The sequence below is a fragment of the Silurus aristotelis genome (assembly GCF_946808225.1).
Source record: "Silurus aristotelis genome assembly, chromosome: 11".
Taxonomy (NCBI): domain Eukaryota; kingdom Metazoa; phylum Chordata; class Actinopteri; order Siluriformes; family Siluridae; genus Silurus; species Silurus aristotelis.
Window position 1 is genome coordinate 24,766,204 of NC_139584.1, and position 70,948 is coordinate 24,837,151.

Here is a 70,948-nt window from a genome sequence, read left to right on the forward strand (position 1 = left end):
ACAGCCGGTGCTGATGAGTGGCCCGATTTTGGCTTTGACATGCCTGACTGCAAGACTCGGAAACACTCCATTAAGGAAGAGTTTGCTGAGAGCGACATGCGCTGAGATAAGATGTTACACTAAATCACGCGCAGAAACATTGCAATTTTTGCTGCTTTATGATTTTTTTTTTCTTTATCAAACCGTTTAAATCCTGAAATGGACAGGTTTATCTTTTTTGATTTTAGTGTCTTTTTTTTTTTTTTTTTTAGCATTTCTCAGTTTTTGGTTTCAGAAACTTTTTTTTTGAATGACTGGCAATTTTTTTATATAAATTCTATATACCACAACACAATGTTGTGTATACATGTACATAATAACCCCTTTATAAGACACAGAACACATTTTAGGTCCATGTTCTACCAACAGACTTCACATATGCACGTTTGAGTGAATGTAGACAACCTATACACAAATCGCAACAATCATCAAACCACGATAATCGTTTTTTTTTTTTTACTGCAGCACCATGTTATGTCTAGATATCGAACGTTCTTTAATGTGCAGTGAAAATAACACTCATAGCAATTTAGTCATATTTTTAGAGTAGAAATTTAAAGGGCTCCTAGTAAGATATATCTGACTATGAGGATAATTATGTAAGTGTCACACTGGAAATATAAATTCGTGAGTATTTCAAAAAGCAAATCTGTCCGGGTTAATGAGATGATCAGAAATGTGCAGCTCGGTTTAGATTTATGTCAAGATTATAAATGAAAATTGGTCTGGCGTTCTGCTTGTGTGAAACCTAGTATTAATGAGTGTTATGTTGTTTACTTGGCATTACATGCATATTGCGAGACACTGGAACGTTACATTCTCTTAATCTTTGGTTTTGAGAAAAAAAATAAATAAAATGTCCTTATAGCAGGTGGTATTAGCCTTGCAGGACAAGGTGTTATTTATCATGCCAAACCGTTTCTGTCGTTTTTAAGTGCAAAGGACTTGAACTGGCAGTACTATTGGAACAACATAGAAAATATTTGCCTCATTAGACATTTCTTCTCTGAGGTAATTTAAAAATTGCCATGTTTTGTGCTTCAGTTTTTTTTTTACTCCGCAACAGACTGGATTATTATAATGTTTGTTATAACGTTTATTAGATCAATACAATGGAGCAAAATCGATCCTTCTCAAGTTAAAGTTTTGCTAGCTGAATAATAAAATACTTGCACTGCCACTGCAGTTACATCGTTCAACACCGCCTTGTTTGTAAATGTATAGTATTACTGTATGTAGATCTGAAAGTGATATTGGATGGTACTTTTTTCTTACTGTTTTCCCCTTTTGTATATAACTTTTGATTACAAAAGGCAGTTTGTAAGTCATTTTCAAATTATCATTTAGCCACTGGAATGTAATGGACAAAATGGGCAAATGCGTTCGTGAACAGTAAAGACTGAAAGATAATCTTCCTGAATCTGTTTTCCTCAGTTAGCCTCAGACAAAATCCACATAATAAAGCACTTTATTGCTTTTTGTATATTGTAAACACTGTAATATTTTTTGATTGATTGTGATCAGTATTATGTCAGGATATTCATAAGAGATTTTATGAATGTTTTTAAAGTCAAGATGTCTTTTCTTTCAAAAACGAAAAAAAAAAAAAAAAAACATAATGTATATTTTTGTTCATATCCACGTTCATGAAATATGATGTCTGTTTGAATTGTGTACGGTGTTTTTTTTTATTATTATTATTAATATTAAAGTGTGTATTATAGTACTTATACCTGTTGTCATCAATATCCCACTCCCAGCCCGAATTGTATTTTTTCCAAAAGAATTGATCTTGTGGCTTTTGGTTGCTTTAGGTGCTTTGGAAGAGCTATTTTTACTTCACCATTCTACCTTTACATTAAAAGGGGGAAAAAAGGCTTACAAAAAGCTTCACTAAAAGAACAAACTAGAAAGACAAAAGACTATAAGACTCAAAAGAATGGCCTAGCAGCATTATACACTATGCATGAAAACTAAGAAACATAAATATACACATGGGAATTAAACACAGGTGGCAGCAATGATACAACAGGATGTGAGGGATTTAGAAATACAAAATAAGTGGCAGAAATATAAAGTCCAATCTATTAAAAATTAAATGCACTTGAAGGGCTTTCTGTTCTGGACAACAAAATATGTAATCTTCATTTATTATGTAAGGAAATAAAGCACATTTTACTGTCATTTACTGGCATAACAGTAAAGTAGGTTGAAAAATATATATATAAATTCAAGGACCAACCATGGCAGTTCTGGGATTAGAACAAACCTGCTCCTGATATGATCTGATTCAATGCAATCTTTCAAAAGTAAATATAGTGGCTGGGGTGGGTAAATAAACAAGAGCCAGTTGTATTAATCTTGCTGTCTTTTTGTTTATGGCTTTGAGTTACAAATGTGAAATGATTTAAATCCTTGTGTGTGAATCCCTGAAGTTTCAAATTGCCATACTGTAGCTATGTTCCTGAGCAAGATCTTTAAGCTTCTAATTTAATCAGTAAATGTAACATATTCGTATACTGTAATATATTACATTCAAATTGAGATTTGATTTTAAATCTAGCTATTAATCTATGAAAAGAAGTATTGAATTTTGAATTAAATAAAAGTTATATTCATAGTGCATGAACCCACATCATTGTTTAATAATATGATATTATAGAGATGGTGCGAGTTCATTTCGGTAACTCGTGAACACGTTGTGAGGATTGCTGGAGCCTCGTAACAAATGAGGGCAGTGAAAGTCACTTTTACCTGAGAATGTTTACTTTTATTACCCTAAATAACTCAAGCTTCGAATGTGCCCCTTAGTGGCAGCACTCCTGATTTGAGTCACTGAATCAGTCCACCATAATGTATAAAATGTTTTGGTATTTCCAGAAATGTAGTCCAGATGTATTTTGTTTCTTTTATTATATTTGAATATGACAAAAAACATTGTACCAGGAACAACAATAAAGCTGCATTGGGACAGTGTCCATCATTAAACTGAACTGAACTGAACTCTTTTTGGTAGGTTTCCACATATTTACTTTTAGGTTAGTTTAATTATGTTGTCTACAACCAAACAGTAGCATCTAATATCTGCAGTGGCAGGCTATACATTTTACACCTTGGCCTTCAGTGGTGTCCTGCCTAAATCAATTTACCTCTTAATACCATCATTATGACGCCATGGCTATAGAAACTTTCAATATTAAAGAGAAACGCTGTATAACAAAAAGCTAGAAAATTAAGAGAATAGACTATTGGGTACAATTTGGACAAAAATATATGAAACGTACAGTCAGTGATTCAGATAGATTTTAGGCCAGCAGACAAGGTCGTACTGGTCCTAATGGCCTGCCACTATTAAATATGACAAAAGAACATTATACCAGGCATGACAATGATGCTTAGGCCCTCACTGATCAGTTCTATACTCTCTGTGAAGCTGCTTTGGGACAGTGTCTATCATTAAACGTACTATACAAATTATAAAACTGATCACTTTTTGGAATGTTCCAAAGGTTTCCTTTCAGTTTGGTTGAACTATTTAGTCTACAACCAACCAAGAACATTTAGTATCTGGCATAGTGGGAAGAAAAATAAAAACAACAAAAGAAAACATTTGAGACTATTTATTGACAGCATTGATGTCTCTCAGATCTGTGATCCCTGGCTCAATCCTTTGCTCTGGTTATTGTATCTGTTCAGTTGCAGTATACACAGATAAGGCATAACATTATGACTGGTGAGTGAATAAATGATTATTTCTTCATCATGGCACCTGTTAGTGAGTGGGATATATTAGGCAGCAAGTGAACATTTTGTTCTCAAAGTTGACGTGTTAAAAGCGGGAAAAATAGGCAAGTGTAAGGATTTGAGTTCAACAAGGGCCAAATTGTGACGATTAGACGACTGGGTCAGAGCATCTCCAAAACTGCAGCTCTTGTGTGCTGTTCCTGGTCTGCAGTGGTCAGTATTTTTGAAAAGTGGACGAAGGAAGGAACAGTGGTGAACCGGCGACAGGGTCATGGGCGTCCGAGGCTCATTGATGAACGTGGGGAGCGAAGGCTGGTCCGTGTGGTCCGATCCAACAGATGAGCTTCTGTAGCTCAAATTGCTGAAGAAGTTAATGCTGTAAATGCTCAACACGTCAGGACTTTTTTTGGCAGCAAAAGGTGAACCAACACAATATTAGGCAGGTGGTCATAATGTTATGCCTGATTGGTGTATGTTGTTCTTGTAAACATCTGGATTTCCTCTGGGTTCTCTGGTTTCTTTCCACCTGATGGAAACCTACCAACAGACAGTACCATAGGACCAGTAACACGTGAGTTATCCACACTATCTGCTGCATAATGTAACACTTTAAATCGATTATTTAGATTGATATAACACGTTTTTGTGTGGAGGAGTTTGGTATTTTAGATTTTTGGTTGCGTTTGCCGAGAAAAAAAAAATATTTCAACAAGCCAAGTTGGTTTATTGTAGGCAGGATATCAAAGTAATCGGTGATCCATTAGTGTAGTCTGAAATGAGCTTTGCCTGGGCGGAAGTACTGACGTGTTCACAGCGGAGTAGCGCGAGCGGCGGACAGGCAGCCGAGAGTGACACAGCGGCAGCACCCGGTCAGAAAAGGTATTATATTTAATCTTATTTATCTTCATATTCATGCTCATAACGCAGTGTTTTTCATGCCCTATACCTCTTACTATAATTCGGATTATCCCTGATTTCAATGCAGATTATACTCTACCAGGTTCGCTTTTTTAAAACAGCTCTCCTTGTGATTTTTCCCCGGAAGTGAGTTGTCCCGTTTTTATTGGGTCGCTGGTCATTGTAGTCCTTATCTAATCACCCTGTGACGTTTACAATCAAACCCTGCAGTCTGATCGATAGAATTTAGAATTTAAACAGTATATATTTTGCGTTTGGTACTATATAACCTGAACAATTAGATCATTAAAAGTGTCTAGTTGTTTAAGAGAAGTAAGAAATTGCCCAAAAAACTACAAATCCCAGGTTGCGTTGTGAAAGCCGTAACATCGTTTAGCTATCGAACAAGCACGTAGAGGGGGGGGCATTCCATTCAGCAAATTGGTTTATTGCATGCTTTTATTTTTAAATCGACGTATAATTCTTACATTATATTATATTGTTATTTTGTTCAAATGAAAAGGACATAGGGGAATGAGATTTCTGCCATTTGACTGTTTTTGACAGTGATGTTGCCAACCGGGTAATGCTAACACTGAGGAGCCTGTACGCAGCCAGGGTTTTGCTTGCTTAGCTTAAAAAAAAAAATTGAATAAATTTTATATAATATAATATAATATAATATATTATAATTTTTAGAATTTTATATAATATAAAAGCATCTTATTCGACTGGACTTAGACTGGTCCCAGCTCCCTGAATTAGCAGGTTGGACAGTACACTGTATACAGAGCTAGCATGTCCGTCTGTGTAGCAGCGCCGGCACAACGCCTTATTGATTTCTGAAGGTCGTGATCGAAACCAGCAGATTCTCTATAATTGTACTGGCGACCAGTTGTTCTGTTTCTAAATCTGAAACTATAATGTTCAAAAGATTTCCCATATACAAGGTGATCGGTCGTTCTTTTTTTGTGGCTTTCAATTTCTAGCCTTGGCCACAGTTTTGTAGAACAGGAAGCTGTGATGGTCCTGTGTAAGGGGAAGGTCTGATTCAAGGCTGGATGGAATGGCAAAATACATCTTTTTACACCTTTCATTTGGTATAAACTGTGAAGCTTTTCTTAAAACACAAATACAATATGAAAGAAACGCATGCGAGTCCCCTGGTTAGTCAGTGTTCTCACACTAGTTTTTGACAGCTTTGATTCAAACCTGTTTCTGGCCATTTCTTTAGCTGATCAAGCGGGATACTCTTTACTCTCTCGTCCATCACAGCGAGCCCCCAAAACTAAAATCAGATCTCTCAATTCCCTTCAAGGGAAGTGGCAACTCAATGGTTAACACTCTGGGTTACTGATTTGAAGTTTGGGGGTTTAGACCCCGGTATCAACAAGCTGCCACTCCTCTGGCATTTGAGCAAGGCCCTTAACCTTCTGTGGTCCTGAGGTGCTGCATCATGTCTGATCCTGTGCTCTGACCCTAGATTCTTAACATCACTGGGATATGGAAGCATGTGACCAGATTAAAGCACGTTTACCGCTACCTTTTCAGGATGCCTCTCAAATCATCCTGTTTCTCTGGGGCCGTTCCATACACATTACATTGCGGCCTGGATTTTGAATTTTGCACAACTGCCTTGAAGCCATTGTATTAATTATCATGATTAATACAGTGTCAATTGCATGTTATCATACCGTGAAATGTTCAAACCTTTTCGATGTGATACGCTGCGTAACAATAGAGTAAACCTCGCTGACAAATTGTACAAGGGCTGATTTATACCAGTGCTATGTATCTACAAAGAAATATGTACTTTCTGAAGGTAAAATATTCAAAATGTTTTATATATTTATTTATATATATATATATATATATATATATATATATATATATATATTAATAAATATATATATATATATATATATATATATATAATTTATATATATATATATATATATATATATATATATATATATATATATATAAAATACACACACACAAATAGGTGCATCTCAATGAATTAGAATATAATTGAAAAGTTGATTTATTTTACTAATTTAATACAAAAAGTGAAACTTAAATTTTAATGATTATGGCTTACAGCTAATGAAAACCCAAAATTCAGTATCTCAGAAAATTGGAATATAGTGAAAAAGTTAAATATTGGAGACTCGTGGTGTCACACTTTAATCAGTGATTTAAATCCAAACACCTTCAAAGGTTTCCTGAGCCTTTAAATGTTGTCTCAGTCTGGTTCATGCTACACAATCATGGGGGAAGACTGCTGACTTGACAGTTGTCCAGAAGATCATTGATACCCTGCACATGGAGGGTAAGACACAAAAGGTCATCACTAAAGAAGCTGCTGTTCACAGTGCTGTATCCAAGCACATTCATGGTAAGTTGACTGGAAGGAAAAAAGGTGGTATAATAAAACGAAGCCCATTCAAGAATTTGGGGAGATTCACAAAGAGTGGACTGCAGTTGGAGTCAGTGTTTCAAGAGCCACCAGGCACAGACGTATTCATGGGGTACTGCTGATGCATTCCTCGTGTCAAGCCACCCCTGAACCAGAGACATCAAAGGACCAAAAGGACTGAACAGTTGCTCAGTGGGTCAAAGTCGTCTTTTTAGATGGAAGAAAATTTAGCATTTTGTTTGGAAATCAAGGTCCCAGAGTCTGGAAGAAAAGAGGAGATGCACAGAATCCAAATGGCTTGAGGTCCAGTGTAAAGTGTGCACAGTCAGTGGTGGTTTGGGGAGTCATGTCATCTGCTGGTTTTGGTCCACTGTGTTTTGTTTTGTTTTGTTTGTGTCTACTTGTTATTGTGTCTATTACCTGGTTTAAGGACAATGGTATCCATGTGCCAACAAACTCGCCCAACCTAAACCCCATGGAGAATCTAAGGGTTATTGAGAAGATGAAGATGCGAGACACCAGACCCAAAAACGTATAAGAGCGACCTGGGCTTCCATAACACTTCAGCAGCGCCACAGACTGATCGCCTCAATGCCATGCCGCATTGCTGAAGTAATTCATGCAAAGGGAGCCATAATGAGTATTGAGTTCTGTACATGTTCATACTTTTCAGTAGTCTAACATTTGTGTAAATTTTTTTTATTATTTTTGTATTGGTATTTAAGTAATATTACAATTTTCTGAGATACTGAATTTTGGGTTTTCATTAGCTGTAGGTATAATTTTTTTAATTTATTTATTGAGATCCACTTGTGCGTGTGTGTATGTGTATTATGAACGAATTCATTATTATAATGCCACCAAGCCCTTCACATTGTAAACGCCCCACATATCTTTCAGGTTTATCTGTGGCGTTTTGTAATTTGCATTCTGATTTGAGTTCAGACTGCGCTTCCAGGATGTTACCTTTCTTGCACTTAGTCTTAAAAAAGCTGTTGGATCTACTTTGTGTTTAGACAGTATGTCAGAAGGAGACAGTTCTGGTGAATCCATCCATGGGAAAGCATCCGCCATATCAAGCTTCTTCACACGTCTTGGACAGGTGAGTGCTGGACTTACATAAATAGTCTCCGTTACTCACTGTTCTGATGTGTTCAGTCATATTGATGTTTAAATCGTGTCCAAACTGCTGCCTGACTCATTGAGACGACTTTGTTTTATAAACCCATTTTATTGTATGAATTGTAATCTTTTACATATGTCTGATAGATGGCGCTGTGAGACTAGATCTGCTTTGTGCACTGTACCAAGACGTACGTGTGTGTGTGTGTGTGTGTGTGTGTGTGTGTGTGTGTGTGTGTGTGTGTGTGTGTGTAATTGAACGTTAACTCTGAAGAATTACAATAAACATCACTTTTGATCTCTACTTGATGAAACCTCTTTAATGGTTCACTGGCAGTTTTTTTTTTTACAAGTTACTTCCATGGAAATGCCTGTTCCTACTAAAAAGCCTATTTTTTAGGTTGTTTGTCACTTAATTACTCCTGCAGAATTTCTATTATTTCTGCGGTTTTTATTTACAATTTTCTTTCTGAATTAATGCTTAATTTCTCAGTAATACAACAGCTTTTTTTACTCTCAACTTCACCCCTCTGCTGTTTTTCAAGCAGTAAAATCCTATAGAATTATCATTTCGAATAATTATTTTCCTTCGCATTAATACTTTTACTCAAAGTAGTTGTTTATTTTTTTAACCACACACTGTTTTTCTTGTAGATCTACCAGTCATGGTTGGACAAGTCAACTCCGTTCTCAGCAGTACGATGGGCGGCCACGCTTCTCCTTACAGCAATATACATGATCAGAGTGTATATACTACAGGTAAGAATTTCTCGCAGCTCATTTGCCCAATTGGCAAACGTGTTAAAGGTGTGCTTTCTGTCTTTGTTAGTCAAGCATGGGTACACTTTAGAGCTACATAATATTGCATTTGAACTCTTTTATTGTTACCTTTCACTATTCAGTCGAATCGGCGGCCACTGTTAGTAAAGCAATCCATGATTAGGTGGAAAAATCAGTCCAATCTAATCAAACCCAAATTGTATAATGTGGCTAAATCGAATATTTGGTAGATTCTTCAAAAGAAAGCACAACTAGTGAACTCAGGAATAAACTCCATGAAAAAACAGTTGTAATGGATGACGGAAGAATTTTTTTTTTCTGGTAAAGGAAACGACCCCCTTTTTACAACAGTGTGCCAGAATAGAAACACACTTCAAGAGGAAGACAACATAAAGAGAAGCCTTAACACGAGTAAATACAGAGGGTTTAACACAAGATGCTTAGTTTTAGGAACAGGAAGATAATATAAGAGGTTCCTTTATTCGTCCCACAGTGGGGAAATTTCTCTGTTACAGCAGCAAAAAAAAAGGAATGTGCAAATATATATAAAAAAAAAAATAGAGACATAACAGTATATAGTATATACACAACACAATGTATAAATACAAAAGACGAAGAAGAAAAAAAGAGACCACGAGTAAGTAGTTACGCTATCACACATATTGCACGCAGGTAATATTGCACGGTTTTACATTATTGTTATTGCACATGTGTTGCGTTTAATAACTTTATTGTTATTATTGCACAGATAAACAGTAATATCAGTGTATATTTTTTGGTGACTGGTTCACTGGGAGCAGCTCTGATTGTAACTGGGAGCAGCTCTGACTGTAACTGGGAGCAGCTCTGATTGTAACTGGGAGCAGCTCTGATTGTAAGACCAGACTAGAGTAAAACATATTTAATTTGGTTCTGAAACAACATCCTGGGCAGAGCAGACAAACACCAATTTGTACCAGAATAATGGGAAGAGAAGGGAAGAAACTGCTCATGTTATGGCTGCCAATGAAACTGGTTCACTTGTGTTTATTGATCATTTGACTGTTAAGCAAAAAGTAGCAGGATATCTGCTAGTGCAGATTTGGACAATGAAGCGATGCATTCTTCGAAAGCATTCCAAAACTTATTTGAGACAACCAAATGATCCACGGTCCGGTACCGGTCTGGGGGCCAGTGGTTTCCCCTGGTATGAGCCATGTTATTTAGTGATACGTTGAATTATGTATTTAAAGTCACCAATTTTATTGTACAGTATTTCATTTATGAATAGAAAAGAGTTTCTGCAGATAGTTGTTTAATGACATGAGAATGAACACTGCAGTTTGTCCCTGTTTGTCTCTTGTGTTTCAGGGGTGGTACATAGTCACATATGCTCTGGGCATATACCATCTCAATTTGTTCATTGCTTTCCTCTCACCGAAAGTGGACCCCTCGTTGCTTGATGACCCAGGTTAGTTCTAACAAGGCTCCTGCTCAATGCTCTTATCAGACTAAAATATATTTTCATTAATCTCAGGAAAAATGGGTGAAATGTTCTCTTTCAGGCTCATGAGTGTCACATACTACACTGTTTCTGAGAAGTAAGGCAGTAAATGCACACAGCAGGATACTTAATGCTCTGATAAGACTACATCAAACACACTGATGGTAGCGCTGGATCTAGATGACGGGTTTATATTGATGAGTGCATTCAAATCCATTGTAAATTTTATAGTAGCAACAAATTTGTAACAACTAAAGTGCATATATTCTCCGCCTAATAATAAACAGATAATAAATGGGTTTTTTTTTTTTTTTTTTTTTTTACAAAGAAATAGTTTCTGTAATAAAAATTCTCTTAAAGAAAAGCACTTTATATTATGCATATTATTGTCACTTAAAAAGAGGGAGTTAGGGAACAGTTGTCTATACAGTAGCTGTTGTAGAGTAACTGATAGCAGGAACCTGCTCGTCTCATGGGCATTCCACAACCAGTTAAATAAATGGATAAAAGCTGAAGAATGCTGTCATTCTTCAACCAATCAATGCAAAAAGAAAACTGCAAGTGTTGCAGCTTGCTGTTGTAAAAGAGGAATCGGACACTTTGGTACAAGCTGTTATAGGAAAGCCCTTGCCCAGCACATGACCATGACAAATGAGGTCCAGAAAGTTTCTATTATGTAAAAGTGCTGGTGGGAAAAACAGTGGGGGGGCTTTAAAGCTTGTTTGTTTAGGTGAGTGACAAACAGGAGTGTGACAGCTGTTCAGCGAGATGTGGTAAATGTCCTAAATGGCACTGGGTCGGGGGAAACATTGCAACATGTGCCTTGTGTTCCAGTAGTTAATTTGGAGGATTTTACTCTGTTTATTGATTTTCACATTTATTTGTTTTTTTCAAATGAAACTTTTCTTCCTGTTATATTATCTTCTTAGGGACACCGATATTGTTTGTGCTTTATTATGGATCATAAATAGCCAGAATTACTTAAATGTTGCTGCATTCAATTACCCTTTTTCTTTTGGTTCAGAAAACCATACACTATTAATACAATATTTAGTTAACTTGAACCAGCTTATACTGTCTGATTACTGCCGACCTTTAATAAATACTGTGATTTTATTACTAGGAGTGAAGATGCAAAACAAAACACTCTTTCTCTTTAATCAGTCAATAATAGCTATTTTATTTAGGCCATGATAAAAAGAGAATAATCAATACCAGGGTGTCTCTTATTCCTCCTATACCACAACTAGTTTGTTATTTATTATATTCTTGAATTGAATTTATTTAAGAGATAATATATTAACTATATTAACTATAGTTAGTGCTACTGGGAATGTGTCTTGAAAACATTTAGAATTTCAGAAAATGGCATTTTTCAGCTTTACCTTTTACTCTTCTTGCACTGTTTCTAAAAATGTTGAAATAAAAATCTCTTTTCAGGATCCAGTTAGGTTATTGTCATATTACAAAAAAAATCATAAAATAAATTTTAATATTATTTATAAATTGTCGTCTATATGCATATACTTTGTAATATGTTGTGTTTGTTACCGTCTAGGTGACTGCTGGTATTTGTCAAACTTGCCTCACTTAAAAAAAAAATAAAAAAGAAACAAAATTCAAATCCCCAATTTGTCTCACATTGTTTTTAACATTTTTTTTAAATTATTATTATTATTAAAGATGATGGTCCAGCACTTCCCACAAAGCAGAATGAGGAGTTCCGGCCATTTATCAGACGACTGCCTGAATTCAAATTCTGGTGAGTTTTTCCATTCAGCTGGTTTCAGTATGTTTTATTAGCACTTAATAAAAAAAAAACCCGAAAAAAATGTTCCTCAGAATTGTCTTGGGTCCAGGAAGCTATTAAAACAATTGTTACAACGAGCATAGAGATTACTTTTGCTCCACTCGTCCCCTTAAGTTTGATTAACACTTTTTCTGTCCCGATGGTCACGATGTCTGTCTTGTGGTCCTTTTGATATGTTGCTTCTTCACATCTTTCGAAATTAATACAACGCGTCTATGTGGTGCAACACAGGCATGTGTGGTTACTTGTTTACTATTCTAGTAACGCTTTATACACCAGTGGTTTTCATATTACTTCCATTGTTTGATTGATTTTTAAATCAACCGAAATGTCTAATTTATGTAGCAGTTTTCTGGAATTTTTTTTTTGTTTGTAAATATTTTTCAATGTACTTCATGCTGAGTCTTAAATTCGCTAATGCCCCCAACAGTTGGACTTTAAATCCTTGCGGAAAGACTTCAGTGAAAAGCAGATGTTGTTATAGTTGTTATAGTGCTTTTGTGCCGTAGATACATACGTTTATTTGTTTTTAGTCATTTATTATTATTTCATCCCGCGAATGATTGTATTTCATTGCCCGGACTCGTGTTCACCCCATCAAATCTTGTCTCGCACCGCACTCGGGTTTGCGTCGGGTCCCGCGGGAGTGCGGGTCTCCACTTCAGAGTTTAGCGGGTGGTGCATCAGTGATAATGGTCCGTGGAAAACACAGTGCTCCGTGTTTAGTTAAATTGACCAAACAAAATTTTTGTAATCAAATGACTAATTTGACCAATACAAACAGCGCAGTAAAGGTCCAGTGGATTTTACACAATGATGCTCTATTACTAATTCATGACAAGAGGAGTGAGGAAATAAGTGGCCTGAAAGTGTGATAAATCACATTTGCAGTAAGACCTGTTGTTAAATCACAATACAGAGGTTTTTAGTTCTTGCTCAAGGGACCAGCAGTACTTTTTTTTTTTTCAAATCTTTCTGGTGTCATCAGGGGCATTGCACCGTGGATCACAACAAAAACATGTGGCAAGACCTTGCATATGTCACAGATTACAGAAGCCATAACAGTGGGGTTGCATTCTTCTTCTGTAGCATAAGAGTGCAGTCAACATCACTGGCTGTGCTCTCTAATATTGCAGCTACATTCAGCCAATCCATGCATTGACATCGAGTGTCCACAGATGCCCACTTATTGTTCATACTTCTGAAGTGAATGGTATTGGAGCATTACAGCCAAGAACATCCAGCCTCCATGATGACCCCTATAACCCCGTTCTCTAAATGTCTACTCACTGGTCGAGGCTACGGTTAAACTAATCTGAAAAAGATTTGAAATCCGCATCTCCGTCTAAAAACTCTCCACGTAACACTAACGTTTTCAGTCGTTTCACAAAAGTTGCTCACCCACACTGAAACATCTGAAACTGTTTATGTCCCTGTACTGCACACAAGCAAAACATAAGACGCTTCAACCTGCATCTGGCGCACATTCATTTTCCGGCTCCTTTTAAAACATTGTGGCAATGCCAAGGAAAGGCACCGAGATTTTTAAAAGGACTTGCAGTGAGGCGGAGTTGCTGCAGTGGCGTAACACAGGAGTATGAAGTAGCAAAGTGAGCAAGAATATAGATCACGAGACGTGCCAAAACAAATACCCCGAAATATTGGACCGCTTCAAAGAACAGTATTGTGTCTTCTATTTCTGCCGCCGAACGACAACTGCAAGTAAACATTGTTTCTTTTGAGGAAAAACTATCTGGAGTATGTACTAACTGACAATCCTTAACAAGGCTGTCAAAATACCGGATTGCAGCCAAAACAGCTGCTGCACAGCTTCATCCACCGTCTTTGCTGAATTGGTCACATGACTGCGCCGCTTGACTGAAAATGCGCTGGTTTCAGATTGATCCACTTTGAAGAGCCTTTTTTTGGAGTTTAGTTTTTATTCACAGAGGTTTTGTCGGTAAAGATTGCATATGTTACTAAAATGGATAAACCAACATGAAGACCAGATCACTGTTCATTGGAGGAAAGGCAGCTTCTTCTTTTATTTTTTTCTTTGAAGCCACCATTAAAAAAAAAAGAAAGAAGCCACTGGTGTGGGGACAACCATACAGTGAACAGGTCATCCAAGGAAAACTACAGCAGTTGATGGCATTTTCAGACCTATGAAAAAAATTTAATAATCCAGACTCAACAGTCAGTGTTGTCACCAACACTTTTCAAAAGGCTTGGTTGAAACACCATGCATGATGCCCTAAGGGTAAGATTTATTGTAAGATGCACTAATCGCAGTCTATTAATAGCCTTTAAAGCTATTGGCCTTCACTAGTGTGTAAAATCGTCTGACTGACCAACGCAGACAGGAATGCATCTGCAGTCTTCACTTTGCCTGCAGAAACTCCTAGTCTTATAAATAGATTTTGTGTGGGAGAACAAAATTTAGGAAGAGTTATTGTGCTGGTTTATAAATTTCTCAAGAACGTCTGTATCCATGAGCGTCGTCATTATGTAGGTGCAAGAAGGATAGTGTATAGGGATGCACCGAATATTCGGCCGAAAATGGCCCAAACGTGCATTTTCGGTTTTCGGCCGAAAGACTTTGATCACCGAAAAAACACGGCCGAAACAGTTTGTTGTGATGACGCAAACAGAAACCGCTGGCTGCACGTGCTAAAACAACATGTCTGCGGTGTGGACGTATTTCAGTATAATCTGAGAAGACCCAGGCATAGCGATTTGCAAAACATGTAATGCCGAAATTTCGTCTGCAAAGTCTTTCTCCACGTCGGGTTTAATTTATCACCTGAAATCCAAACATCCCGATCGCTATGTTGAATATGAGAGAAACGCGCCACAGAAAAGCAAAACCCCTCCGAGCACGCGCACTCCGTCTGTGGCGAACGTTTTTGAAAAGACAGGAAGTTTCCCAGTGATATTGTTGTATTGTATCTTTTAAACAGTTGCACTTGTTTTGAATGCACTTTGTTTTTATGAAAGAACATATTTAATTTTACAACCTTTCAGCAGGACAGAGGGCCTGTACATTATTATTTATTGTACACATGAGTGCATTTAAGTTAAACATTTAAGTTTGAATTTTATTTTATTTTATCCTGTGCATTGTTACAATGTGCTATAAATAAATATTTTCATAATTTGTAATTGATTTATTCTTTGAAATTTTGATATTAATTTATGCAATTGAAATGCCTTGATTTTAGTAAGGTTAGTACACAGTCATAGACATAAATGCAATGGTAATAATAATTGCCATAATTTCTTTCGGTGTTTCGGTTTTCGGCCTTGCTTTCCTCTTTTTCGGTTTTCGGTTTCGGCCCAGAATTTTCATTTCGGTGCATCCCTAATAGTGTACTTTGAATGTTTATAGTGAATATCATTTAACAATTGTCCACATATTAAAACGATATGTTTCACTTTATTAAGGTTTAAAATCGCGAACACGGCCATTCGTTCTTCTCGGGTTATTGGCTGTTGTTCCGTGGGGGGGACTAGTTGTTACAGTGGCGGCCAAACTGAGATGAAACGAGGGAAAAAAATATCCCAAAATAATAAGCGCCCTCTTGTTTGTCAATTCAGGCATTCTGCGACGAAAGGCATCGTCATCGCTATGATTTGCACATTCTTCGAAGCCTTCAACGTGCCAGTGTTCTGGCCGATCCTTGTGATGTACTTCATCATGCTCTTCTGCATCACCATGAAGCGTCAGATCAAGGTTCGTCGCGTTACAAAACACGCGCGATCTCCATTCACATTCTATAGGTCAGATTTGCTGCAGTAACTGGAGTCTATTTTTTGTTCACTGATCCTTTTTTCTTTCTGTCCACAGCACATGATTAAGTACAGGTACCTGCCCTTCACGCATGGGAAGAGGACATACAGAGGCAAGGAAGACACAGGGAAAACCTTTGCTAGTTAAAAAATAAAAAAAACCCTACCCCCCCCATTGAAATTAAAGTTATTGATGAAGAATGCATACAGGGATTGAAGTTTTGTAAGGGTTTTTTTTTTTCTTCTTCTTTCTTTTGATGTTTTTGTGGGTATGCAAACAACATATGTAGGCTTACCGGAAAAGAGTTTTGATCCATGATGACAGTGTTGGGTGTTTTGTGTAATGATTACGGTTGCCTTTGATGAGTAAAAAGTGCATGGGGTTCGAGTCGTGACGAGATTACCGCGAAGGAGGAAAACTGGATCTATTCACACCGTGCTCATTACCCGGTTTTTAGGAAAGCATTGGGTCTGATTTAGGTGTTCATTGTGTCACAGTCATTAGATAAGAGCCAGAGATTCATCAGCATCCAGACATTTCTCTAAGCATCCGATTATTCGTACTCGTTCGCACTGAAGTACTTATTTCTCAGCACCATTCACTGATCTAAAGAAAAGATTCAGTATTTAGATGCAAAACAGATGTTTTGACACTATTGCCCAACACTGATTCATGTGATTTGCCTTCATTCTTGAATGTGCATTCTCTACTTTTCTTTGTGTGTGTATATAAATATACTTTGTGCCTAGTAACATCCTTTCTAGCAGCTTGTAATTTATTTTGAAGTAGTTAAATCTCCCTTATCATTAAGTTGAATTGTATTTGGTTGCTCAGTAGAACTAGTTGTACATTTGTAATAGTTACTTCATTCCAAACAAAACTTTTTTCTCTCTCTCTCTTTTTCTTCTTTTTCAGAGGAAACATAAAGAGTCTTAACAAATTAAAGAAATGGATGGAGAGGGTTGACTTTTTTTTGTTTTTTTTTTGGTTTTTCTCTTCTTCATTAACATTGTTCTGGACCCTAACTGCTAATATAGAGAGGTTTTTTTCAGCACTGTAGGTGAGGATCAAAACATTTTTTCCTATTAATGTGCATAATGTTTTATGGGGGTTTATATATAAATATATATGTATATTTTAAAGGGTAAATCAAGATTATTTTGGATGTCCATTTTTTTTTCTTTTTTTTCTCTTTTTTTTTTTTTTTAGACATGTGATTCCAATTGTTAATTTTGACATTAAATTAAAATACAAACGTTGGATACTAGATCTATACATTTGTCATTAATGGCATTGCATGTCACTGGTTTACTTGTGTTACTGTTGAAAAGAAAATGATTTTAATAACTACAATGTAAAATTTTTCACTCCAACTGCTATTAAAAAGACCGTACCCCTTCACAGATTGAGTTTTATCTTTGTTAGCATGCAAGTTTACAATGCTAAGTTCAGGCTACTAGAAATTCTCATTTTTATTTGTAGTTATTCATAGAGGTGTGGATCCATATAACCAGGAAATGACATCTTTCAGTTTAGTCGTAGTGTTTATGATTTCCTTTTTTGACCACTTTCTATGGTGATTTGAGAGACACCAGATAACATCCATGAGTAGTGTTTCAATACCAAAACACAGAACCTTCTTTTGCATGCACACATCCTTGGATCTTTTGACACTTTATCATATGATGACAATGATTTAAAAAAAAAAAAAACCCATTTGGATCTTTCTCACTGTTAATCCCTGATTGTATTCACAATAGAACATAAAAAACATATTTCATATAGGGATTTGTGTTGAGAGTAGTAAACAGGTTGAGAAGATAATGGAGAGGTGGAGATACATGCTGGAGAGAAGAGGAATAAAAGTCAGTAGGAGTAAGACAGAGTACATGTGTGCGAATGAGAGGGAGGGCAGTGAAGGGGTGCGGTTGCAGGGAGAAGAGGTGGAGAAGGTGGAGAAGTTCAGGTACCTGGGGTCAACAGTGCAAAGTAATGGAAAGTGTGTAAGAGAAGTAAATAAAAGTGTGCAGGCAGGGTGGAGTGGGTGGAGAAGAGTGACAGGAGTGATTTGTGATAGAACAGTATCTGCAAGAGTGAAAGGGAAAGTTTATAGGACTGTGGTGACACCTGAGATGTTGTATGGTTTAGAGACATTGAGTAATTGATATTGAAATTGCCATTGAGTAAAAGACAGGAGGTGGAGCTGGAGGTAGCAGAGCTGAAGATGTTAAGGTTTTCGTTGGGAGTGACGATGAAGGACAGGATTAGAAATGAGTTTTTTAGAGGGACAGTGCATGTAGGATGTTTTTGAGACGAGGTGAGGATGGGCGATTGAGATGGTTTGGACATGTGCAGAGGAGGGACATGGGGTATATCAGTAGAAGAATGCTGAGGATGGAGCCACTAGGAAGGAGGAAAAGAGGAAGACCAAGGAGGAGATTTATGGATGTGCTGAGGGAAGACATGCAGGTAGTTGGTTTGAAAGAGGCAGATGTAGAGGACAGAGGTATGGAGACGGATGATCCGCTGTGGCGACCTCTAGTGGGAGCAGCTGAAAGAAGAAGAAGAAAACAGAAAACATCAAATCTTTAAACTTAGGAAATGTACAATAAAAAAAATAATAAAATAGTATTTTGATAGCTGCAACGTCTCAAAAGATTTGGGACAGGCCAACAAAAGTCTGGAAAACGTAAGTGTTATTAAAATGAAACAGTTGGAGAAACATTTTTCAACTAATTAGGTTAATTGAAAACAGGTCATTAAAATAATTGGATATAAATATCCAATTATTTTATATGCAGCTTAGAGAGTCTCTCAGAAGTAAAAACGGGCAGAGCTTCACCAAACTGTGAAAGACTGTGTCTACAAAATGTGGAATAATTTTAGAATCATGTTTCTCAACATAAAATTGAAAAATAGTTTTAAAGAATCTGAAGAAAGAAATGTCTGTGCACAAGAGACAAGGACGGAAATCACTAATGGATGGCTGTGATCTTTAGGCCCTCAGGCTGCACTGCATTTAAAACAGTTATGATTCTGTAATAGAAATCACTGCATGGGCTCATTAACACCTCCAGAATTCATTGTCTGTGAACACAGTTTGTCATCGTCAAATGCAGGTTAAATCTCTATAATGCAAGGAACAAGGCATGCGTGAACATGATCGTGAACAGAAACGCTGCCATCCTCTCTGGACCAAAGTTATTAAAGTATGAGCATTTGCTTTAAACTCTGATGCAGAAAAGAATGTTGCCCCTTGTGTCTTCAACTAACAAAGATTTACAGTGTATCCCTAAAGAAATTTTGTAGAAATTTGAAACAAAAAACTTTACAAATCAAGTTCAATCGAACAAATTAGGAGGCTCATTGAAAGCAATGAATGTGAGGCAATATCTCAATTCAGTCTTGATGGTTTCTATCAAATGTACATTGCCCTGAGAACAATGGTCGAAATGGTCTTGGCTTTTTCTTTCCCCACATCAATCAATTTGGCATTTGAATGTTTTATTTATCTAGTTACAGCATTTACTGTATGTCCATTTGACCGTGCACTTTGAGTTGCAGATGGCTATCTGTCTGTACTCTGTGTCAGGCCAAACAAGGTCAATAAATAGTGCATCTGGTGCAGAATGACTGGACTCGAATCAAGGACCAATTTTTAAGCTGCAGCTGAAGCGGAAAGTCAAAGAAGCTGTGGATCCAAAGACAAGAGATCTATAATACATCAAATCGAACCACTTAACTTCGGTGAGTTCAAATGATTGAAAGGTTTCTTTTCCAGCTGAAGAACTTGATTACAAATGCGCAGTCAGTGCATTAATAGAACTTCTCAGGCTACAGGAGACTGATTATTGATAACTTCTAAAGGTGTTAACAGCTACTTCCACACTGAATGATTACAATAATAAACCTTGACTTTTCAAAGCTGTTTTTTTGAAGGCTTAATTGTGAACAGGAACATAATCTAAATAATCAAATGTATGATAATATTTACCATCATTTACATTTACACTGATTGATTGCCTGCCTTAATGCTCAAAGGTCCCAATTTAATTACTAGATTATTCTGGGTATAAATGACTGTATGGATATGTACAGTATACACTTTAGTCACCTCTGGACTGATCTGGATCCACTGTGATCCTGTCCATGATAGTGCTTACCTATATGTATATATGCAGGAATGTACATTCGGAGATATTTTTTATCCAACGCCATAGAACAACTGGACAGTCACATGTCAGTTACACAGTCACAGTCATACGTAGTAAACTCATGATAAAAGATATGATAACAGGTAGGATATGTGTTCCTTTAATTCCGTTATGTCTACATCTGTTTTGTTGACTCTGGGACTCTCATTGGTTCTGGTCTCATCGAATTCTGGTCTGTGACATAATTACAGCAGGTCTGTGGGATTGTTTCTAAAAACATACAAAACGTGTGGTATTTTTGTTACATAAATAAATGGAAAGGCTCCTTAAATGTAATAAAAACTTACTGTGTGTTTTTTTTCCCCTTCCAATTAATCTATAATTCTAACTAATTCTGCCACTGATGTAGTTTAACATACTCATCATGAATGCACTTGATCCAGATTCACCATGCAGTTATTAGTGCATAGTTATTATTGTCAAATACTGATGGCCTGAATGAGCGTTAGCAAAGCTACAAAACCCTTTGTCTCTTGTTTAACAGAACATTAAATTTCAATTGTTAGGTAGAATGGAATGGAATATAATGTCAACATATAAAAAAATATATATATTTGACTGTACATGGAAATTGGTAGCTCAATGGTTCAGATGTTGAACTTCTGATAAGTAGAATTACAGAATTCCTATATTCTTTAAATCTGACACTTTTTGGTTTGTGAAAATTTAATGTTATTTGTAATAATGTGAATAACATGCAGATGGAGGTTTTGGGAAACCCGATGACAAAACTTGGTCAACAAACCTAAATCAGGTACAAAATCCAAGGTACAAAGAGGCAAAGGTTCAATGATCAGCAAGCACAACAGTAAAGCAAACAGAGTTTTTTTCAACAGAGGCAAAATGCAACTATATGTCGTTATATATTGTGTGAACAAGTCAAAGCCCTTGTGTTTGTTACAGTGATTCAGCTTTAGCTATAACAATTACAATGCTGTTCCTGAAGCTCATTCTACTTACCTGTGAGTTTCTCACATGCTTCTCCACATTATTAGGTAATACCCAGTTTATGCTATATGTATAAAAATATATTTTTTTATTGTATTGTTTGCTACCTTGCAAACCTCATAATAGTTACAATAGTAAAAAAAAAAACATAATTTCCTTTAAGCCCCTTTATTACTAAGCCATCTGTGTTCTGTTTTACAGATGTTGCAACTCAAGACATGTTGGTTTATGGAGGTATTATTTACATTTATAACCATAAAAATAACCTACAGTTTGCTAACTTTGTAAGTATGTGCAAATGATCTATTTATTCAGGAAATATGATTACCTGTAAGGGTGATATACATCGCCTTGCTTGCGGTAAGCTTCTTCATTCACCAACAGGACATAATAAGTCTAAGATGGTTGTATGAAATTTTTAATTAGTGTTATAAGAAAACACATAAAGCAAGACAGTGACAAATGTATAAATATGTTTTCAGACACTGGGCTGATAAAAGTTCAGTCTTCTGTATATGGTCGTACTGACAACACTACCTGTAGTATTGACTGGTCCTACAATAATGCGGTCAATACCAGCTGTTCCTTGGGAATTTCCACTATTGCTGATAGGTACTGAGAATTTCCAGAATTCTTTAAACACTCTCTCTCTCTCTCTCTCTCTCTCTCTCTCTCTCTCTCTCTCTCTCTCTCTCTCTCTCTCTCTTCTTTCTTTCTTTATATTTCTAACAAAGTAGACAGGCACTGATATTCTACTTTGTTTTTTAAGAATGAACTTAGATGAAATTGTTTGAACTACAGATGTCTGCTATTTATTCATTTATGAACAAAGATTCTCAACACTATAACTGTGGAAGCATTTGGTCTGTTTACTCCAAACAGATGCAATGGCCAGCGTGTGTGTGAGTTAAAGACAGATGCATTTGACACCCCTGACCTGTGTCCTGAAACTTACAAGTACTATAACACCACTTACGAGTGCATTAATGGACGTAAGTGTTCAGCAGATTGAGGGTGTGTTGGAATGTGTGAAGACAATGTAATTATTGCTGTAAAATGACCTAATACACTGATACTGAGTCGATGCTGAAATCCAGTGAATCTACCCCCATGTGCAAAAACTCAAATTTTGAATATTGTCTCAGGAGACATATGATATGTTCATAACATTAAATTTGTCAGGTACAAAATCCACAAACAGTCATGGGTTGAATGATCAGCATGCATATTAAACTAGAGCAAAACTGCAAGGCAAGCACAAATCAAAAGGTTCGGTATCAGCAGAGATGAGGTACAGTGCAGAGTGTACATCACAGTTGCGTGAATGAATCAAAGTTCTTGCATGCTGTGTGTGTTACAGTGTTATGGTGTGAATTAGTCGATTCGATTGGAAAGTAGGTATCAGATGTAGTACTGATACTCTATATCAAACTCTGTGTTAAAAACAAACAAACAAAAAAAGCAACAAAAACTAGCATTATACTTTGCACTACTTTGCATCGGAAGGACAGGAGTTCAAATCCCAGCTTCACCAAGCTCTCACTCCTTGGCTGCTGAACAAGTCCTTTACCACTCAAAATGGCTTTTAGATAGATGTTTGTTTGTCTTTATATTTAGGTAATAATTCCATAATAATTTGTATATTTTATTTCAATAGCATTTTATCACATGTGCTCTCATTTCTCTAGGAGTCACTGTAATCTGTGAACGTGGCTACAGCACACTGGATTGTGGTGAGAATTTCACACTGTCTTTCTTTTTGTATTTTTTTAGTATTACTATTCATCTAATAGTTTTTTTCTGTGTCTCTGTGCAGGAGATACTTTAATTCAGATCATAAATGCGAACTATGGACGTTTTGATTTAGTAACCTGTTCCAGTGGACTATATAACAGTCTGGTCCTGAACACCAACTGTTACAGTCCCAGACTGTTATATAGTCCACTGTTCCAGTGGACTATATAACAGTCTGGTCCTGAACACCAACTGTTACAGTCCAAACACACGCTCAGCTGTGGTGAAACTGTAACTTTGTTTAGTCTGTTTGCTGTGATAAATATTTTACTTATTAGAATCACTTTCACTTAGTAGCATTTAGTCTTCATTTGTCAAAAGAGACTATATTATCTTACTTTTATTAAAAGGTGTCATGGACAAAGGAGATGCACTGTAGAAGCTTCAGACAGCATCTTTACTGATGTTTGTACCGGAACTGTTAAATACCTCACTGTGTCCTACACCTGCACTGGTAATCCTGCTTTCTCTGGAAATACTTTAGCTCTTTTAATGGATTTGAGTAATTGGGAATGAATAACTAGTCTTAGTACAACCCCAATTCCAAAAATAAAGTTGGGAAACAGTGCAAAACCTAAATAAAAAACAATGCGGTGATTGGCAAATCTTGTGATCCATTTTTAAAATTTACAATACATTTACTATTTAATACAATATACATATCAAATTCTTTAACTGAGGAAATGTACCATTTTAAGGACACAATAAGGTCATTGGAATTTGATGACATGTCTCAAGAATGTTGTGGCAGGGCAACAGAAGTCTAACCTTTCACTATTGAAAACATTTGGTACATTATGAAATGAAAAATACAACAAAGGACACCCAGAACTGTCGAGCAGATAGAATCCTGTATCACACACATGTGGGACAACATTCCTTTTAAAAAACTACAGCAACTCTCATTTCCCAGATGTATATGGACAGAAGTTGTGTTGCTACACAGTGGTAAACATGACCCCGTCGAAACTGGATTGAGAGGTGTTACAGCCATCAAAATTTAAATGTCCTTATTCTTTCCTTAACATGAAATATTCTACATTTAAACAGTTAATAATATATTTTTTATTGTGAACAGAATATATATCTAAAGAGATATGCAAATAATTGCATTCTATTTTTATTTATATTTTGCACATTGTCCCCACTTTTTTGCAATTGGGGTTGAAATAATATTACTAATGTTTCTGTGGTCTTTTATTTATTTATTTAGATTTAAATATTTTTACAGAATTAAAAAAATCTATTACCTGTGAACACAACACTGCCATCCTGCAATGTGGTTTGTACTTATTTTCTCATTATTTCTTATGTACTTATTTTATTGAATGTTATAATATAATAATATAATAAAGACTAATATGTACACATTGTTAAATAAAGATTTAACATACTATGCTATTTTCCCTTAGTGGTTAAGTAGTTCCTCCTTTTTTTTCTTTTTTAAACAATATATATATATATATATATATATATATATATATATATATATATATATATATATATATATATATATATATATATATATATATATATATATATATATATATATATATATATATATATATATATATATATATATATATATATATATATATATATATATATATATATATAAAATTATTATTTTTATTTCTTTTTTACTCTAATTGTAGGTGCTAAGCTCATAAAGCTCATCAGTGCTAACTACGGCCGAACCGATTCCACCACATGTTCAGCAGGAAAACCCTACAATCAAATCTTCAAGACAAACTGCTACATGCCTAACACACTCAAATTAGTTGAGGCCAGGTAATGGAATTATTAATTAGTGTAGTAAAAAGTGTTATCTTTACCATTATTACATATGACCAATATCATTAACATTACTGATATCTGTGGAGACAATTCATATGAAAGGCTCCCTGTACCCTTTGTTTTGCAGATGTGAAGGAAAGAGCAGCTGTGAGGTGCCTGCCACAAATACTGTCTTCTCTGACCCCTGCAATGGCACCTTTAAGTTCCTCAATATTGTGTACACTTGTATCGAATTGTAGGTTTTTCTGTATATACACTATATAGATTAAAGTTTGTGAAGACCTGATCATAAGATTTGTATGTGCTTTTTGAACATCCCATTCCACGTTTTTAAAGCTCCATTCTTTTGGGAAGATATTCCCCAGGATTTTGAAATGTGCTTGTAGAGATTTGTGCTCATTCACCAGAAAGGGTGTTAATAAAGTCATGTACTGATGTAGGGTGAGGAGGCCTGGGGTGCCGTCAGCTTTCTAATTCATCGCAAAGCTGTTTAATAGAGTTGAGGTCAGAGCTTTATAGCAGGCCACTCAAAATTTGTATTCCATGTAAATTATATCTTCATGGAGCTGGATTCGTGCACAGGTAATTTTTCAAGCTGGAACAGGTTTGGGGCTAATAGTTAAAGTGTAGGGAAAATGTAATTATACAGCATCCAAATGCGATAGTCCTATAGCCAAGTGTCCCAATAGTTTTGCCCATATAGTGTATCGAATGCTTAAAATATCAACTAGAACCAAACCACTCATTGAGCTTCACATTCCACATTTAGTTCCACTAGATTTTGGAGTGCTTGTTGACATTTGTGTTCTTCAGCAACAAGAGTGTTGTAGTAAAGTAACGTACTGATGTAGGTGAGGTGAGGAGGCCTGGGGTGTGGGCAGTGTTCCAATTCATCCCAAACGTGTTCAGTAGGGTTGAGATCAGAGCTTTACAGCAGACCATGATCTTCCTCTCCAAACCATGTAAACCATATTTTCATGGGGCTGACTTTGTGCACATGGGGCATTGCCATGCTGGGACAGGTTTGGGTTTCAAAATTGTATTTTACTGCATTCAAAGACGTCATATACAATTATGTGCCTCCAGCTTTGTGGTAATGGTTTGAAGAACCACATATAGCAGGAAAGGTCAGGTTTCCCAATTTTTTTCTTTATAGTGTATAAGAACAATTTTGCAATTCAATTAGGGATTATATTAAAACTTTCATTTTTCATACATGATCATTGCTATGGAAACAGCACATAAAAAAAGGACTTTTATGGTGAAAACACCAAAATAATAAACATTAAAAAAAATAAAAAAATTTCTTTTTTGTTGTTTTTTTTGGACCAATTCTTAAACATACAAGGTAAAAGACTGCAGAAGTTTGTGGTTGTCCACCTTTTTTATTTTTTCCATGTCATACCAATTGCTATAATAGTTTTACACAACACTGTGTGCAATAATAACTACATGTGCAATAACCAGAATAGTGCAATTTCACAGGAATGAAAAAAGAATTTGGTGCAATAACCGAGGTGTGTTGTAATGGGAGGATAGAAATACTGATTTTTTCCCCATACTGCCTGTGTATATAAATATGTGTAGCAAACTGTTTAGGGGAAACTGCAGTCTGTTAAGACCAGTAGAGGGCGCCTCATTCTACCAGTGTTTAAAGTGTATATGTGAGTACCTTCAGTTTGTTCATTATGTACAATCCATTATTTTTTTCATACTGTGCTATCTGTGTAGAATTTAAATCACATACATTTACAATGTATCTGTATGTGTTAAGTATTTTGGTAAATAATGGTTAACCAGAATTCGTTGTATAAAAATCTACAATTAGTTCACATGAGGGGTTGCCTTATATTGGTAATTTGTTGCCTTGTATTGGTGCCATGCTATGTCTAGCAGACGCCATTAAGCCCCAACAAAACAGAACATGAAATAGGTTCAGGGAACCAAAAAAAAATCCACTTAAACCCTGACAGCAGAGGTGGGAAGTAACAATGTACAAATACTTTGTTACTGCACTTAAGTAGATTTTTCTGGTATCAGTATTTTACTCCACTTTTTATTTTTCTGACAACTTTTTACTTTCACTCATCACATTTGTACACAAATATCTGTACTTTCCACTTCTTACATTTTCAAAACAGCCTCGTTTCTTTTAGTATTATTTATTGTCATTGAGCGCTGTTTCCAGCCTATCACCACATGTTGTTTTTTTAAATAAGGATGTTTTTAATGTTTTTAATTTCTGTAGTATGTAGCTGTCATTTGATATCTGAGGTTTAGTCAGATCGTTTCTATATGTTGTAGAACTGCTATACAGGTGAAGTATAAACGGTAAACTTCCTGTTTGAACTTCAATAAAGTGCACAGGAAACTCACCCTTTAATTTGTCATTTGTAAAACATCATAATAACTTTGAGTTGTTTTCAAGTACAGCTGAAATAACCCTACAAATATATATATATATATATATATATATATATATATATATATATATATATATATATATATATATATATATATATATATATATATATATATATATATATATATAGTGTGTGTGCACAAAAGTATTGGGACACCTGAGCTTTCCTGCTATATGTGGTTCTTTTCCAAACGGTTACCACAAACCTGGAGGCACTCAATTGTACAACATGTCTTTAAATGTGGTATAATACAATTTTGCATTCACTTGACCTTGGAAACCCAAACCTGTTCCAGCATGGCAATGCCCCTGTGCACTAAGTAAGCTCCTTGAAGATCTGGTTTACATGCTTTGGAGAGGAAGATCTTGAGTGGCCTGCTATAGAGCTCTGATCTCATCCCTACTGAACACCTTTGGAATGAATTGGAATGCTGACTGCACCCCAGGCCTCCTCACCTTCATCAGTACCCTGCTGTAATGACATTATTTTGTGCAATGTAAATACAACCAGTAAAAATATATAATGTCTCAGTAATGTTATAGGATGGTTCAGTGCAGACCCAACTAATCATTAAAAATGTCCTGCTTCCTGATAAATGAACAGGAAATTATGATTTATTAATAAATTATGTAATATTAAGGTTAAGGAAAGGGTTTGAGTATTTTTATTGTAAAATTCAGTGTAAATGCTAGAGATTTTGCATTGCTAAAAGTATTTATTTGACTTATTGACATACGGGAGATACTCCAGCTTACTGCCCAGTAGAAACTCTTTAGTCTAAAGGAATCAGACCACATTTTGCATATTCAAACATGCAGATATTTGCATCTTATATAATCGACTGCTTGCTGTAATGATTTTATTTCTAAAACTTACTTATTTCCTTTAACAAGTAATTACTCCTCCACCTCACTAATGTCTTCACTAAAGTCTGTGTGTCGCAGTTGCAAGATGTAATGCTCTGTCCAGCTGTGGCTATTTTGATTACACAAATTGCACATTAATCAAATTGCACAATTTTGATTAATATGTGATTAACTCAGCGCACATTTCTGTTTGACAATTTTTAATATAAATATTAATTAATTAACCATAAAAAAATTGTCACTAAACATTTGTTTCCACCATGATGCACACTTCCGTCAATGAACACTGAGCATTTTGTGTTTTTTGTCCCTCATAATGCCGAAACGAACTTTAATTACTTTGTCTTTTTTGATCGTATAGATAACAGCAACACATTATTCGAAAATGTAAAGGGTCCACTTTTATTAGTATACACTCATAAAAACAACAAAAATCTGTGCTTTTGTAAAATAAAGAAAACAGACAGGGGGCGCTCTCTGCCGTCTCTGTCATCTCTCTTCTCAGACACAAATAAAACAACCTGAATCTCAGTGAATAGTGAATCGATTGACAGCCCTAATATCTCTCTCTCTCTCTCTCTCTCTCTCTCTCTCTCTCTCTCTCTCTCTCTCTCTCTCTCTCTCTCTCTCTCTCTATATATATATATATATATATATATATATATATATATATATATATATATATATATATATATATATAGCAAAACTCAACAAAACCTTTGTTATATATTGCCTAAAAGTCATATAATTTATAGAACTATTGTATCAAACAAGCGTTTGCAATTGCAATCCTACTATTTGTACTGAATATGAAACATTCCTGTTAGATTTTTAGCAAATTGAGTAGAAATAAAGAAGCATTCAGCAACACTGGTGATTTAACAAATAGTCTTTAGTACTAAAAATAAATATTTAAATATTTTCATCAAAGTGATAATGTTTCTATACCTTTCAGGCTAGCAATTAAATTTGGACAAATATGTGCCTGCATGTCCTTCCAGTCTGTCAGCATTGATGAAGACACATTAGTGTCCAACTGAATGAAGAGGAACAAACTGACAGCAGTGTGGTGTCTTTGACTCTAATCACAGTCAAATGTTGTCTCCAGCTAATCAAATAGCTATGATTGTGAGACACTCTAATTATCTGGGGCTAATAAATATTTAGTGTGCCTAAACATAGAGGAAATATAAAAAAAAAATGAATATACTGTCCATATTACTGAATTACTGAATATTACTGCTTCAATGCGATTTTTTGTTTTTGTCTTTTGGATTTCATAAAATCTCACCTACTGTACCAGTCTGCTGGTCCAGATCCCCCATCAAGTGTTTAATTCCTAATACTGTTTGGATGATCAACATTATTATGTTTTGTGAAACTGTCAATTCTTAAGATATTCACTAAGAATTAATTTTCAGCATCTTATGCATATTTCACCCCTTCTATATAACTTTTGCTTAAAAACCAATAAATATTTGCAACATTTGGTTGCTGGAACTTCAAATAATGTGCAGGTCATGAAAAAGCTTACTTAAGAAAAATGGCCAGTTTGATTGCTTAGGACAAATAATGAACAACTCATGAACAAAGGACTCATGAACATCTATCACAAAGCATAACAGTCGTTGATCATCCAGGTCACAACACACTGTAAAAACAAACGTGTAGATAAACTTCCAAAACTTAAAAATAAACTTTTTGAAAATTCTGCGAGGTGTGTCAATTTATGCCTCAGTGGTGTAAAACAGCGATAGCTTCACACAAGAGAATTCTTCCCCAGATCAAGATGGGCCAGATGTCTGTAATCTGTAGGGGGTTCAAGGTCGGGAGAAGAGGGGGATTATTTGTCAGGTGTAAGTGAGCGAGGCGGAAGCCGAGGCACAGCAAACAGACTTTAATGCACACTAAACAAAAGCAAACGTAGAAAACATAGAACACACTCAGAGTCCAAACACAAACAATAACGGACAACGGAGTGGTGTGAGTGAGGCGTTTATATAGCTGTGCGGGTGATGAGGAACAGGTGTGTGGAATCAGTATGATGGCGAAGCGCTCCGGGCGGGCGGGGCGCGCACCGGAGAAGAAGCAGGGTGATCCCTGACACCACCCCCTCCCCCAGGGGCGGCACCAGACGCCCTGAACCGGCGGCGCGGCCTGCCCCTCGACCCTCAAGAGCCGCGTGGAACTCCGCCAGCAACGCCGGGTCCAGAATGTCCTGCCAGGCCACCCAAGACCGTTCCTCCGGGCCAAACCCCTCCCAGTCCACCAGATACTCGAGGCGACCCCGGCGCCGTCTGGACTCCAGGATCTCTCTGACCACGTAGACCCCGGGCTGGTCCACGATCTCCGGCTGGTCGGGCGCTACGGGGCCACCTGGAGGGCGAGAGACAGAAGAGGCACACGGTTTCAACAGGGACACGTGGAATGTGGGATGGATACGATACCTCGGCGGCAGTGCGAGCCGGTAGGACACTGCGCTGATCTGGTCGGTGATCCGGAAGGGCCCTATGAACCGGGGGCTCAGTTTGCGACAGGGCAGCTTGAGTTTCAGGTCCTTGGTGGACAGCCACACCAGGTCCCCAGGACGGTAACGGGGGGCGTCCAGCCACCGTGCAGGGGTGGCTGAAACCCCAGCACGCACTGGAACCGGGTGAGCCCCGTGGAGTCCTGACGTAGCGAGTTCTGGGCAAATTCGGCCCAGGGCAGGAACCTACTCCAGTCCTCTTGATCCTGGCCGCAATAGGTTCTCAGGTAGCGACTCAACTCCTGGATCTTTCGCTCCGCCAGGCCGTTGGATTGGGGGTGGTATCCTGAAGTGAGGTTTACCGAGACGCCCAGGAGTCGGAAGAAAGCCCTCCAGACCCGAGACGCAAACTGTGGGCCCCGGTCCGACACGACCTCCTCCGGGAGACCGAAGTTCCGAAAGACGTGATGGAACAAAGCCTCCGCCGTCTCGAGTGCAGTGGGGAGCCCCTTTATGGGGATGAATCGGCAGGCCTTAGAGAAGCGATCTACCACCACCAGAATGCAGGTGTGGCCCTCTGACCGGGGGAGATCCGTCACGAAGTCAATCCCCAGGTGCGACCAGGGACGCTGAGGGACGGGGAGCGGCATCAGCTTTCCCACCGGCAGGTGGCGTGGGACCTTGGACATTGCGCAGGTCGGACATTCCTCCACGAGGCGCCTTACTTCTCGGGTCAGGCCGGGCCACTAGTACTTAGTCTGGAGGATCTGGATGGTCCGCTTCTCCCCTGGATGGCCGGTGCCTGGTCCCTCGTGAACAGATCTAAAGAGACGGTGCCGGCACGAGGCAGGAACGAAGGTGCGTCCAGCGGAGACGCGGCGAGCAGCGGAGGCGATCTCTTGGTCGACCTCCCAGACGATTGGCCCCAGGATAAGTGCGGGGGGGAGGATGGGCTCAGGCTCGCCAGGCTCGTCCGGCCCGTATATCCGGGAAAGGGCGTCGGCCTTGCCGTTCAGGGTCCCGGCTCGATAGGTGATCTGGAAGCGGAACCGTGTGAAGAACAGCGCCCAGCGTGCCTGTCGGGGGTTAAGCCGCCGAGCCTCCCGTCGGTATTGGAGGTTTTTGTGGTCGGTAACCACCGTGAACGGGTGTTCGGCACCCTCAAGCCAGTGTCTCCATTCCTCTAGGGCCAGCTTGATGCCCAGGAGCTCGCGGTTCCCGATATCGTAGTTCTGCTCGGTGGTGGATAGCTTGTGCGAAAAGAACGCGCACGGGTGGAGCTGGGGGGGAGATCCGGATCTTTGTGACAGGGTGGCCCCTACCCCGGTCGAGGAGGCATCCACTTCGACCACGAAAGGCTTCCGGGGATCGGGGTGACGCAGGACCGGGCCGCAACAGAAACGGCGGCGAAGCTCGTCGAAGGCCTCCTGAGCCTCGTGGTTCCACCTCAAGGTGCGGGCCTTTCCCCTGAGGAGCGAGGTGAGTGGGGCAGTGATCCTGCTGTAGCCCTGGATGAACCGGCGATAGAAGTTGGCGAACCCTAGAAAGCGCTGGAGCTCCCTGATAGATTCCGGAACCGGCCACTCCTTCACCGCCCTTACCTTTCGACTCTCCATCTGGATACCCTCCGCACTGATGATGTAGCCCAAGAAGTGGATGGTAGGGTGGTGGAACTCGCACTTCGAGAGGTTCAGGTAGAGATGCTGGGAACGAAGTACTTTAAGCACCGCTCGCACGTGCCGCCGGTGTTCCTCCAGATCCCGGGAATAGATCAGTATATCGTCGATGTAGACCATGACGAATCTCTGGAGGAAAGGCCGGAATACTTCGTTCATGAACCCCTGGAAGACGGCGGGAGAGATGGAGAGGCCGTATAGCATGACCCGGTACTCATAGTGGCCCGAGGGGGTGATGAAGGCTGTTTTCCACTCATCCCCCTTCCTGATGCGCACCAGGTTGTAGGCGCTCCGGAGGTCAAGCTTGGAGAACACCCGCGCCTCCCTGGGAGGGGGTAAGGAAGAGGTGCGATCTGCGAGTTTAGCTGGCGGTAGTCAATGCAGGGCCGCAGACCTCCATCCTTCTTTCCAACGAAGAAAAAGCTTGACGCAGCAGGGGAGGAAGAGTGCGTGATGAACCCCTGACGAAGCGCCTGTTGCACGTACTCCTCCATGGCTTGGCGCTCAGGAACGGACAGGGGATACACACGACCCTTGGGTAGCTTTGCCCCGGGCAGCAGGTCGATACAGCAGTCCCAAGGTCGGTGAGGAGGGAGACGGGTGGCGGCCTGCGCGCTGAACACATCACCATACGACCTATACTCTCTCAGGATCTCCACAGGGGTTGCGGTTGTGGCTTCCTCCACACGAGTGGCTCCGATCACGGCTCCAGAGATGTGAGAGGCAGTGTGCCTTACAGCGGGGACTCCACTCCAGGATGTCACAGGGGTCCCAAGAGCATCTAGGCCGGTGTTTCTGCAGCCAGGGCCTCCCCAGGATCACACTGACTGTGGATCTTTCCAAGACCAGGAACCGGATCACCTCTCGATGGAATAGCCCCACTTGTAGAGTCACCTCCGGCGTGCAGTACTTCACCCACCCCTCACCCAGCGGCCTTCCCTGGATGGTTTGGATGGCTAGATCCTAGGAGCCCCGTTCTCGGCGGAGGCGTAGTCGGTCGAGGCAGGCCTGGGAGATGAAGTTCCCCGCTGAGCCGGAATCGACTAGGGCATGCACAGAGATGGAGGGAGTGGGGGTTATGAGAGACACTGCGAGTTTAGGGAGAGAGGAGATGTCAGTTGGTAACTCGACAGTACTCACCGCGGCACGAGCAGGGCGTGTGGGGCACTGCGAGATGGAATGCCCCGAGGTTCCGCAGTACAAGCATCCTCCGGCTGCGAGCCGGCGATTCCTCTCCCTTCTGGACAGCCTTTGTGATCCTAGCCCTCCGGGGCAGCAGATGTACCTTGTGGAGAGCTCGGTGGGTGTGGAGTGAGATCCTCCACCGCTAGGCGCTGAGAGAGCCCGATCGATTTCTGGATGAAGCTCTCCAACCCCACCGAATCCTCATGAATGGCCATTGCCTGCCATATCTCCGGTTTTAAACCCATCCGATACACTCCCAGTAGCGCTGACTCGTTCCAGCCACTAGATGCCGCCAGGGTGCGAAAACGGAGGCTGTAATCGGTGATGCTTTCGTTTCCCTGACGTAACCTGAGCAGCTGGTCGGCTGTGGTGAAAGTCTCGGAGGTGGCGCAGAAGACTTCCAGGAAGTGTTCGGTGAACCGGGCGTATGAGTGCGTCACCGGGCCGGCCGCTTCCCACAGCGATTGTGCCCATGCCAGCGCTCTCCCGGAGAGGAGGGAGATGAAAAATGCCACCTTCGACCGCTCCATAGGAAAACGCTGTGGTTGCATCTCGATGTAGAGATTCACCTGTAACAGGAAGCCGCGGCATTCTGATGCCTTTCCGGAAAACGCGGCCGGAAGCGCCATGGGGCTGCTGGTGAGCGCGGGGGGGTTTTGCTGAGCCGCCGCAGATGGGAAGGCGGCTTGGAGCGCGGCGATGAGATCTTGTATCGCCGAAGACTCGGCGACTGCCTGATCCTCCATCGCGAGGTAAGCGCGGGGCAAAGATCTCGGAGTTCTCCTTCCTTTTCTCTCTTTCTTTCTTAAGGTCTGTTATTCTGTCAGGCGTAAGTGAGCGAGGCGGAAGCCGAGGCACAGCAAACAGACTTTAATGCACACTAAACAAAAGCAAACGTAGAAAACATAGAACACACTCAGAGTCCAAACACAAACAATAACGGACAACGGAGTGGTGTGAGTGAGGCGTTTATATAGCTGTGCGGGTGATGAGGAACAGGTGTGTGGAATCAGTATGATGGCGAAGCGCTCCGGGCGGGCGGGGCGCGCACCGGAGAAGTAGCAGGGTGATCCCTGACATTATTGTAACACACAATAATATGCATATTATATTACTATTATACATATTATATGATTTAATTATTCACTCATTTACATATAACGAAAATGTAACTTACCATAATAATGCAGAATCAGTGGGACAGAAACATGTGCATGAAATTAGATTAATGAAAGTCAATCAAATGGAAAATAAAATAAAAATGTAAACGTTTTCATTCTTTTTGTGTGGTCCGTACCAAATAATCCACGGGCCGGTATTGTTCTGCGGCCTTGTGGTCGGGGACACTTGTTGTAAAAGATACCTGTGAGCTCAGTTTCATTTTTAAAACTGGAAAAAAATTCCTCAAGAAATAGTAAATTCTGTAAAATGAAACAAAAGACTTGTTTTCTTCTTTTTCATAATAAACCTTTTCTGAATTCGCAGAATGGCTTATGGCTGTCTTCCATATGACAGATGAAGGATGTGTACTGTAGTAATTTTACCATTGACAAAACCCATCAAATATGCCTTTGACAATCAGCTGTAAACCTTACAAAAAAAAGGTGGTGGAAAGAGTAATAAACTGCGATCAAATAAATTCTGTTAAACCATTTGTTTGATATTCAAAGGTATCTGAAAGACCCCAATAAACAGCCATCAGGAGTCTGTTTATTTAGCATACTGGAGCTGTAATCTTTAAAAGTAGATAAGTGCTAGTGTCTGTGGTTAAGATATCTTAACCACAGACATCTGATTGGAAGATTGTTTAACACCAAGTTGCCAAAGCTGGACCTCTGGGAAAGCAACCAACAAACACATTTTTACATCAACATAAAACACACATCCTCTTAAAAAAAATTTTGTACTTTAAAAAAAAAAAAAAAAAAACTTTTATTTGCACTGCAAATGAACAACCATACAAATATTGATTCTTTAACAAAGACGCCAAATGTATTAATTTAGGTCATGACTGATTTACTGGTTCTTGCTATAAGTAGGGCAGTTCTAGTGATACAGCATTAAAGGTTCATCTTCAATCTTAACATAAACAGCATCACAATGGTCCTCCTGAAGTTCACGCTGCTCACCTGTAAGTTTTTTCTATACTTTTCTATTGGAAAAATACTTCTAATATGAAGAGAAACAGCAGTAATTTTGGTTCTTATAATGAGAAGATGTAGTAACATACTTGTATATTGATTTACAGTGTTTATAACAGCACTGGACCTGCATGTTTCTGGAAGTAATATTTGAATACATTTAAACACCAACATATCAAATGGTTGCGTCTTCAATTATCTATGTAATTAATTATCTATGTAATTAATTATCTATGTAATTAATGTTTGCTTTCAGAGACTGCAATTACCTGTGATAGAAATGTCCTTGACCTGACTTGTGGTAAGCGTTGATATCCTACATTCTCTAAAGGAGCATGTAAACTGAGGACCTGAACTCTTTCTGGAGAAACCTGTACTTGAATTGTATTATGATCCATGTATAATTAAAAATTGTTTTATTTAAATGTTAATGTATTTATATGTCTTCAGCCACTGGAGTGCTACAGGTGAAGTCTTCCGTATATGGCCGCACAAGCCACAAAGCCTGTACTTTTAATTGTACTGCTTCTCATTTTGATAGAACTAACTGTGTCTTCAGGACTTTCGCAATCGCAGATAGGTATAGTGTTTCTTGGTTTATCATATACATGTTATAGTACATGTTAAGTCAATTCAGAAGAGCTATTGAGCAAGGAAGATGTGTGTGTGTGTGTGTGTGTGTGTGTGGGTGTGGGTGTGGGTGTGTGGGTGTGTGGGTGTGTGGGTGTGTGGGTGTGGGTGTGACAAAAAGAGAGAGAGAAAGAAGGTGTGTGTGTGTGTGTGTGTGTGTGTGTGTGTGTGTGTGTGTGTGTGTGTGTGTGTGTGTGTGTGACAAAAAGAGAGAGAGAAAGAAGGTGTGTGTGTGTGTGTGTGTGTGTGTGTGTGTGTGTGTGTGTGTGTGTGTGTGTGTGTGTGTGTGTGTGTGTGTGTGTCTTGGTTGGGTGTGTCTGTGTGTGTCTGTGTGTGTGTGTGTGTGTGTGTGTGTGTGTGTGTGTGTGTGTGTGTGTGTGTGTGTCTTGGTTGGGTGTGTCTGTGTGTGTGTGTGTGTGTGTGTGTGTGTGTGTGTGTGTGTGTGTGTGTGTGTGTGTGTGTGTGTATTAATGGAATTTAGTTTGTTTATCCCAAACAGATGCGATGGACTAAGACATTGTAATTTAAGGACTGATTTACTTACCATCCCTGATCCATGTCCTGGAACATATAAATACTACAACACCACATACAACTGTATCCCTGGCCGTGAGTAATGTTCACTACCAACTGATATTGATGCAATACTGTTACTGGTACTTTTACAAAAACCTTTGAACAACACTTCTTGGCGAGGTTTCTCATGCGATCTACGATGTGATGGTGTGAAGACGTGGTGTCTTTTCTGATCAGGGAAGAAACACACAGCACACAGAATAGCACATATGTTTTCAGTTTAATGCAGATAACAGACAAATCTATTTACACACTGGAAAAAAACCTGAGCTGTAACTGTTCCTGATTGTGTAAGAAGACATGGTAACCAGAGATGCGTAAACCCAGACAAAGACATTCCATGTACCCTGCAAACTTACATCGTAAGGATTATATAGACACTGAACAGACAACATTGGAATGTGTGTTTAGAGAACTAATAATATTAGTCATATAATATTATTAGGTCGGCTATTAGGTCGGCTGTTATTAGGCAAATAATATTCATAAACAGATTAATCTCTTCAAGTGAGAGGAAGTATGGAAAAAGAGAATGGATTGTGTTTTTTCATACATATATAATCATCTGCATGCATTTTTGTCTCTTTACTCTAGAGGTGGTTTTGATCTGTGAGCAGGAACATAGAACACTGAGTTGCGGTAAGAACAAGTCATCTTAATAGTTAGGCAGCTGATTGTTATTAAAGTAGGTTAAACTGTGTCTCTGTGCAGGTGATAATGCGATTCAGATCATAAATGCCATCTATGGACGTGCTGATTCTACAACCTGTTCAAATGGAGCCACCACTTGCTTGACCAAGAACACTAACTGTTACGCTCCAAGAACACGTGCAATTGTGGCCTCACTGTAAATCATTGTTTTCTGTTACTTTAAAGATTATACCCAAACGTCATGTTTATGATGTTCGAAGCCATGTTAACATCTTATTTTCATTTAAAGGTGTAATGGACAGAGAAGTTGCACACTAGAAGCTTCAAACCAAGTCTTTACAGATCCCTGTGTTGGGACTTCTAAATACCTCACTGTGTCTTACAGATGCTTTCTGTACAATGGCACTGTCTGCGAAAGCCAAAAAAAAACCTTAGGTGAGCAAAAGTACCAGATTGTATTTTGTGGTACTGGCAACTTTTTCATACTTCTTTCAATGTCTTCCTGAAGTGCCTTCACCTTTGCACTATGAAGGTTTTTACTGATGCCACTGACTGTTTTTGATTTTTTTATTCACAGCTCTCAGTTTGCCATAAACTGTTATTGTTTTCCAAGGGCTTTTCGAAAACTGGTTATTAGTACACCATTGATTTCTTTCTTTTTCAGGAAAAAATAAATGCTGATGCCATGGCTTGGATTGATTTTCGCTATTTTCTCAGCTGACTTGCTTTTCTCCCATAGACAGCTCTCTGCTTTCAAAATTATTTTTACAACAAATGCAGTCTCCTGAGGCAAAACCCAAGATATACATCTAGAGCTTCTATTTTAAATGTCATGTTTTGGATAACCAAAACAGGAGATCGTAAAAGAAAAAACTAAACATAGACTACTGTAGGTTCTTACTAAAAGTTTTTTCTTGGGAATTGTGTATTTGTTATTGAAAATAACTTTTTTCTATGGCTTTGAAATGTGCCTTCACAGTTTCGTATGCACCCCTAAAAAACGATAATTTTCACTTCTTTATTTAGTTTAGATGCAAAGTTATTAGTGAATAAGTATTACATTAGTAACAGTAAAAACAAACTTTGGTAAATTTGGAAAAAAAAAAGACAAAAGAAATAATAATCATATGGTGCATAAAGCACTAGAATATTAAGACTGGAATTTTATGGTAATTGATATCAAATTTGTTGTCTTTGTACCAAGTCTTTTATTTTCTTCATGCTGTTTGAACATAAAGTCATGTAAATTTGTTTATAGATTTATACATATAACTAACATTATATAATTTATACTAAATGTACTTAAACATTACTGTTGAATTAAATATATTGTAAAAGTACACAGTATAAATAATTAGGTACAAAATATGCACATTGCAGAGTTGAGGATTTTAGGAGTTTACAGTTGAATGTTGAAAATGTGAATATCAATATATGATGAATATGACATTGTAAGAATTTAGCTAGCTAACTGAAACAAATTCTTGCATATAGATGACCTTTAATATTTGACCTTCCTTAATAAAAATTGCAATGTAAAATGGTAAATTTAAACCATAACACAAAATAAGCAATTTTTTCACAATCTGCCTATTAAAAAGCAAAAATATTTTGTTGTTGGTTTATTTTGAAAGATTTTAATTGATCAGGCATTCATGAAATGTTATTAACATTAGATTAGATAATTAATTAGATTAGAGTAATTGAAATTTGACTCTGAAAATACAATACATTTTTAAATGTAGGATTTTAGTTTGTTTGTTTGTTTGTTGTTTTTATTATTATCCAGTGGTTAATTTTTTAGCAGTGAGAAGTTTAAGCTTACAAATGCTGATCACTAAAGCTGTTTTACTCTATGCAGAAAATATTAATCTAAACATTTCAGGTACACTTCAGGGAGACTTTGAATACAGAACAGTATGAAATTTATTTTAATGAAATTACTCATTATTTTTTCTTTTTTTGCTTCTGACAGAGCAACATAAGGGACTCCATATTCATACCTGAAAAGGAATCAGACAAAGTTTTACATATTTGATGTCCGAATGCATTGTTGAGGCGCTTCATATTTGCATGTTATGTAATCAACTGCTGTAATGTTTTTCTTTCTGAAATGTACTTGGCTTTCACATGTAATAACTTCCTCCTTAACAAATCCACTTTACTAATGACTGTGTAATAAACTATACTCTAAATGTAAGCATAACACGGTTGAGGGTTGTATTAGGTATTTAATGCACTATATTGTTGATGTTGTTGTTATTATTATTATTATTATTATTATTATTATTATTGTTATTATTATAAATGTGACAATCATTTAAATTTGTTGTTTTTTCTCCAATTTGAACAACAAAACAACAAAGGAAAATTATTACTTATTATAGAAAATAAGGAAAGGAATAATACCTAAACGTATGAAAGATTATTTCAGTGATGCTTTTGTGCCAATTACCAATGAATATCCGCTACAGACACAATGTCATTTACAATTACAGTCTAAAACCCAATTAAAAGCAGCATCTGTTCACAGTAACATTGTGACACAACCAAGTGTTTATTTGTGTTAAATCCAGTTACTACTGTTTCTTGTTAATGATATGTACACATTTGCTATGAGAAAAAGTTTATTCAAAGCAGTTTTAATTTAAAAAACATAATAGCTTTTGTTGTTTGCTAATAATGATTGCTCTTGTATTACTTTTTTTTTAGTAATATTTTGCAGATTCTACAAGGCATACATACACTTATGACCTCCGTCATACACATATACTGTACATGTCAGTCATGTAAAAATATAAAATACACCCTCTTTGAATTCTATGGTTTTATGTAACAAAATATAATAAAACTGTGGTCCTTATCAAGTCTTAGGATTATGTAAACCAAATAAGGGCAGATAAATAACAACACATGGCATCTCAAACTGTGCCAATAAAATAAAATAAAGTAAAATAAATTATATATATAACACTTTTACTGCTTCCATCCGATTTAAGAGGCTAAGAAGCAGCCAGGTGCTGCTAATTGATTGCCCTTGACTAATTGATCAGAAGCAATTGCAATAAAAGCGGAAGTTTTAGCAGTGCTGGTCTGGAGCATTCAGGTGCATGCAGAGGTGGCAAAAGTACACACATCCTTCACTTTAGTAGAAGTACAGATGGTCATGTTTAAAAAAAATACTCGGGTAAAAGTTACAATACTTACTACACTTTTTTACTCAAGTCAAAGTCAAAGTCAAGAAGCTTTTATTGTCATTTCAACCATATATAGCAGACGCAGTACACAGTGAAACGAAACAACATTGTTTCAGACCCCTGATGCTACATTAAACAACAGTCACAGAAACAGAAAACACAGGGCTAAGGACTAGTAGGTGTCCTCGCCACATACAGTGCATGTGTGCAACCTGGTGCAAACAGTGCAAAGACAAGACAAGATAGTTCAAGACAACACAAAACAGTTCAAGACAACACAAGACAGTTCAAGACAACACAAGACAGTGCAAGACAACACAAGACAGTTCAAGACAACACAAGACAGTGCAAGACAACACAAGACAGTGCAAGACAACACAAGACAGTGCAGGACAAAACACAAAACACAAAATAGCTCTGCTAGTAAACCTGTTGTCACTGACAGTGAACAGTAGCCAAAATGTAAACAAAAAAGAAAATGTAAACAAAACCATTTACTCAAGTAAAGTAAAGAAGTTTGGGCTCTGACATGTACCTAAGTAAAAAGTAGCCATTACTACTATCAAATTTAGTATCACGCTGGACGCCACAAATCACAGGCATTTTGGAAAAATATCCTTTTGAAAGATAAGACCAAAATCAAGATTTTTGGCCATAATGCATGGCACCACATTTGGCACCTTTTGTGAAGGACAGATCACAAATGTTGAGCTTTTTATACCAAAAACTGCAGAAAGAACATTTACTTATAATCTTAAACTCCAGTACTCATGTAAGTTCTCTCTCTCCAGTGTTCTGTATTGTTGAAAGATTTATGATCAAACTCTTGATGTCACCCATATGAGGATGGGTTCCCCTTTGAGTCTGGTTCCTCTCAAGGTTTCTTCCTCATATCATCTAAGGGAGTTTTTCCTTGCCACAGTCGCCACGGCTGCTCATCAGGGACAAACGCACACCATTCACCTTCACTGTTGTTTTCTGTAAAGCTGCTTTGAGACAATGTCTGTTGTGAAAAGCGCTATAGAAATAAACTTGACTTGACTTGACTTGACTTGACAGTGGTGGAGGGGTGATGATTTGGGCTTTATTTCGCAGCCACAGGACCTGGGCACCTTGCAGTTATTGAGTCAGCCATGAACTACTCTGTATACCAAGGTATTCTAGAATCAAATATGAGGGCATGACAGTGGACAATTATCCCAAGCACACCAGCAAATCTTCAGTAGAATGCTGGAAAAAGTATAACAGAATCAAGGTGTTGCCAACTGAATTACTGTGGCTGAGAGTTATGCACCAAATGCCCACATACCTTAATAAACTAAAGCCAAAAGGAAGAGTAGGCTAAAATTCCTGTGAAGGTGAGGGACTAATAAAGTTATACAAAACACTACTAATTCAAGTTATTGCTGCTGAAGATGATTTTCAAGGTAATGAATAATAAACGTATACTTGTTTTTTCATGCGTTTTTTTTTTTTCATTTTAACATTTTCAACATGGTTTCTCCATTTCGGCTTGAAAGACTGTCACTATATATTGTGAAATTAGGTCATGGCTTCAACTGGCTTTTTTCTTAATAAATTCTTTTGTATATTTTACCTCTATTACAACAATGTCTATATAGTTTTTGATTCTTATGTATCGTCTTTACTTCTTGAGAATTGGGGAATATTTGCACATTTTGAATACTGGAAAATCAAATAATGTGGAGTTCCTGGATAACTTTCTATGGAAAATGGGCCATTTAACTGCACAGGATAAAAAAAAAAGAAAAATAAACAACTATCAGAAAACATAGAAACACTTGTTGATTATCCAGGTAACAACACACTGTATTTAAAATCAAGTGTATATAAAATTTTTAACTGGTTGATTTGTGTAAACTCAGTTGTCATTGTATCTTGTGTACTATATGTAAAAATCTGCTGTGTGATCAGAGTTTGTTAAGAGTGATCAGAGCAATACTCTGATATATGATGGTTGAGCTTCTTAATTACTTAATTACTATCATTCTCTCCACAATAGAGCTCATAGAGTGTTCAAGACAAAATCAATATTTGATTTATGCTTTAGACACAAGATTGCTTTTTCTCCAGTTTACATTGTTTATCCTGAATACTATAATTTTTTCAATGTTAATATTATTATTATTATTATTAGTAGTAGTAGTAGTAGTAGTAGTAGTATTATAAACACAGCTCCTCAAATATGCCTTTTACAATTCGGCTATAAAAAATACCAAGAAAGCAGGATAAAAGACACTTCTTGTTTAAATGGATTTGTACCCAGAATGTTGATGATGGTAATAAACTGCCCATAAGTAAACTATTTATGTTTGATTTTCAGTTGGAGACCTTGTTAGAAGCCACCCGAAGCTTTACCCTAAACACAAGACCTTTTACTAGATGAGGGCACACAATTTACAACACAAAACCGTACTTGGTGGAAATACATGGGTTGATGTAAAAAAAATAAATAAAAAATAATAATAATAATAATAATAATAATCATCACGAAAATAATGAACCTAAATGAACACTAACTCTCATTCAGACAATACACAAGCCAACATCAACAAGGAAATAACACATTTTGTGACAAAAAAAACCTTTTAACTCTTAAAACGGATGTTTGGACTGCCTCTTGAGTTATCAAAGAAAAACTGCAGAACAACAATCCAAATATTGACTCGATCTCAAAGATTTCCAGTGTATTAATTAGTCATGACTTATTCAATACATTTCTTTGAGACCATTTTATATAGAGCAGTTCCAGCACTGGTACAGCACTGAATTTTCAGCTTCAACAGCAGCATATACAGCACCATGATGCTTTTCCTGAAGTTCACCCTGCTCACCCGTAAGTTTCTTCCAAACCTTTTCGAACAGATTAATACCTCTAAAGTTATATCTCTTGTAACACGAGAAATAGTAAAAATTATGTTTTTGGAACAGTAACATATTTGTATTTTGCTTTACAGTGCTCATTGCAGCACTGGACCTGCGTGTTTCTGGAGGTAATATTCGAATGCATATACTGTATACACCAATATAGTACATGAACAAATATTTGATAATAGATTCATAGAAAATTGAAGTGAATATTTCAGGCTTACATGTTGAAACATCTGTGTGATTAATTTATTGTAATGTTATTTCTTTAGTCACTGTAATAACCTGTGATGGTAAAGTCCAGCGCCTGGCTTGTGGTAAGCTTCAATGTCCTACATTCTCCAAGAGCAAACTCTAATCCTTTGAGATATGTACAGTATATAAACATTGCATTATTATAGGAAAATATACCTTGCAATATCTGTGAAAAGGACATACTGCTGAGGTCAGCTATATGCTAGGCCAATGTGACCTAAACTCTGCCTGGAGAATTCTGTACTTAAATGAATTATGATTAATATATAAATATAAATTGTGGCTAATTGGAATCTCGTATATGTCTTCAGCCACTGGAGTGATACAGGTGGCGTCTACTATATATGGTCGTACAAACCGCCACACCTGCACTTTTAATCGTCAACCTTTTGGGTGCGCTAGAACTAACTGTGCCATGGGGACTTCTGTAATTGCAGACAGGTATTGTGTTTCTTGGTTTGTAATATAAATAGTAGATTACATTGTAGATAACTACTTGCAAAATAATAAAACGTTGTCACAAAATTACTATTCATTTATTTTCTTAATAGCCTGTCCTGAGTTGGTTTTTATTTTCGTTTATACAACAACAGTTTGGCAACAATTAGTAACACAGAAATACAAAAACAAAAAACAAAAAACAAAAAACATTATATGCTTTGTTTATATCTTAATATTTTTAATCATCAGGATTTAAAAAAAATGTTTCATTCATTGCCGATGAGCTTCAAACTGTTATGAGTTAAAAAACAAAAAAAACAAACAACATATGTTGTATCATGTATCATGATTTTAACCACATCATGATTTTAGCTTTACATTAAGAAGACTGCATAATTAATCTTCTCGGTTTTTAGCCTTTTTTTTCCAAAAAGCAAAATTAAACAAGCAAATAGTGACAAATGGAGTGCATTTGTGTATTATTTTTCCAATGATTTGTTGTGTAGACTATAGAAAGCCTAATTTCAGCCCTATTTTTTTCTCAAAATTGTGTATGTATAGTGATATTATATATATATATATATATATATATATATATATATATATATATATATATATATATATATATATATATATATATATATATATATATATATATAATTGGGAATATTTGAGAGTATTTGGTTTGCTAATCCAAACAGATGCAATGGACTAAAAAAGTGTGTGGTAAACACAAAATCACTTCGCATCTCTGACCCATGTTATGGAACTTACAAGTACTACACAACCACCTACAACTGCGTCCAAGGCCGTAAGTAATTTTCACTACTGACTGGGTCAATAATGATCAATACTATTACATCCTCACAGTTAACAATCCATCACGGTGAATAATGAATTAGGCATAATTTTAGATGGGTGATGGTAGTGTGTTAACTACTGTGTGCCTACTAGTGTGCTAACTACTGCTTGCTCAGTCAAGCAAGGAATGCTCATGGCATGCCTGTTCTAAATGTTACTCTGTGTGATAGCTCACACAGGGACTTGTAGAGCAAAGATGAATATTGTACAGATAAAAAGGTAATGCTACTACATTCTGATTAACAAATTGAATACAATTTGTTTCCTTTCTCTAGGGGTGGCTGTGATCTGTCAGCGGGGCCATAAAACACTGAATTGTGGTAAGAATTCTTTATGATCTTTATGGTCGAAATGCCAAATGTTACTGCAGCAGGTTAACCTGTTTCTCTATGCAGGTAATAATGTTATTCAGATCATCAAAGCAACCTACGGACGTGATGATTCTAGAACCTGTATAAAAAGAAAGTTCTTTCTTCCCAAGAGAACCAACTGTAATGCTCCAAGAGCAAGTGCAACTGTGGCCTCACTGTAATTCTTTTGTTTTCTTTTCATGTAAAACTCAGTGTTCTTTTGTCATAGAGGCCATGCTAACATCTTACTTTCATTTAAAGGTGTAATGGAAGGACAAGATGCACACTTAAAGCTACAAACAGAGTCTTTTCAAATCCCTGCATTGGTATTCCTAAATACCTCACAGTGTCTTACAGATGCAATCCTTCTCCTAGTAAGTAACCTGCTCTCTCTGAAACAAGTAAGATCTAAAACATCTTTAGCCTTCCAAGCTATGAATAAAAGAAGCAATATAAATGCAGTTGCCTTTAAATGTGTTGGAATGGCCTATTTGATGGAATGGCATACAGTAAAAATTGCATCAAGCTGGTGACCCATTGACATCATTTAATTAATGCATTTTTCTTTTGTTATGCTTTCGAGATTGGTTCCAATAAGGTTTCTCCTTTCAGTCTTTTTCTTAGGAGATGAAATGCTGCTCCACTAGATTAAGGGGATTTATTTGGCCGATCTAAAAACATTTTCCCCCCACAATGAACTATTTTTATTGCATAATAAAGTAAACTGTAGGACAGAAAAATTCTGTAGATTTCTGAATTCCTTATGCTGCTTCCATCATGAGTTTCATTATCAGTAAAGATTAGTAAGCCCACACCAAGCCCGCACCATGCAAGCCCAAGCCATGACACAACCTCAAATGTGATTGACTGATAAGCACGGATATTTTATATTGTATATAAAACCATTTATATCTTATTCTTACAGGGCAGACTGTGACCTGTGAAGGCAACAATGCTGTGCTGGCATGTGGTTTGTGATCATTTTAAAATGTATCAATTGAAAGATTGTAGTAAATTCTATCTCTATTAGAACAAATATTTTGAGACAATTTACCATTAGCATTAGTGTACAATCTTTGAAAGTTGAGAATTTATGCTGAAAGTTGTAGCTGCTTATTTTCAAGTAGTTTGATTTAACTTTTGGTAATTTTTTGTTTTGTTTTAGGTGCTCGTCGTATAAGGATCATCAGTGCTAACTACGGCCGAACTGACTCCCTCACATGTGCTGCAGGACGTCCTCACCATCAAATCACCAGAGCAAACTGTTATACACCCTGGGCACTAGGACAGATGGTAGCAAGGTAACTGAAGTATTTATTAAACTTTTATTGACCATAATCACTAATATACTGATATCTATGGGAATGATGAAAATCTGTTTTGGTTGTAGATGTGGAGGAAGGAACCTATGTGTGGTGCCTGCTACAAATGGTGTCTTTTCTGACCCCTGCTTTGGCACCTATAAGTACCTCAGAGTTTCATACAACTGTGTCTAACTGTAAGTTATAATCTCTATCACTCTCTCTCTCTCTCTGTCAATCTCTAAGCTAATACTGAGCCCCACATCTATCAGATACGGTTCTGAGCTATTTTAAGCCCACATGAGTTTTAAATTCTCTGATTTTCTGGTCAAGTGTTTATAGATTTTCTGCAACAGCAATGTGGTATAGAATTCATATATTTGCATAAGTGATAACAGCAACTAAAGTATATAAAGTGTCATTAATGTTGAGCGATGATTCAGCGTGGACCATTTGCAAACTGAAAACTTCTGTTTGCTTATAAATATTATAATATTAATTATATTTTTATTAAAATAAGAAATATTATTAACACAATAAGTAAGATTAAGGTTAAGCAAAGGGTTAAAAACTATGCTAAGATCACAGTTCAGATTCAGTGCAAAATATACAGCAAAATATACCTATAATATGATTTGTCTAACTTTATGTTTATTATATATTCATTATATTTTATATTTATATTCTATAACTTTTTCACAATGAAATGATCTTTTAGCTTTATTCTTATTTCAAAAATCTCAAGTATAGTTAACATATTCCACATTCAGTAGAATGTGTAAAGTAAATATCTGAAGTACAATACATGCAGTATGAAACGTATTTTGTTTGTATTACTAAAACTATTGTTTTTCCATTTTCTTTTTACTGCTATTGACAGTTACACGAGGGACTCCAGTTTTCTCCACGCAGTGGAAACTCAGCATTCTGGAGGACCAACTTTTAAATCTTCAATCATACAGATGTTAGATGTAATTAGATATAATCAACTGTTGTAATGATTTTCTTTTTACAATGTAACTCTTTTCTTTTACATGTAATTGCTTCCTTCTGAACAAATCCACTTTACTAATGATGCAATCAAGGTGCAATAAACTATCCTCTAAATGCAAGCATAATACGCATGACAATTGTGTAAGTTTATGTGCACAGTTTATGCAGTGTTTAAATTTAGACAGTTCATAAAATCCAAGGCATTTATCATTCAATCTGTAATCTGATACATAAAGACCATAAACATTTCAGAGTGCTCAAGCAAAAAAATGCAAATGTGTCAAGACTGTAATCAAAAAGAAATATTTTGTTTTTTACTTTAAAAAGGTACATTAAATTTAGTTGAGTTTACTTTCCTTGGGACACCGTTATTCATTACACTATCATACATTACAAAATCACATTTCAGAAAAAAATTTAATCTAGAAAAGAAAATAGGAAAAACAAAAAAAGCCGGTTTATAAAGTAACAAACACTAAAAGCAATTGAATTGGAAAAAAGCAAAAGATGATCATAGAAACATGTAAAGTAACTGTGAAGTAAAACCTGGAAGCAACAATTATTTTTTCATGCTGAGTACAAACTAGGGAGCTATAAACACTTTCACAAATCTTATGCAAACTTGTGATTTGTTTAATTTTCGTGACTAAATGTGAAAATCTGCTGTGAAAAATAGCTTATTTATAGCTGAAAAGTAGTAAATGATTATACATATAACACAATTTGTTTAGAATTCCCCTTACCCCTTCCTTTCGAATAATTACAATTTTCTCCGAGGCATACATAAACTTATGACCTCAACTGTATAGAATGTACAATATACATAGACATGTACATATGAAAACACACACACACACACACACACACACACACTGGTATATTAAATGTAATTTATAAAAAAAAAAAAAAAAAAAAAAAAAAAAAAAAAGCATGCTTCTTGTCAAATGCTATGCCTGATTCAACCACTCTAAAACTCACAGTGGATCCTAACAGTGAGGTCAAAGATTTTCATTCATCTCTCAGTCATCTCAGCTTTTCAGCAACTATCAGGGACACATTTTATCTATTCATGTTTTGGGGAAAACAGTACACTCTTCCTTTTAGACCTGAATCTCTTTGACTTTAAGATTCAGTGTTTGCTATTATAATACAGTTAATTTCAGTCCACTAAATTAATTGAAGTAGCAGCATTAAACGTTAAACCCAGCCATTATGGATGCACAAGCCAGTGCACTCTTCGTGCCGGTCCCAAGCCCGGGTAAATGGGGAGGGTTGCGTTAGGAAGAGCATTCAGCGTAAAACATGTGCCAAATCAAATATGCGGATCACAAATGAGAATTTCATACCGGATCGGTCGAGGCCCGGGTTAACAACGACCGCCACAGGTATCGTTAGCTGACAGGGTACCGGTGGAAATTGTTGGCCGAAGGAGGAGAAGGAGAGGAGGAAGATGTTTACCGAGACGGCAGGGAAAGGAGCAGTGTAGGAGAGTGGAGGTTCGGGTTGGTACTTTAAATGTTGGTACTATGACTGTAAAGGGAGAGAGTTAGCTGATATGATGGAGAGGAGAAAAGTAGATATGCTGTGTGTTCAGGAGACCAAGTGGAAAGGGAGTAAGGCCAAGAACATTGGAGGTGGATTTAAATTGTTTTATCATGGTGTGGATGGAAAGAGAAATGGTGTAGGGGTAATTCTGAAGGAAGAGTACAGTAAGAGTGTAGTGGAGGTGAAGAGAGTTTCTGATAGGGTGATGATCGTGAAGGTGGAAGTTGAAGGGATGATGATAAATGTCATCAGTGCCTATGCTCCACAAGTTGGCTGTGAGATGAAGGAGAAGGAAAGATTCTGGAGTGAATTAGATGAAGTGGTAGAGGGTGTACCTAGGAAAGAACGATTGGTGATTGGGGCAGACTTTAATGGGCATGTAGGTGAAGGGAACAGAGGTGATGAGGAGGTGATGGGTAGGTATGGTTTTAAGGAAAGGAATGTGGAAGGGCAGATGGTGGTAGATTTTGCTTAAAGGATGGAAATGGCAGTGGTCAACACTTATTTTAAGAAGAAGGAGGATCATAGGGTGACATATAAGAGTGGAGGAAGGTGCACACAGGTGGACTATGTGCTATGCAGGAGATGCAACCTAAAGGAGATTGGAGACTGTAAGGTTTTGGCAGGGGACAATGTAGCTAGACAGCATCGGATGGTGGTCTGTAGGATGGTTTTGGAGGCGAAGAAGAAGAGGAGGAGAGTGAGGACTGAAACTGAAGGAGGAAGAGTGTAGTGTGAGGTTCAGGGAAGAGGTCAGACAGAGGCTCAGTGGTGTTAAGGAGGTGTTGGATGATTGGGCAACTACTGCAGGAGTGATGAGGGAGGCAGCTAGAAAAGTACTTGGTGTAACATCTGGAAATAGAAAGCAAGACAAGGAGATGTGGTGGTGGAATGAGGAAGTGCAGGAGAGCATAAGGAGAAAGAGGTTGGCAAAACAGAAGTGGGATAGACAGAGTGATGAGAAAAGTAGGCAGGAGTACAAGGAGATGCGGCAGCAGTTTAAGAGGGATGTGGCGAAAGCCAAGGAAAAGGCATATGAGGAGCTGTATGAGAGGTTGGACACTAAGGAAGGAGAAAGGGATTTGTACCGATTGGCCAGGCAGAGGGACCGAGTTGGGAAGGATGTACTGCAAGTTAGAGCAGTAAAGGATGGAGAGGGAAATGTGTTGACTAGTGAGGAGAGTGTGTTGAGAAGGTGGAGGGAGTATTTTGAGCAGCTGATGAATGAGGAAAATCAGAGAGAGAAGGTTGGATGATGTGGAGTTGGTGAAGCAGGCAGTGGATAGGATTAGTAAGGAGGAAGTGAGAGCAGCGATTAAGAGGATGAAGAGTGGAAAGTCGGTTGGACCAGATGACATACCGGTAGAAGCGTGGAGATGTTTAGGAGAGATGGCAGTGGAGTTTTTGACCAGATTGTTTAACAGGATTTTGGAAGGTGAGAAGATGCCTGAGGAATGGAGAAGAAGTGTGCTGGTACCGATCTTTAAGCATAAAGGAGATGTGCAGTCTTGCAGTAACTACAGGGGAATTAAGTTGATCAGTCACACCATGAAGTTATGGGAAAGAGTAGTGGAAGCCAGGCTGAGAGAAGAGGTGACCATCTGTGAGCAACAGTATGGTTTCATGCCTAGGAAGAGCACCACAGATGCCTTATTTGCTTTAAGAATGTTGATGGAGAAGTATAGAGAAGGACAGAAGGAATTGCATTGTGTATTTGTGGATTTAGAGAAGGCGTACGACAGGGTGCCAAGAGAGGAGTTGTGGTATTGTTTGAGGAAGTCAGGTGTGTCAGAGAAGTATGTGAGGGTGGTGCAGGACATGTATGAAAACAGTGTGACGGCAGTGAAGTGTGCAGTAGGAACGACAGACTGGTTCAGGGTAAAGGTTGGACTGCATCAAGGATCGGCCCTGAGCCCTTTCCTGTTTGCAGTGGTGATGGACAGGTTGACGGACGAGGTCAGACAGGAGTCTCCCTGGACTATGATGTTTGCGGATGATATTGTCATTTGTGGTGAGAGTAGGGAGCAGGTTGAGAAGAGCCTGGAGAGGTGGAGATATGCGCTGGAGAGAAGGGGAATGAAACTCAGTAGGAGTAAGACAGAATACATGTGTGTGAATGAGAGGGAGGGCAGTGGAGTTGTGCGGTTGCAGGGAGAAGAGCTGGAGAGGTGGAGGAATTCAGGTACTGGGGTCAACAGTGCAAAGTAATGGTGAGTGTGTTAGAGAATTGAAAAGAGTGCAGGCAGGGTGGAGTGGGTGGAGAAGAGTGACAGGAGTGATTTGTGATAGTAGGGTATCTGCAAAAATGAAAGGGAAAGTTTATAGGTCTGTGGTGAGACCTGCGATGTTGTATGGATTAGAGACAGTGGCATTGAGTAAAAGGAAAGAGGTGGAGCTGGAGGTAGCAGAGCTGAAGATGTTTAGGTTTTCGTTGGGATTGACGAGGATGGATAAGATTAGAAATTAGTTTATTAGAGGGACAGCGCATGTAGGATGTTTTGGTGACAAGGTGAGGGAGGCGAGATTGAGATGGTTTGGACATGTGCAGAGGAGGGACATGAATTATATTGGTAGAAGAATGCTGAGGATGGAGCCACCAGGTAGGAGGAAAATAGGAAGGCCGAGGAGGAGGTTTATGGATGTGGTGAGGGAAGACATGCAGGTAGTTGGTGTAAAAGAGGCAGATGTAGAGGACAGGGGGGTATGGAGACAGATGATCCGCTGTGGCGACCCCTAATGGGAGCAGCCGAAAGAAGAAGAAGCAGCATTTAAACGTTAAAAAATAATTAATTATATGGTCATGTTGGGTCTAAAACATGACGTTACATGTTTAAAGAAACATTGTTTTAAAGCAATATCACAATCGCAATCTTGCTATATATAAATATAAATGTGTGTGTGTTTGTCTCTGTGTCTGTGTCTGTGTGGTGTGTGTGTGTGTGTGTGTGTGTGTGTGTGTTTGTGTGTGTGTGTGTGTGTGTGTGTGTGTGTGTGTGTGTGTGTGTCAGTATATTTTATGGTTTATGTTCATCATGGTTCATCAGCTGCCCATTCTTCTTAAGAAATTCTTTATTCTTTAGTAACTTTGTTTTTCCAGCTTATGTCCCCTTTTCCAGCTGCCCTGATTTCCGGCTTTTTGGTATCGTTTTGCACTTCCCTCTTGCACTTGCAAATTAATTATATTTTTCTAAGAAGACAAATAATTTGCAGTTCTTAAGAAAAATTTGCAGTTCATTCGCTCAGGATAAACAACTATCACAAAACATAGATAATTGAATTATTATTTAACGAGTCTTTAATCATCCAGGTAACAACATACCATCAAGAAATACTGTCATTTGTGTATATTATGTGTATGTGTATAATATGTGAAAAAAGGAGTGAAAAAAATGATCCCTCTCACTTATATTTTAACTATCTTTCGACCTGTGTATTATCTTTGTTGACTTTTTCCCTAAACAAATGATTGCTTTTTTTTTACATGGTTTTTCTGTTTATCCTGAATTCTCTTCTATGACATGGCCATGAATTTTTCCCAGGCAAATTATTTATTATTATTTTTTAATTTAAACTTCCCTATGAGACTTTTGACAATCAGATCTCAGTGAAAACTTTGTTTCAATCTCATTAACCCAGTCAGGTTATGGTCAATCTAATGGTAATGAGACTCTTTTTATATTAACTCTTCTACATGTTGCAAAAAAAAACATTTTAAAATCTGTCTTTCATTGGCCTCAATGATCAGAAACCTGAGTTCTCTAAGTACTGTTACCAAGACCTTCTGACCTACATCCATATCAAAGATGGAGGATTTTGCTATTACCACAGCCCCTCACATATGTGTTTTACAATTCAGCTATAAATCATACAAAAGAAGCAGGACACACTTTTGTTCTTAATTCCTGGGATGTGATAAAATCCTTTTAATTAAGGGTGTTGACATTCAAAGTTATTTGAAAGAAACTTGAAACATGCCAGGAACCTGCTCATTCAGCATGCTGAAGCTTTAACATTAACCCTTGAGAAGTACACCATCTGACAAATTGCAAAACATAACTACTGTGCCACTTAAGGCTTTTGTGAGTGAGGTCTATAAAAAATAATGGACATCCATGTATACTCTTTAGTTGTGGCATGGCATATAAGTGGGAAAGTGGTTAAAATAATAGACTTTTAGATAGATTTCAGGCTTATAAGTTCAACTCCACGTAACAATAAATTGCCTCTCCTGGTCCTCTGTGTAAGGCTTAAATCCTCAGCTGTGTAACTGAGTTACCTGTATGTTACTATGGATAAATATATTGCATTAATGATAACAAAGAGACTTGAGAGTGACACAAGATTTAATTTATGCCTTACACCAGACCTGGGCAAACTACGGCCCGCGGGCCACATCCGGCCCTTTGTATGTCCCTGTCCGGCCCGCGTGAGGCCAATCATAAATTACAGGGATGCACCGAAAATTTTCGACCGAAATACCTAAATCACCGAAACAACACGGCAGAAACACAATTGTGAGAACGCGGCGCAGAAAAGTAAAGTCAATCCGAGCATGCGCAGTCCGTCTGTAGTAGACGTTTTTGAAAAGGCAGGAAAGTTTTCCAGTGATGTTGCCGAGGCAAAAGGCATAACACAAAAAATGATGGATTTCATTGACTTTTGAATTGATTTTTCATTTCGGTGCATCCCTAAAATATTATCGTTGGTGTGGCCCTCTGACACAATTCAGGTTTCTCATGTGGCCCCTTGTAAAAATTAATTGCCCACCCCTGCCTTACACATATCTCATAGCAGTATGCTTACTAATTAATTGGGTAAATTAAACAGGGTGATTAAACTGGTATTTAGGTGGAACACACAGTAGCACCAACCAACCAACAAACATATCATGACAACATAAAACACACAACCTCTTAAAATGTTTGTAGATTGGAACACATCCTGAATTATCAAAGAAGAACTATTAAACTGCGAATGAACATCAATACAAATATTGACTCTCTCACTAAGATTTCTAGTGTATTTTTTTCGGTCATGACATATGACTTATTATAAATAGAGCAGTTTCATGACAGTGGTAAAACACTACATTTTCAGTTTCAACCTCAACACATACAGCATCACAATGGTCTTGCTTTTGGTCACTTTGCTCACCTGTAAGTTTCTTTCCGACTTTTTTCATAGATAATAATACCTCTAATATGATACCTTTAAAATGCATCAGGGGTAACAGTGACGGTGTGTGAAGGGTGAAATGCATGTTAAAGTATTTGTATTTTGCCTCACAGTTTTGATTGCAGCACCGGTCCTGCGTGTTTCTGGAAGTAAGGTTTGAATTCATGAAAACATCAATAGTGAATTTGAGTAAATGTAAAATATTACATGCTTAAACATCTGTTTGAATAATGTATTATTTCAGAGACTGTAATTACCTGCGATGGTCATGTCCAGCACCTGTCTTGTGGTAAGCGTCATTGTTCTACATTTAAGCTTATTACTAAACTTTGCAATATTGTGATATTTTCAGTATATCTGCAAGTCATATTTAAACCTGTGACCTAAACTTTTTATACAGCTTACTCCATAAAGAGTTTAGGTCACAGGTCTAAATATGCCTGAATTAAAAATATATATACACATATATACTGTTGCTAAATTATATGCTAATATATTTCGATGTCTTAAGCCGCTGGAGTGATACAGGTGACGTCTACTGTATACGGTCGTACAAGTCGCCAATTCTGTACTTTGAATCGTCCTGCTTCTCAATTTGCTAGAACTAATTGTGCCTTGAGGACTTCTGCAATTGCCAGCAGGTATAGTGTTTTTTGGATCTAGTTTATACATACTAGATTTACCCCTAGTGCCAACACTATTCTGGTAAACAGCAATTTGGCAGCAATTTCAATTGTTGTTATATTTAATAATATTCCTGAAATTCAAAAAAAAGGCATACATAGCATGTATTGTTAAAACCTTTAATAGATTTATATTTGGCCATTTTGTGCTTGGGTGTTTTATTTGCTAAGGATCCACATGAATGTTGAAGAGCTTTAAACAGTTGATGAATTGGATAAAACATAATCTACAGTATATCATGCTTATTTTACCTTCCTATTTAAGAAGACTATAAATGTGATTAATATGTAAAATCAAAACAATGAGTAAACAAGTAAATAGTGGCCCAAGTGGTTTTGGGAATTTTTTTGTTTTTCCAGCTTCTGACCCCTTTTCCAGCTGCGTCTTTATGATTTCCGCCTCTTAGGTATCTTAGGAGTGTGTGCATGTATATTGACATCATATATTTATGTGTAGTATAAATCTAATTGGAGTAATTGTGGCTGTTTATCCCAAACAGATGCAATGGACGAAGAAATTGTGAGGTAAAGACTGATTTACTTGGCAGCCCTGACCCATGCTATGGAATTTACAAGTACTATCAAACCACTTACAACTGCATCACTGGCCGTAAGTAATGTTCACTTAAAACACACTGATTTTGATTCAATACTGATATACTCACAGTAGACAACACACTGCAAATCTCTGCTGCAGTTTATGTTTAAACATTACATGGGTAAAGAATATGTCTTTTTTTATAGGAGAGGTTGTGATCTGTGAGCAGGGCTACAGAACACTGAGTTGTGGTAAGAACACTTGATCTTTGTCATTAAGCTGCTCAGTGTGATTACAGCAGGTTAAACTGTGTCTCTGTGCAGGTGATAATATGATTCAGATCATAAATGCGAACTACGGACGTTCTGATTCAAAAACCTGTTCCAATGGACTTCCTGCTCATTTGACCCAGAATACCAACTGTTATGCCCCAAAAACCAATTCAATTGTAGCCTCAAAGTAAGTTGTTTTTTAACTTGGAAGATGATAAACAAACTTGGTGATCATTGGTCATAGACGCAATGTAAACATATGATGTTCATTTCATGTCATTTCAGTTGTAATGGACGGAGAAGTTGCCAAGTGGAAGCTTCTTACAAAATTTTCACAGATCCTTGTTTTGGAATTTCGAAATACCTTACTGTGTCCTACAGATGCATTACAGTACAAAGTAAGTAGTCTGCTCGTTCTAGCAATTGATTTTTTTTTTTGGGGGGGGGGATATCTAAAACATCCATTTCAATAATGAATAAAAGAAGATTGAGGCAGAAAAACAATAAGTTAAAATAGTCTTGGAGAAATTCAATCTTCTCTACAGGACTGAAATGCTGCTCATTTGTGTTGAGATCTGGTGGCAATTCTAAAAGCTTATGTGCCACAATTAATTTCTTTCTTTTTTTTTTTTTGACAATGTATTTTATATTTTAAGCATATGGTGATAGCTCATTATGGTGGATGGGATTTGAACTCACAACCTACTGACCAGGCATTCAACATTTTAACCACTGCACTACCATTGCTCAGGTTTTTGTGCTATTTCATGATTAAGTAAATTGTCAGACATTTTGTTTCTGTACAGTTCTGAATTGATTATGCTGCTACCATCATAAATGACATCATCAATAAAGATTAGTGATCTCATTCCAGAGACAGTAAAGCAAGCCCAAATCATGACCCTACTGTAGCTCCAATGTGCTCAGCCAGTAATCTGGTGTATTTTTGATCACATTAGCATTCCCATCAGTTTCAAAAGGGTTAATTTTGGTTCCAGAAAACTTCTGGCTTATTTCTGTAATTTTAGACCACTGATTCTTGATGCCACTGACTGTTGTTTTGTTTTTGTTTTTTACAGCTTTAAAGTCTGCAAAGAATAAACGTTATAGTATGAATATATATTAGACTTCATTATAATACAGAATATGCAAATATACAATTAAGGAATTCTTTACAGAGCATTGCAGCTTCATTTCTGAGATATATATGTAGGCTTAATAAACAAACAAAATAGATAAGATCATTGATTCAGTACAATTCAGTTTTATTTGCATAGCACTTACAATGGACATCATCCCGAAGCAGCATTACGGAGATAAACAAGTTGTAAAATTTGAAATGACCCTTTCTTACAGGGTTGAGTGTGACCTGTGAAGGCCGCAATGCTGTGCTGACATGTGGTTTGTGCTCATTTTCATATTTATACATTGTACAAGAATGCGTATTAAATGCTACCTATATTAGAACAAAGATTTAAAGACTATAAATGCAAGTATTGATTTGATTTACCTTTGTGTAAATATTCTTATTATAGGTGCTCGTCGTATAAGGATCGTAAGTGCTAACTACGGCCGAACCGACCCCTTAACATGTACTGCAGGAAAACGTCATACAAGACACTATAACAGAAATTGCTACGCACGTAACACACTTAAAAAGATTGTCGCTAGGTAACTGTGATCTTATTGAACTGTGATCTTTATCATTACCACACATGACCATAATCATTAATATACTGTTATGTATGGGGACGAATAAAAAACTTTTGTTGTGGTTTGGTTGTAGATGTGGAGGACAGAAAACATGTGTGGTGCCTGCTACAAATCGTGTCTTCTCTGACCCCTGCTTTGGCACCTATAAGTACCTCAGAGTTGTGTACTACTGTGTCTAACTGTAAGTTATAATCTCTCTCTTTTTAATTCTGAGCCACACAGCAGCTTTACAGCTTCACAACAGCCTCAGAAAAACCTTTTTATTTAACAAAGATTGGTGCAGGTTTCATTTATATGCTTAACATAGGTGATAACAGGAACCAAATTCTATATATAAAATGTATAACGTCAATAATTTTATAGGTAGAAAGTGGACGAGTTAATGATTTACATTTGCTTATAAATAATGGAGCAGCAGAATACAACAATACATTAAGGTTTAGCAAAGTGTTTGAGCGTGTTTTTCCAAAAAACACCAAAAAACACAATTTATTTAAAATCACAAAGACAGTTTTTCTGCATACTGATGTTTAATGTAAACATGAAGCTGACTGTTCACATGAAGTGAACATGCTGAAGCATCTGCATGTTTTTATCCACTCTCCCACTGTGTGCCATTGGCGGTATTTTAGCACAGCCAAAAGATTTCATTATCAAAGTCTGTGGTACAAAAGAATGAATAGATACATTCTTTCAATTCACCCTGTCTTTCATCAAAACACACCCTGTCAATTTTTGCTTTTCATATTAAACAAAAAAGTGGGATCCCAAGTCACTTTAAAGAATATAAAGGCAAAAGTAGACATATAAGTAAATAAAGAGATGCAGATAAAATTAAAATGCAGAAAATGTTTCATGTAATTAAATATGTAATTAATGGCAAAATATGCAGTCAAATATACTTGTATAGAATATTATAAAATAAAGTTTTTCAAATGGACCTTTAGCTTTGATATAATTACTATACATTTCAAGAACATTCAACAGATTCGACATTACATACAGTAATTATCCCAAGTACAGTACATACAATATATAAAAAATATTTTATTTGCATTACTTACCCTATTCTTTTTCCTGTTCCAGCTTTTGCACCCAGTTACAGTGGAAACTCTTAAGTCTGAACTAATCAGACCAACTTTTACATATTCACTCATGTAGACATTAGATGCAGGATCTCTGGTGTTGGTGCATATAACATTTGAATGTTATTAATTGCTGTAATGATTTTATTTCTGGACCATAACTATTTCCATTTCCATGTAATAGCTTCATTTGAAACAACTTTGCTAATGATGCAATAAACTGTTCTCTAAATGCAAGCATAACAAGAATGAGGATATCCTTTTTTTTTTTTTTTTTTTGGGGGGGGGGGGGGGCAGAACTGATGAAGAGATATTCAAATTCAGACAGTTTATATAATCCAAAGCAGTGTTCTGTGTTTTCAAGTCTAATAAACATTTCAAACCAGTGGTGGATGAAGTACACAAACCATGCACTTGAGTTAAAGTATATACATGTGGAAAATATGACTCCAGTATAAGTAAAAGTGTCCCTTTCAACTTTCACTTGAGTTTATTTACAAACGCATTTGCTTTTTAATGTACTTAAGTATCCAAAGGGCTATGGTTTATTATGGCTATAATGTTCCTTTTATTATTTTTGTCACAAGACTCTTTGCTTAATCAACTCAGCAAATGTATGTGAAAAGACTCGAATGTTATTCTTGGCACACCAAACGATTAATAGAATGTATAGAATAGAATAGAATAGAATAGAATAGAATAGAATAGAATAGAATAGAATAGAATAGAATAGAATATTAATGAGGCAAACACTTATTGATGGCTATTAAAATGATCATGAGCCCAAAACCTTTTCTTTTTTTAAATATTGTGCAAATGAGGCCACGGGTGTACTGGCATGTTTGAGTCAGGAGTTTCTTCCATCATTTATTCGTCTCGAAATGTTCTGCTTGCTGTTGAACTGATGCTGAACTGTATGTTGGTAATAAGTAGATACCACCAAGTGGACATCAAAACAAGTTTAAAACAGAGCACGAGCTCAACACTGATTCGTGGCTTGCTGTGTTTTTGACCAGTTAAGTTTTTATCCACTTAAAAAGAAAAAAGAAAAGACTGATTTTGTAAAATGTAGTTAAGCAAAAAAATATATATATTCGGCTTTGAAATGTAGTGACGTTAAAGTAAAAGTCCCCTCAAATGGAAATACTTCAGTAAAGCACAGATATGCAAAAAAAGCTACTTAAATAACAAATTACATTTAGTTTTTATTACAAAGTACTCAAGCAAAACATGCTTAGGTACTCTGAATCACTGAATCACATGTTATGTCCTTGTGTGCATTTACAGATCATTAATACATTCAAAACAAATCATTAACTAAAGAGAGGGTTTTTTTTTTTTTGCATCATATTATGACACTTAACACTTTTCTGGATTTGAATAGCCACAGTTTTAAACGATGAAAGATTTCTGAAGATCGGGAGGCCACGAGTCAATGTAAAATCAAAGAGATTGTTTCTTCTGATCCATAATCCAATCTATGTTTTTATACTGATGTGGACATGCAGAAGACACTTGGTATCACGTGAAAAAACAAAACAAAGACAAAAACATGGTGACAAAAAATAGACAAACAGAAAAGCAGACAAATGTTTACATGAGTGAATGAAGAACAGAAACATAAGCAATAAAAAATCCAGGTGGATTGATTCATAATAATCAAATCATTTATCACATAATAATCCCCCCTTTGGATGACCCTAAACATGTCTGTAAAAGCAAACATCTGCAAACATAGAGTGATAATGTCATATAAATGATATATTGTTAGATATAGGCATTAGGCCTAACAGGACTCAACACAATTGTAGTTTCTATGATCTGAGTCTGTTTCAAGCTCCTAGAAACACACACCTGTGTCTGTTTCCTCTCACAAAAGGTGAATTATCCCGGCATAACAGGTTCAGGGGTATGGTCTGGCTTGATCTGTTGGTTATGTGGGGAACGAAGCATTTCCAAGAGCAGTGGCAAGTGAAGAAGGTATGTACCAGGTATCAGGCATGATATTATGACCACCTGCCAAATATTGTGTCGTCCTGACCCTCTAATGCATGGACTGCAATAGATCTCTAAAGGTGTGTTGTGGTGTCCGGCACCAAGATGTTAGCAGCAAGTCCTGTAAGTTGCGAGGTGGGGTCTCCATGAATCGGAAATGTTTGTTTAGTACATCCCACAGATGCTCGATTGGATTGAGATCTTGGGAATTTGGAGGCCAAGTCAACACCTCAAACTTGTTGTGCTCCTCAAACCATTCCTGAACCATTTATGCTTTGTGGCAGGGCGCATTATTCAGACAAGCAAGGTATAAGCAAGGTTCAGACAGCTGTTTAAAGAGGAACATCTTGTGGAACCAAAATGTACTCTTGAAACCATTAATGTTTGGGTTGCTTCTCAGCCTAGGGAGTTGGTTCACTGACAGTTTCATCTAAGAACACAGACATGAATAAAAAAATAGTACAAAAACTTTGAGAGCAACTTCTCCCAACCACATGGATTTAGAAAAAAATAATACCTAATTAGTGCCCTTTTGGTGACCGAGTGCGTGTTAATTTGTAAACGGGTTCATTTGTACAGATTCGGTTATTGTTCTGTTATGTAAGTTTATATCTGCTGTATGAACTAGCATATTGGTCTTCAATCTGGGGTAGGCGACCTCTAGCGGGTCCGCGGCGGTACTACAGATGATCCGCTAACAAATGTTGAATCACCAATAATTTGTACTTTTCTTATACTTATAAATATTTGTATATAAAAATAGTTTATGCATCAAAACAAACATATATTTTTCAATTAAAACAATTAATTAAGTTTTATTAGGTAACTTTAGTCAGGTGGACTATTGTACATTTACATGAACTTCAGCTTTAATTTTAATAAAACATTTAATTTTACTGTCATGTGGACATTTATACATTTACATGAACACCATATTTTGGTTTCATAGAACCTTAATTTAATAATTATATTATTTTAAAAATGTAATATTTTATTTTTGATGTTTTACCCATGTTTATATAATGATTTATTTATTTATTTATTTTTACAAAAAAATTATTTTTTATTCAACATTAATTAGAGGATCTTATGGGTCCCCTGGTGGTCTAGTGGTTAGGGAACCATCCCCAGCCACTCTTAGTGCCGGTCCCAAGCCCGGATAAATTGGGGAGGGTTGCGTTAGGAAGGGCATTCAGCGTAAAACATGTGCCAAATCAAACGTGCGGAGGATCCGCTGTGGCGACCCCTAACGGGAGAAGCCGAAAAGAATTAGAGGATCTTATGCAGTACCGCCGATGGCTCCCTAGGGGTCGCGGACCCCCGGTTAAAGACCCTTGTTCTAAATCAGTGGTCCCCAAACTTTTTAGGGCCACGGACCGGTTTAATGTCAGACAATATTTTTCACAGACCGGTCTTTAAGGTGTGGCGGATAAATACAACAAAATAAAACGATACGACCATAAAAACTGGTATTTTCCAAATATAATAATAAACATGAATCCACTGTGTTGTATTGTGATCATTTTGCTCTCGGTGGTTTGAATTTAGCGGTAATGTATTATGAGTTAGAGGCCGAAGCAGCCCCTTTAAGAAGGTAGCAGATGTTGGTAAGACATGTGACCGAGGCATCATGACATGCATCAAGAGTGAGTCATAGAATAAAGAGTCAGGAGTGAGTCATAGACAGATGTGGAGGAGAGAATCCGGTAATTTTCCAAAAAAAAACATCATTCGGAATCAGATAATAAATAAAACGGAAATAATGTAAGTTATGTATTCTTTCTGTACCGCCCGGTACCAATTGACCCACGGACCGGTGCCGGTCCGCGGCACGGGGTTTGGGGACCACAGTTCTACAGTACAGTATATCATTCTGGACATTTATTCTGTATATAAAATTATTATTTTATCCCATATTCGTATCAAATTATCCTGTATTTAATTCATTGTATATCAAAGACTATCCTCATATCATCTGTAAACATTCTTTACAAATATTGTGCCTAACACACATCTGTACTATATAAAGTTCTATCAATCTATCAATCTATCTATCTATCTATCTATCAATCTATCTATCTATCTATCTATCTATCTATGGCAGGTTATGCGAACTTATTATCTCAACAGTATATATACACAAATGTATGGATTTCACACGTCAAACCAAGTGGCATTTATTTATAAAGAAAATATGTTTGAATAGTTGTATATTTTTTATCCCTGAAGTCACAGATTCTCATTTATCTCTCTGTCATACCAGTTCTTCAGCAACCCTCTAGCACACAGGTTTATCTATTAAAGTTTTGGACAAAAAATAGTAATTTATTGTCCTGAATTCATCAAGATTTAACTTTCTTTCAGCTTCTCCCATTAGGGGTCACCACAGCAGATCATCTGTATTCATGATCTGCACATTCAATTTGGCACATGTTTTTACACTGGATGCCCTTCCTAACGCAACCCTCCCCATTTATCCGGGTTGGGGACCGGCACTAAGAGTGGCTGGGGTTGGTTTCCTGACCGGGGATCGAACCCGGGCCACAGCGGTGAGAGTGGCGCATCCTAACCACTAGACCACCAGGGAACCTAAATTCATTAAGATTTTTTGTTCTTAATTATATTGCAGTTTGGTCCATTCCAATAATTTGATTGAAGAAGCAGTTAAATTCAAAAAGCAAAAAACGAAATAAAGCAAAAATGCACCTACAAACCGAGAGTAGTGTGGTGTCGTTGACTCCACTCGCATGCACACGCTCTCACTTATCACATTAAGAATGATTTTGACAGACTCCAATCATCTCATTAATTTTCAGTGCATATAAAGCTAGAGGAAATTTGCAAAATGAATATGTAATGTGTGTGGGTTTTTTTTTTTTTTTGCAGTTCTGTGTTATTTATTTCATGGAATCCCACCTACCAGTCAAATCCCCTCAAAAGTTTTCACATGAAGTGTTTGATTCTTAATACCCTGTGTTGTTATCTGAATGATCCGTCACTAGCAATATGTTTTCTGATAGTAGTTCATGAGTTACATTTCCCATTCTTCTAAAGAAGCTCTCCAGGAACTGCAAATAATTTGGTTTCCCAGCATCTTTTGCATATTTTCCCTCTTTTTCAACAATGTCTATATGATTTTATCTTTTATGTGCCATTTTTGTTTTCTTGAGAATCAATGAATGTTTGCACCTTTTGGGGTGTAATATGCAAAAGATGCAAGAAAATCAAATAAAGTTCAGGTCCTGGTGAATTTTTCTTAGGAAGTATTGACAGTTTAATTGTTCAGCACAAACAACTCATGAAACACTTTCACAAAGCATAAAAAGTTATTGATCATCAGGTAACAAAACACTATATTAAAAATCAAGTGTATGAACTGGTTCACTTGTGTAAATTCAGTTATGACTGTCTTGTGGATTATATGTAAACATATAGTGTGCTGTGTGAAATAGCTTATTCAAAAACATACTCGCTTAAAAAATTGCAATTTTATGTTTGACCCTTATTTTTTATTATTTTTATTTTGCAGATTTTCCTTATGAAAATTCTGGAAATATGTCAGTGAACAGAATCAATATGTGATTTATGTTTTACACACATGATTTGTAAATGTTTATCCAAAATTATTAGGTTTTGAAACGGCTATTTATTTATTTATTTGTTTGTTTATTCATTTATTTATTTGTTAATCATAACTTACCTATCTGAAGTATGATTTCTAGTCTTACTCCTGACACTCTGTACTGCACCTACAATACAGTCTGAGAATCACAATTAAGTTATAATAAATCTAATGGTAATGAGACAAAAAAAAAAGATAAAAGAGTGCTTTTTTAAAAACATTTTTGCAAACTTCTACATGAATAGAGTTCTGAGTTCTCCAAGTTACCAGGACAATGGTTTCTGGCTTTAATCCATATGACAAATGGAGTATGTGTAGCATACAGTTTTTCTATTGACACAACTCCTCAAATGTGCCTTAAACAATTCAAAATTGTAAACCAAAAAAAGAAAGCTGGACACACTGTGGTTCATTACTATAACACATTTTTTTGTTTATATAAACTCCACACCTGCAATTGCTAAACTGATGATAAACTGCTCTTAAGTAAACCCTTAAAAGCATTTGTCTTATGCGTTCAAAGCTACTAGGAGCCTGCACTTTTTGGAGCTTTAATCTAAACCCCTGAGACACTAGTTGATGGCCAATAAATTATAATACTAACAAGTTACAGTCTAAGGGATTTTGTAATATATCATTTAAGTCATTGGTGCTCTTGATTTATGCATGGTATATAAAAAAAGACTTCAGCCTGACATATTAAAGCAATACTTCAATACTTAATTCAGAACTCAGACTTACAACATAATATACCTGACAGTTGCCTTCAACTCCTGTTTAACTGAGTAAAATAAATAAAGGTGATGAAAAAACAGACATCATGAAAATTGTAAACATAAATAATTGTAAAATTGTATATTAATAAAAACAGTGTAGATATAATTTTGGCTCTTATGTCTCAAGTTTCCTTCTTGAGAATTAATACATGTTTACACTTTTTTGGTGTAATATGCAAAAGTTGCTGGAAAATCAAATAATGTGCAGTGCAGAAATGATCTTAAGAAGTATGGGAAGTTTAATTGTTCAGGACAGACAAGGGACTCATGAACACAAAAAAAAAAAAAAATGGAAAAAAGTTATTGATCATCCTGGTAACAATACACTATATAAAAAATCAAGTGTATGTAAACTTTTGAACTGGTTTATTTGTGTATATTCTGTTATTGCTGTGTCTTGCGGACTGTATGTAAACATCTGCCATGTGCTTATTCAGAGTAGAACTGCAAAAAATATAATGCAATTGTTTATTTTCTCTTTTTTGTATCAAATTTTAATAATTTTGCAGAATTTCTCCACACAACAAGTTCTACACAAAGACCCTGGGCCTTTGAAAACTTGTTGGAGTGAGGGGACAATGCAGTCTCTGAAGGACCACAAGAAATAAATCTGTCTGAAGGATCTGATATAATATTGTCAAAGCCCTGTACACTCTTCCATGGCATTGTGTATAAATGGGAACATGATAGCTCACTGTTTAAGATGCAAAAGTTTTGATTGAAGATTGATATATATAAGATTGAGATTTAAGATATTTGTAAGTCACTCTCTCAATAATGGCATCCACCAAATATACTGTGGGTTTTGCAGCAAAGAGAATTGAGGCTGAAAATGAGTGCAATTCATTTGCTTTTTAATCACAGCTCACACTTATAGGACAGCGAAATGCCTGTCAGTTGGGCTCACTGCTACTTGTTTAGTAAAATTAAAAAGGGGTGACATGGGGATCGTGAACGTAAATGGACACAAACCGTTCCGGCAGAACACAAGTCAGCACCAACAAGCACACAACAGATTTTTCTGTCAACATAAAACATACAACTTTGTAAAAAGGTTATACATTGGAACACGTCTTAAGTTATCTAAGAAAAACTTATTCTATTTATTTGCACTGCAAATGAGTAGCCAAATATTGACTCTTTCACCCAAGATTTCTAGTGAAGTACTTTAGGTCATGACTTATGTCCTGGTGCTCATTATAAAAAGGGTGATTTTAGTGGTTTACTGCACAGAAGTTTCAGCTTCAACCTCAGCACATTCAGCATCACAATGTTCCTCCTGAAGTTTGCTGTGCTCGCCCGTAAGTTTCTTTTAAACATTTTTATAAAAATTATATCTGTAAAATGATATCTCTTGCAACAGGAGAAACAGTAAAGATTTAGTGGATTGAATGAATTTGTAATAGTAAAATATGTGTGTTTTACTTCACAGTGCTTATTGCAGCACTCCACCTGACAGCTGCAGGTAATATTTGAATGCATAAAATTACTAATATATTCAATGACCTAACATGTGATAATGGTTTTATAGAGATAGAATGCCTGATTTGTGGTCAACTTGAAAGTTCTGCATTCTCAAACATATACTAATCCGCTGACATATATTACAAATATAACATTTCTTTATAGAAAACTAAACATTGCAATATTTTGTACCGTTTTACTGTTTGTGAAAAGACTGTTCGGTTGAGATCAATAAGTTTGCATTCACAAGTTTGTAATTTATCATTTACATCGATTGTTCTGTTCAAAATTGACACCCTCTGGGTCTTAATGCAGTTGTAACGCACTGTAATATTGTCGTCTTCAGAATGAATTAATTCTTTGCACATTTGTAAAGTTTTCATCTTTTTTTTAAGTATGGAGAGGATGTTACTAGAGACTGTTTCTAGTCTGTTTCTAGTCTTTTGGATTAATCATCCAAAATTCAACATAAAGTTTTGAGAATCAACCCTATGCACAATCTGTGTACTGTGGGAGAGCTTTTGGACTTTTGGGAAAGAACAGCAGGTCGGCAGCAAGGTGCACAAATAACCAGCAGAGTTCTACACACACCTTGCATTTCTGCAGATTTCTTTAGAAATCTGTGCTTGAATTGAATTAATGCATAAAAATAAAATAATGCTAAATATAAAACATATTTATATCAAAAGTCTTGGCTAATATACATGTTAGATTGTTTAATAAAGGAACAGTTATATATAGCATCTAGAATACTGATTGTGTTTATGGTACAGTTGTAGCCATATTACAAGTGCAAATCAATTGCCTGTGGCTAATTGCAATACAAATGTATACCACAGCACATATAGCAGTACAACTTGTAATGTATTTCCTGAATTCTACAGCAAGTGCACAAAATGCTGGATGCCCTTCCTAACGCAACCCTCTCCATTTATCAGGGCTTGGGGCCGGCACTAAGAGTGCACTGGCTTCTGCAACCCTAATGACTGGGTTTAAATAATGACTAATAAACAGACTTAAAAACATTAACATTTTTGAGAGAAAGGGTAAAAGGAAAAAAATTGAAAATGGAGTGTGTTTTTTCATACATATGACCTGATTTTTTTCTCACCTTTATCTAGAGGTGACTGTAATCTGTGAGAAGCACCAGAGGACACTGAGCTGTGGTAAGAACACTTTATCTTTATGTTTGGGCTGCTGAATATTATTACAGCACATTTAACTGTGTCTCTATGCAGGAATTGATGCTATTGAAATCATAAGTGCAAACTATGGACGTACCGATAGTAGAACCTGTTCATCTGGAGTCCCCTTTTGTTCAACCATGAAGACCGACTGCCATGGCCCTAATGCACGCGCAACTGTGGCTGCATTGTAATTTAAGATTTTTCTCTTTTTTTCTCAAAAACATTATGCACAGACTTATTGGTGTTCATTTGTCAGAGATGTCATGCTAAAATCTTGCATTCATTTGTAGGTGTAATAGACGGAGGACTTGCACTCTTGAAGCTTCAGACAGATTCTTCATTGATCCTTGCACTGGGACTTCTAAATACCTTACTGTATCTTACAGGTGCAAGCCAATTCTCAGTAAGTAACCTGCTCTCTGACAAGTATATAGGGTTGGGCCGGTTTTTAATGTGTTGGAATGGCAGGGCCATTGCTAATGTTTTTGCTATACACTGAGGACATTTGGGTTTACATTTTAAAAGATGAGCATAAGATAATGGATCAGAATTACCATTTCTTTATATTTATATCTGCTCATTTTTGTTGAGCATAAAATAGTGGCAGATATTTAGAAGGTAAATTAAACTAAGTAAAACGCATATTTGGTTGCATCACTTACTAACCTACTCAACAATTTAACTCATCTTTTTCTTTTTCTGCAGAGCGCAAAGTGTTCTGTGAAGGCAGCAGTGCTGTGCTGGCCTGTGGTCTGTGCTCTTTTTTATATTTATATATTAAAAGGATTGTTTTCTATACTTCTATACTCTAAACTATAAATGCATGTTGTAATTAGTAATGTTGTAATAAAGCGATGTGTGTCTTTGCATCTTTTTATTTTTTAATTGCCTGATTTACTGTTGTGCTAAAACTCTTCTTGGTTTAGGAAATCGTCGTTTGAAGTTCCACAGCGCTAATTATGGCCGGCTCGATTCTACTACATGCGCTCACAGACGTAATCCCTGTGAAACTTTCAACAAAACCTGCCGTTCTCATGACACACTAAGACGGATTACAGCTAGGTAACTGCGGTATTAATTCTTCTTCTTCTTCTTCTTTCGGCTGCTCCCATTAGGGGTCGCCACAGCGGATCATCCGTCTCCATACCACCCTGTCCTCTATAACTGCGGTATTAATTATTAGTCATTGTTCACATCTATATATGACTTTTGCATATTCAGTTTCCCTTTTTATTTCACATACACACACACACACATACAACTCTGTGTTGTTCAGATATGTCACTCATGCTGCTCTTCTCTTCCTACTTAATTCTTTCTGCTGCTTACAAAAGCACAAAACACATTATTCACAAACTGCTGCTTAATCACACCCCTGCTTAAAAAAATAACCATAACCATACTATACGGATATTTATGGAGACAATAAAAAATTCTTTTTGTTGCAGATGTGCAGGACACAACCACTGTGTGGTTCCTGTTGCAAACAGCTTCTTTTCTGACCCCTGTTTTGGCACCTATAAGTACCTCAAAGTTGCATACTACTGTGTCTAAGTGTAAGTTATTATTTCTCTTATTTATCTTAAATACTTAGAAATGATATTATGTATTTTTTATATTTTAATCGCATTACATAATTGATCCTTTTACCTTGATCTCTACTGCTATTGACAGATTAACATGAGGGACTCCAGTCTCCTAATGGAAACTCTTCAGTCTAAAGAAATCAGACCAACTTTCACATATTCTAACATGCAAACGTTAGAGTGCAGGAGTTCTGGTGTTGGATCACTTAACATTTGCCTATTATGTAATCAAACACTGTAATGATTTTCTTTCTGAAACGTGCATATTTGCATTTGCACGTAATCACTTCTTCCTACACTTCCACTACTCATGATTGTAAAATAAACTATCCAGCAAGCATAAAACCAATGAGAATTGTGTGTTTGTCTGCAGAGTTTATACAGTACACACCATAATCCAAATGTACTCTAACCACAAGGTGCAAAAACATATTCTATAGGAAAACAGTTTAAAGGTATAATTACAGGTCAAGTTGTAAATACAACAAAGGAATTTCAGTAAATAAAAAAATAAAAAAAACATTAATTACATGCTATTTTTCTGGGCATTTATGAACAGTCAATACAATAAAAAAAAATCAATAACTAAAGAGAAAATAATTAAGGGCAGTGTGGTCTTAAATGCAGTGCAGTGTTAGAACAAAAAACCTGCATGATGTACATTTTATATATCTTATATTCTATTTTTATTATTTAATTTCCAAATTGTTTCTATCCTTTTTATTTTTCTTATTTCTAATGGACCAATCTTTAATTGAATGTCACTGCATGCATGGATATATACGTGACAAATACGTTCTGAATTTGTATTTATCATAAACAGTCTATTATTATATGAGCAGAGTAGCCTAGTAAAATGGAATGCATAAAAAGGGTGAACAGTCTATAATTATAACTAAGTCTATTAACATTTAGGTAACTAAATTATGAAAAATACCAAAAAAAATATACAGTCCCGTCTAAACCTGTTGGAACTCAAGGTCAATGTATTTGTTTCTGTTGCTGACTGGCAACTTTTGAGATCAACAGATGAGAAAAGAGTTCAGTTTCCTAGCTTTCATTCTGACATAAAGCATTGAGAATATTGTATCCGACATTACAATTTTAAACAAGCAATCTGTGACTGATTGGTGTCCAATAAATGCTAAAAATCAAATCTCTAAATACATATTCATCTTTTGATCGCAAACCTAAAAGTCTATAGCAAAAAAAAATCTAGTTGTTTTCCACTTGGTCATTCCCATAATTTTGGAAACAACTGTATGGTAGTTATTACTAATAAAAAAGCTCTGCATATTAAATAGTAGGTCAAAGTAATGGTTCAGATTTCTCAGCCTACCTTATGCCTCTGCTCACTTTAATAATGCATTTAATGCACACAAAAAATGTTTTAGGCATTCATTCAGTCTTAAAATAATTTTGTGTGTATATATACAGTACATTGTATTATATCATAGTGGATATCAGGCTAAAATGACTTCTTCAATATCTATTTTAGTGAAGATTACAGTAGGAAGTCATCAGGCACGATAATGTAAAGCTAATAATGAAAAGACTTTGTCAAGGCA

At 37.0% G+C, this 70,948-nt stretch overlaps 7 protein-coding genes and 1 long non-coding RNA gene across 17 annotated transcripts in view; 7 read left to right on the top strand and 1 right to left on the bottom strand.

Moving 5' to 3' along the window:
- Positions 1-896, top strand: part of tp73 (tumor protein p73) — a 29,704-nt gene extending 28,808 nt beyond the window's left edge. For all 7 annotated transcript variants that reach the window (XM_083554754.1, XM_083554757.1, XM_083554753.1 and 4 more), the window contains one exon: positions 1-896. This exon is cut by the window's left edge and continues 222 nt beyond it. In XM_083554754.1, the coding sequence (XP_083410880.1) occupies positions 1-105 (105 nt within the window). In that variant the 3' untranslated portion in view covers positions 106-896.
- Positions 897-4,526: 3,630 nt separating this feature from the next.
- On the top strand, positions 4,527-17,485 carry rer1 (retention in endoplasmic reticulum sorting receptor 1). 2 transcript variants are annotated; one of them, XM_083554783.1, is made up of 8 exons: positions 4,527-4,662; positions 8,116-8,201; positions 8,876-8,980; positions 10,352-10,451; positions 12,168-12,246; positions 15,892-16,027; positions 16,142-16,196; positions 17,000-17,485. In XM_083554783.1, the coding sequence occupies exons 2-8, from the start codon at positions 8,121-8,123 to the stop codon at positions 17,008-17,010; spliced, it is 567 nt and encodes a 188-aa protein (XP_083410909.1). In that variant the 5' UTR covers positions 4,527-4,662; positions 8,116-8,120; the 3' UTR covers positions 17,011-17,485. The 2 variants fall into 2 exon arrangements, with proteins under 2 accessions (XP_083410909.1, XP_083410908.1); XM_083554782.1 differs by having other exon boundaries at positions 16,142-17,485.
- A 2,122-nt stretch (positions 17,486-19,607) lies between these two features.
- Positions 19,608-25,123, top strand: LOC310733481 (rhamnose-binding lectin-like). Of its 2 annotated transcripts, none has more exons than XM_083554774.1 (13): positions 19,608-19,831; positions 21,202-21,260; positions 21,448-21,480; positions 21,562-21,606; positions 21,729-21,858; positions 22,129-22,238; positions 22,935-22,979; positions 23,063-23,101; positions 23,175-23,271; positions 23,391-23,494; positions 24,254-24,322; positions 24,696-24,831; positions 24,965-25,123. In XM_083554774.1, the coding sequence occupies exons 2-13, from the start codon at positions 21,230-21,232 to the stop codon at positions 25,074-25,076; spliced, it is 951 nt and encodes a 316-aa protein (XP_083410900.1). In that variant the 5' UTR covers positions 19,608-19,831; positions 21,202-21,229; the 3' UTR covers positions 25,077-25,123. The 2 variants fall into 2 exon arrangements, with proteins under 2 accessions (XP_083410900.1, XP_083410901.1); XM_083554775.1 differs by having other exon boundaries at positions 19,616-19,831; positions 24,272-24,322.
- On the bottom strand, positions 23,063-23,393 carry LOC310733488. The gene is made up of 2 exons (XR_014535759.1): positions 23,249-23,393; positions 23,063-23,175 (listed from the first exon to the last, which is right to left on the bottom strand). It is a non-coding gene; the product is annotated as an uncharacterized lncRNA (long non-coding RNA).
- Positions 25,124-35,491: 10,368 nt separating the features above from the next.
- On the top strand, positions 35,492-38,046 carry LOC310733724 (rhamnose-binding lectin-like; the record flags this gene model as incomplete). Its single annotated transcript, XM_083555130.1, has 9 exons — positions 35,492-35,585; positions 35,703-35,738; positions 35,852-35,896; positions 36,046-36,175; positions 36,725-36,834; positions 37,396-37,440; positions 37,513-37,648; positions 37,742-37,887; positions 38,030-38,046. The coding sequence occupies exons 1-9, from the start codon at positions 35,555-35,557 to the stop codon at positions 38,044-38,046; spliced, it is 696 nt and encodes a 231-aa protein (XP_083411256.1). The 5' UTR covers positions 35,492-35,554.
- Positions 38,047-43,361: 5,315 nt separating this feature from the next.
- LOC310733482 (rhamnose-binding lectin-like) lies at positions 43,362-47,720 on the top strand. Of its 2 annotated transcripts, none has more exons than XM_083554776.1 (12): positions 43,362-43,506; positions 43,628-43,663; positions 43,811-43,855; positions 44,105-44,234; positions 44,936-45,045; positions 45,371-45,415; positions 45,491-45,623; positions 45,707-45,819; positions 46,371-46,415; positions 46,611-46,746; positions 46,836-46,947; positions 47,627-47,720. In XM_083554776.1, exons 1-11 carry the CDS (start codon positions 43,473-43,475, stop codon positions 46,939-46,941), a joined length of 933 nt encoding a protein of 310 aa, XP_083410902.1. In that variant the 5' UTR covers positions 43,362-43,472; the 3' UTR covers positions 46,942-46,947; positions 47,627-47,720. The 2 variants fall into 2 exon arrangements, with proteins under 2 accessions (XP_083410902.1, XP_083410903.1); XM_083554777.1 differs by having other exon boundaries at positions 46,836-46,943.
- Positions 47,721-54,329: 6,609 nt separating this feature from the next.
- Positions 54,330-57,874, top strand: LOC310733480 (rhamnose-binding lectin-like). Its single transcript, XM_083554773.1, has 11 exons — positions 54,330-54,440; positions 54,573-54,608; positions 54,704-54,748; positions 54,971-55,100; positions 55,643-55,752; positions 55,887-55,931; positions 56,004-56,139; positions 56,238-56,350; positions 57,309-57,353; positions 57,488-57,623; positions 57,739-57,874. The coding sequence occupies exons 1-11, from the start codon at positions 54,353-54,355 to the stop codon at positions 57,842-57,844; spliced, it is 990 nt and encodes a 329-aa protein (XP_083410899.1). The 5' UTR covers positions 54,330-54,352; the 3' UTR covers positions 57,845-57,874.
- An 8,471-nt stretch (positions 57,875-66,345) lies between these two features.
- LOC310732866 (rhamnose-binding lectin-like) lies at positions 66,346-69,725 on the top strand. The gene is made up of 9 exons (XM_083553569.1): positions 66,346-66,444; positions 66,576-66,608; positions 67,729-67,773; positions 67,846-67,981; positions 68,085-68,197; positions 68,500-68,544; positions 68,721-68,856; positions 69,243-69,350; positions 69,469-69,725. The coding sequence occupies exons 1-8, from the start codon at positions 66,414-66,416 to the stop codon at positions 69,346-69,348; spliced, it is 645 nt and encodes a 214-aa protein (XP_083409695.1). The 5' UTR covers positions 66,346-66,413; the 3' UTR covers positions 69,349-69,350; positions 69,469-69,725.
- Positions 69,726-70,948: the final 1,223 nt, after the last annotated feature.

Coding starts and splice junctions, on each gene's coding strand:
- rer1 (XM_083554782.1), top strand. CDS start 8,121: ATGTCAGAAGGAGACAGTTCTGGTGAATCCATCCATGGGAAAGCATCC. Junction 8,981..10,351: donor TCAGAGTGTATATACTACAG/GTAAGAATTTCT, acceptor CTTGTGTTTCAG/GGGTGGTACATAGTCACATA. Junction 16,028..16,141: donor CCATGAAGCGTCAGATCAAG/GTTCGTCGCGTT, acceptor TTCTGTCCACAG/CACATGATTAAGTACAGGTA.
- LOC310733481 (XM_083554774.1), top strand. CDS start 21,230: ATGCTGTTCCTGAAGCTCATTCTACTTACCT. Junction 21,261..21,447: donor GAAGCTCATTCTACTTACCT/GTGAGTTTCTCA, acceptor TCTGTTTTACAG/ATGTTGCAACTCAAGACATG. Junction 24,832..24,964: donor CTCAAATTAGTTGAGGCCAG/GTAATGGAATTA, acceptor TTTGTTTTGCAG/ATGTGAAGGAAAGAGCAGCT.
- LOC310733482 (XM_083554776.1), top strand. CDS start 43,473: ATGATGCTTTTCCTGAAGTTCACCCTGCTCACCC. Junction 43,507..43,627: donor GAAGTTCACCCTGCTCACCC/GTAAGTTTCTTC, acceptor TTTGCTTTACAG/TGCTCATTGCAGCACTGGAC. Junction 45,624..45,706: donor AGTGCAACTGTGGCCTCACT/GTAATTCTTTTG, acceptor TTTCATTTAAAG/GTGTAATGGAAGGACAAGAT.
- LOC310733480 (XM_083554773.1), top strand. CDS start 54,353: ATGACAGTGGTAAAACACTACATTTTCAGTTTCAACCTCAACACATAC. Junction 56,140..56,237: donor AATTCAATTGTAGCCTCAAA/GTAAGTTGTTTT, acceptor ATGTCATTTCAG/TTGTAATGGACGGAGAAGTT. Junction 56,351..57,308: donor CAGATGCATTACAGTACAAA/GTAAGTAGTCTG, acceptor CCTTTCTTACAG/GGTTGAGTGTGACCTGTGAA.
- LOC310732866 (XM_083553569.1), top strand. CDS start 66,414: ATGTTCCTCCTGAAGTTTGCTGTGCTCGCCC. Junction 66,445..66,575: donor GAAGTTTGCTGTGCTCGCCC/GTAAGTTTCTTT, acceptor TTTACTTCACAG/TGCTTATTGCAGCACTCCAC. Junction 68,198..68,499: donor CAGGTGCAAGCCAATTCTCA/GTAAGTAACCTG, acceptor CTTTTTCTGCAG/AGCGCAAAGTGTTCTGTGAA.